This window comes from Mauremys mutica, unplaced genomic scaffold (assembly GCF_020497125.1).
Source record: "Mauremys mutica isolate MM-2020 ecotype Southern unplaced genomic scaffold, ASM2049712v1 Super-Scaffold_100095, whole genome shotgun sequence".
NCBI lineage: Eukaryota > Metazoa > Chordata > Testudines > Geoemydidae > Mauremys > Mauremys mutica.
The window spans coordinates 178293-244403 of record NW_025423264.1 but is presented as its reverse complement, the minus strand read 5'-3'; the positions used below and the strand labels follow the sequence as shown (position 1 = coordinate 244403).

General features: G+C 50.5%; 7 non-coding genes and 1 pseudogene across 7 annotated transcripts; 4 read left to right on the top strand and 4 right to left on the bottom strand.

Annotated features, from left to right (window-relative positions):
* Positions 1-1135: 1135 nt before the first annotated feature.
* On the top strand, positions 1136-1217 carry TRNAS-AGA. Its single transcript has one exon. It is a non-coding gene; the product is annotated as a tRNA-Ser (tRNA).
* Positions 1218-7698: 6481 nt separating this feature from the next.
* On the bottom strand, positions 7699-7780 carry TRNAS-UGA. Its single transcript has one exon. It is a non-coding gene; the product is annotated as a tRNA-Ser (tRNA).
* Positions 7781-16247: 8467 nt separating this feature from the next.
* TRNAS-GCU lies at positions 16248-16329 on the top strand. Its single transcript has one exon. It is a non-coding gene; the product is annotated as a tRNA-Ser (tRNA).
* A 10131-nt stretch (positions 16330-26460) lies between these two features.
* On the bottom strand, positions 26461-26534 carry TRNAI-AAU. The gene has a single exon. It is a non-coding gene; the product is annotated as a tRNA-Ile (tRNA).
* A 4896-nt stretch (positions 26535-31430) lies between these two features.
* On the bottom strand, positions 31431-31503 carry TRNAK-UUU. Its single transcript has one exon. It is a non-coding gene; the product is annotated as a tRNA-Lys (tRNA).
* Positions 31504-34165: 2662 nt separating this feature from the next.
* Positions 34166-34238, bottom strand: TRNAK-CUU. Its single transcript has one exon. It is a non-coding gene; the product is annotated as a tRNA-Lys (tRNA).
* Positions 34239-44844: 10606 nt separating this feature from the next.
* Positions 44845-45016, top strand: LOC123358697 (annotated as a pseudogene).
* Positions 45017-60730: 15714 nt separating this feature from the next.
* TRNAK-UUU lies at positions 60731-60803 on the top strand. The gene has a single exon. It is a non-coding gene; the product is annotated as a tRNA-Lys (tRNA).
* Positions 60804-66111: the final 5308 nt, after the last annotated feature.

Sequence of the window (66111 nt, the reverse complement as noted above, 5' to 3'; positions counted from 1 at the left end):
TTTAAGAGGAGGCGTCCCTCTCCCTGTCAAAAGATCTTCCTCCTTCAGTTCAGTGACAGCCTGAATTGTTCCTTATCCCGGCAGAGCCGGAGGACTGAAAGCAGCAACATCAAACCCCTGTGTAGCTCGCAGGAATGGACATAAACACTCCCTGGTATCTGAGGAGATGTTCAGCTTTGCCCTTAGTCAACTACAAGGCCAAAGGGAAAGGAGGTGGCGCCAGGTATAAAGAGTGAAACACGACACATGATAGTTATGCCCATGGTGGCTGCAATATCTTTTGATGTACTTCTTCTTATCAGCAGTGTATTGTTTTCTCTGGAGTCCAGGCCTTGACCAAGAAATTTGTACCTTGATAAAATAATCGACTGCCCCTGGTGAAGGCAATGGACTTGACACCCACTGGGGTGTCCCTACACAGGTACAATACTAACAACATGGCTGCCTTTTAGCCATAGATTTTAATCAGGGCAATAAATTGAAACAAACCCCTGTTAAATCATTTCTCAGCCCAAGTCCTTCACCCACATTCCCTAGAGCATTGGGCCACCATGTGGACGTTTCATTTCTGACCTCAGTTTCACACAGAGACAAAATTTCCTTTGCACAGATCCATAAACAGCAAAACCTCGCTGTGTCTCTGGTCTGAGCCAGGGCATTTGATTCCAGTGAACCCTTCTCTCCTGCAATGGCGATGGTCAGACAGAGGGGACGTGGCACCTGCATCCCTGCCAGGGAGATATTGGCTCAGCTCTTTCTTTCTGCTGCTGTTGTTAGTCCATGAAACATCAAGGGTGGAATGCAAGGCTGAGTTCACGCACCAGCCCTCAGTGCCCCAGAGAAATCCTGCCCCCTGCTATTGGAACGATGTGCTGGAGATTTGAATGGGAAAGGGACTGTGAATTGTCAGAGTGGGGAATGAACAACAATCTACAGCAATGTCGTTCACACAAACACACTCTCATGCTGCTCCAGCCGGAAGGGAAATGGGCAGGAATTCTCACTGTTCACCCAAGGACACACTTACACTGATGCGCAGCCGTGAGTGTGCTGGGGAAGCTGGTCTGAGCAAACAATTTGAAGTGACAATTCAGTGAGAACAAAATCATCATGCAGTGAAATGGATGCATATCAAGTAGTTGTGGTCGAGTGGTTAAGGCGATGGGCTAGAAATCCATTGGGGTCTCCCTGCGCAGGTTCAAATCCTGCCGACTACACAAGCACTGTGCTGCTGTTATTATTATTGCAGTCTTAGTGCCTGAGCATCCACAGTGCGAACTGGAGATAAATCTAATTTCACTCTGTATACACTTAAAATGCTGCTGTGGCACTGCTATAGCACTTTGGAGTAGACCAGGGGTCTCAAACTCAAATGACCCCGAGGGCCGCATGCGGACTAGTGCATTGGACTGAGGGCCGCATCACTGACACGCCCCCTTGCTGCCCCTGGCCCCACCCCCAATCCACCCTTCCATGAGGCCCCGCCCCTGCCCTGTCTCTTCTCCACCTCCTCCCCTAAGCGCGCGGCTCCCCGCTCCTCCCCCCTCCCTCCTGGAAAGTGCTAAGCGCCACCAACAGCTGTTTGGTGGCTTGGCGGCGGGGCACTTAGGGCGGGTCCCGGAACAGAAGGGGCCCCCCACCGCCGAAGACCGGGCTGCGCTTCGGCGGCGGCGGGTCCCTCTTTTCCCCACCCCGGCCGGTCCCGCGGCCCACCCCCGCCCCGGCTGGTCCCGCTTCCCTCCCCCACCCCCCCGGCCCGGCCCGGCGGGTCTCGCTTCCCTCCCCCACCCCCGGCCCGGCCCGGCCCGGCCCGGCGGGTCTCGCTTCCCTTGCCGCCCCCCCCGGCCCGGCCCGGCCCGGCCCAGCCCCGGCGGGTCTCGCTTCCCTCCCCCACGGCCCGGCCCGGCCCGGCCCGCCCGCCCGGCGGGTCTCGCTTCCCTTCCCCCCCCCCCCCGCCCCGGCCCGGGCGGGTCCCGCTTCCCACCCAGACCCAGGCCCCGGCCCGCCCCGGCGGCTCCCGCTTCCCCCCCCCTTACCCGAGCGCGTCTCCGGCGAGGCCTGAGCTTCGGCCCGCGCAGAGCCGCGGGGGGAGGGGGCGGGCCTGGGAGCTCCACGCCGAGCGCAGCGCTCAGCCCAGAGCTCCCAGCCCCGCCCCCTCCCCACGCGGCTCGGATCGGGGCGGGGCTCAGGCACTCGGACGGAGACTCGGCGCTCTATGCGCCGAGGCTCCAGGAGAGGGGCGGAGGCGGGAGCCTCCGCTTTTCTTTTGGGGGCCCCTGCGGAGCCCGGGGCCCGGGGCAAATTGCCCCCTTTGCCCCCCCCTCTGGGCGGCCCTGGGGAGCTCTGCGGGCCGCAGGGAAGAGCTCCGCGGGCCGCATGTTTGAGACCCCTGGAGTAGACAGTGACTGGAGGGATTTTCCCATCCCTCTAATAGCTGCATGGACAGAACAATTCTTCCTTTTCTTTAGCACTAACTAACCCGGGATTAGGTCACCTTAACTCTATGAGTTTGTGTGGGGGGTCACACCCTGGGAGGACATCGCTTTGCCAGTTCAGTGCCCAGCGTACACCAGCCCTTAGATCCCTCTGGGTATTTCAATGCAGGCACTGACCTGTGAGAGGAAAACATCAGCTCACAAACACAGAGACTGAATTTCCCACATTTAATCTCGCTGCCACTTTCCAGAAAGTCACAAAATTCAATTCATTCTTGCTAGGACAGAGAAAAAATAAGTGAAACTAAGTTTTTTGGCTTGATTAAATAAAATTAAGTGTTTAATTAATATAGTAAAAATCTGTACTGATTCCTCTAACTAACACCATAGCGTGAAATAGGAACAGAGACAAATCTTGTCAGTGACGACTAATTTCACAAATGATCTTCCCATTATTAATTTCCACATTGCCCCTAGTGGAGGTCTGGGCATCTCCAGTGTCATTGTTCTGCGTTCACCTTCCCCTAGAATTGTTCTCGGACATTCGCTTTCCTCTGCAGCGTGGGGCACGGGTCACTTGCTGGAGGATTCCCTGCACCTTGAGGTCTTTAAGCCACAATTTGAGGACTTCAATAACTCAGACATAGGTTAGGGGTTTGTTACAGGAGTAGGTGAGTGAGATTCTGTGGCCTGCATTGTGCAGGAGGTCAGACTAGATGATCATAATGGTCCCTTCTGACCTTAAGTCTATGAATCTATGAATCTAGTCCCAAATTTGGAAAACTGTGCAGTTCAGAATGAGAATAGTGACCCCGTCTCCTTCCTGCACCTGCTCTACATTGCTCCACAGCAGCTTCTCCACCTGCAGAGTCACCCCAGCACTGCAGTGCAGCCGCCCAGGGTTCAGCAGGGGCCCCTGGCAAGGACCGTGGGTGCAGCTAACAGCCCGGTGTGCCTGGCCCTGACGCAGCTGTAAAAAAGCAACACTCCCCCCAGAAGTACAGAGACTGAATTCCTTAACTTTAACATCATGACCCCCTGTAGAAAGCCACACGTCAGTTGTATTTTCACAGGGAGATGCAAAAATCAAATGACCAATTTTTAAGCTGAGTAAATAAATTTGAGGAGATAGTTATTAACCTCACAAAAATATATTAAAGATCCCTCAACATAACACCTGAAGGTGAAATATGAACAGAGACAAACCTTGTCAGCAAAGGCTCATTTCCCAAACGATCCTCAAAATGTTACTAATTTCCACCCTTCCTCCGCAGGAGCTCTGTGCAGTGTAACTGTTCTGCAGGCAGCTTCCCATTCAATGCTGTTGTGGGACATTCCCAGACCTGGGAATGTACCAACGACAGAATTTGAAGAGCAAACCTGGCTCCCCGCACCAGGCGGGATTTGAGTGTTTTGTCCCTGTCACTTAGTGTTTATCAATAGCACAGACGCCCTGGGCAGGACTCCAGGCTCTGCTTGAGGGATCCTGGCACAGGGGCTGCAGGGGGAGAAAGGACTGTAGATTCTGACCTGGAGAGGAGGTAATAAGTGAAGGGGGCATTTTTTATTAGCCCCCTCCTGAGGGTCCCCAGGTCTGGAATTCTACATTCCACAGGCCAAATGAGGGGGTGATGCCACTTGGCTAATGAAAACCAGTGCTTCAGGTGAAGTTTGAACTCACAAACTCAGCATAGCTCCTTTCAGCACTGCTCTATAAGTACCGTACACTAACCAATTGTGCCACTCAAGCACATGCTAATTGTGATTCTCCAAAACCCCTAGGTTGATACAGGCAAGGAGTGACCCCAAAACATTCTCAGTGGGGTTGAGACCAGGTAGCGACAAGTGTTGTACTCGGTGGGGTGGATTTTTCTTAAGGGTTCCAGGCCCCATTTGACCCTTTTGTTCTTCCCTGTGTAATAACAGGGCTGGTTAAGACTCAATGGAGAGTCTTGCTATAGACCAACAGATCTGAAATCACTGATAACCAGCTCTAAGCATTAGTCCTGCTTTGGGACAGTGTCTCTCGTGCAAGAAACTGCCCAGTCTGCGCTAGCAGTGAGGCTCCCTCACTAACAGCTGAAATCAGGGAGAGCTGTGTGAAGTGCAGGGCCCCAGGGGTGCCTGAACAGGGGGGAACAACACCCCAGGTGCCCAGAGGAGGAGAGGTGTGTTGGGCTCCAGCCTGGGACTCTTCCTCCCTCCTGCCTAGCCCTGACTATGAAGCCTGGCCCTGGAACTCCTTCCTTCAAGTGCCATGTGAGCAAGAGGAAGAGTGTGGCAGCTGCAGGGACCAAAGTTATGGACATCAGGTGAAGCAGCAAGAAACAAGCATATGATCAATCGACAGAAATCTCTAGCCAGACTGTTAAGTTCTAAGACCCCAACCTAGAGCCGCCAGCCCATTGAACCAGCCGGACCAAAGACCTATCTCCAGTGGGGATCAGTCACCCAGCAGGAGGGAAAAACCTCACTCTAGTTGACCCTGAGAGAAGGTAGCCAAACACATTGAGCTCCAGGGCTTTGTAGCAAAGCAACGTATCGCCACGAGGTCCCACTGAGATTTAAACTCAGATTCCAGGATTCAAAGTCCTGAGTGGGGCCCATTACACCATGGGACCTGCTGCTGTTTCATTTTCTAGACCCCTGTGACTCTTGGCTGGTTTGCCCTCTGCACTTATTGCTTCCCACCAGTGGCTTCCTCTCGCAGGACTCTCTCTCCTCCTCCAGCGACTGTGGTCCTGCTCTACCAGATCCGCGGGTCCTGCCCTGAGTCCCCACATCCCCCTGCTTTGTCTCCATTCCCTGCAGGCTGCAAAAATGTCAGGGGAGGCTGCTCCTCCCTTCACTTGGTGCTCCTGCTCATATCGGCCAGCTGCAGCCTCATCTCCTGGAACTCGGGCAGCTGTCGCTTGATCCGGTCGTACAGTCACACGCTGACTGGCTCCCCTGCCTGGATGGTCTTGTGGAAATCCCACAGGCGACGCTGCAGGAGTTGGCACTGTTGGTTTCTTTAATGTTGTGGTGTTTGCCCGACTGCCGGAACAAAGCCGCCAACTCCTCCCTGACTGACTCCCACCAATCTCCCTGGTTGCCATAGGACCCTCTGATGCTTTCCAGTTCTGCCAACACCGCCAGGCCTCGCCCCCCTGCTCCTTTATCTTGCAAGCTCTGGATGTTCATCTTCCAATATCCTCTGCCCTGGGTCAGGGAATTGCCCACATTGAGCACACAGTGAGAGCTGCGTGATCCGAACAGTCCATTGGTACCACCTGCACTGGGCTGTCGACGTGCTCTCCTTCATGTAAATCCGGTCAGTGCAACTCCTGGCCTTTCCCCACAGAAAGGTGTATCCCCTCTGCAGCTGGTGTGAGCTTGGGTCAGAGGTATAGGAGGCTACCGCCCGCCCTCCACTGGGTCCACTGTGGAGAAACTAAGCCGACCTCGCTACAGACCTGTGCCAGGTAGTGCTCATCATAGAAGAGTTTCCTCTGGCGGTTGGGAAAACAGGACCAGCAGTCCTCAGGCCAGTGCGACAATTGAAATCTCCCCCCCCCCCCACCCACCCGACACCAAAAACCGTGCGGTCTAGAGGAAGGGAGCCAGTTCCTTCATAGACCTTTCCTTTTACACCTTAACTGGGGACCATACACACTAATATAGCCAGAACCAGTGCTGCAGAGCACAAAGCCCACCAGTAATGCCCTCCCTGGTGGGAGCTCCAGCCCCTTCTGTACTCGCACCGCAAAATGTGAAGAACAAGACTCCAACCCCCTCGTTCTTCACTTGCCTGGAGGACCAGAGAGATGGGCCCTTCCACCAATCACCCTCTGCCTATCAAGCTACCCTAGAGTTGTTAATGTGCATTTCCTGAACACCCACCATGGCCAAGCCCAGCTGCTCCTAGCCAATGAACATGAAGCATCTCCTCCTGGGCCCCCAAATCCCTTCCACCTTCCCAGATGCCCCTTCCCTGGTACTGCCCTCCCTCAGCTGCACAGAAGAGTTTTCATCCCCTTTTCCTGCCTGTCACTGCCCAGCACCTCCTCTGGCACCATTCCTGAGGGCCACCCTGCCTCACTCTCTTCATGCCAAATTGGGTCCACCAATAACTCATGTAGGAGAGACAGCTCCCATCCCTCATTGTTAAGGGTCAGGCCAGCCAACTAGGGGCAGAAGCCCACAGCTCTTTTTTTCCCCTATTGCAGAGCCCAAGAACTCACCTTGGGTGCAGGCACCCCTGCGCTCCCAGAGGGAAAGCCACCACTGTACAAAGAGGGAATGAAAGGGCCTGCTAAAGACTGGGATTGAACCAGGAACCTTTAGATTTTCAGTCTAACACTCTCCCAACTGAGCTACTTTGGCAGTTGTGTGCTAGTATTTTGGCCTGTTGCTTCTCTGTCCAGGAGGTTTTTGCAGCCGTTGCACACAAAAAGGATGTCATTGGGAGCGGCCCATGAAGACAAGACTCACTTTTCCCTGCCTTGCTCAGCTTGACTTGCTGCCTCACCCCGTTCCTGCCCTAGTGCCTGGGTTGACCTGGTGGCGGAAGGGGACTGGGGGCCAGTGGTGCGGGGAGGAAGTTTAGCTGGACCCTGAGCTAGACTAGACCCTGGCGGTGAGAGTCTGGCCACCACCTGCCGCCCCACCCTGTTGTCCTGGCTTCCCCCACTGGGTGTCATTTCGGGAGGGAAGTGGGGCTTCTGCCTCCCCTCCCCGATTTTCACACCGCAGAGGAGTGCGAACAGGAAAACGAACGGCTGCTCCACACCCCCACCGGAGGAACCCGGCGCCCTTAGCTGTGGGGAGTAAGAAGTGGCTGTTGGCTCCCTACCTGCACCCCACTGAACAGCTGGTCACTGGCAAGTGGGAGGTGCTGAAGGGGAAGAGGAGGAGCTTGTCAGCAAGGCCTGTAGTGGGGCAGGGGGGAGCTGGCTGCCAGTGGGCGCTGAGCACCATTTTTTTCTGTTGGTTCTGCAGCCCCGTAGCTCCCATGGAGTCGCTGACTCAGCTCCTTTCGCACTCTAGAGAGAGGAGCAGAACCAGGGCTATGGCTGATCTATGGGGCACCAGGTGAGTGGCAGAGGCTTCAGGTGCTGAGAGTTTGCCTGACCCCTCAGGGACACAGTGTGAGGGGGTGTCCCAGGGATCTCTATGAAAGGAGCAGAACAGGATTTACTTGGGGTGGGGAGAGAATTGAGAGTGTCTCAGGGAGTTGTACAGAGGTGTTGCCTGGGTGAGAGACTGGCTAAAACACAGGCCTCGCTGTGAGCAGGATTTGAACCTGCGCAGGGGAACCCTATTGGATTTCAAGACCAACACCTTAACCACTCGGCCATCACAGCTGTGAGCACAAAACTGCCCCAATGCCAGAGAAACTGGTAAATAATCCCAATGCCCAGGCGTAAAGTCATCTGAACTACAGAATTCCCACCGCAAACCTGGCTCCCAAAGCACAGGGGGTTTGTTCTGTTTGCTTAGCCAGGTGCCACAGGAGTCTTTGCTGCTTTTACAGATCCAGACTAACACGGCTACCCCTCTGATACTCCTAGTGACACTCTCCAATGGATCCCCATCCTCCACCCACCTTGAGCTAGGTAGGAGCGGATCATTATTATCCCTACTTGAAAGAGGGAGAAGCCAAGGCTGAGAAAGGAGAATTGATTTGTCTTAGGTCACACAGCCAGTCAGTGGCAGAGTTGGGAATAGGACCCAAGAGCACTGATTTTCATACTAACCATCAGATCGTGAATTTCAAACACTAAATGACCTGAATAAAGTGCTCTCAGATGAGCTCCAGACCAACAACAGTGCACAGTAATTATTCAGCAAGTATTTGGGGAGAACTGCAACGTTACAGAGAATCATGAACTGCTCAGGGACAATTAATGCAGCAAAATTTGTCAACATATAACAGGTTCTGACTTATTTCCTTGGTCTTAAAAGAGAACAACAAGGACCTGTCAATAACCCCCTGCTCAGCCAATCAGGGTAGAGACAGGGTAGAGACAGGACGGGAGGCTGAGGGTTCTCACCAGAGAGCCCAAAGGATGGCCCATGTCACCGGTGGGGATCACTGCCCGAGCACTATTTCAGCCCCACATTTTTGGGTGGACCTTCCACAGTGGGAGCTGCCGAGCACTCCCCCGCAACACACACATACAGACACACACATACACACACACCACTCCTGGTGTTGGGCGGGGAACAGGTGAAAGGACAAAAGAAGCAAGAGACAAAGAGAAAGGAGGACGGGATGGATGGAGGAAAAGGCGAAACAAAAAGGACAAACCCTAATGACCCAAGTGATTTTAAGGGACAAAATCCCAGGTGCGGAATAAAATTCTGCCTCCTTAAGTTCGTGTTTTCCATGCCTAGAATTCAACTGTCACCAGATGGATCAGACTGAACAGGTTTCAAATCTCGAGGAGGCTCTTACCTTCTAAACAGGGACGGCTGTTTTCTAGTAAAATCACTAAAACGGGAGGAGAAAACTCAAAAGAGGTTCCTCCTGGTGCTCACGTACGTGAACCCGAATACTCTCTCAGTCCTCAAAGAGAGACCTGGAGAAGGAGACTTGCTGAAGCAAAGCCACAGGGGTCTCTGAAGTTTCCCTGGCCCCTCACGCCTGTCCTGCCTGGCTGATGTCAGCATCTCTCTGTGAGGTCACCACCTCCCCACCATCTTTGACCAATAGTCTGAGGTCCTGCAAAAAGACTTTGTGATGTCACTGCCACACCCCTCCCTTGCTGTGCTAATGTCCTGCCCCTGCCCAGGCACTTTGGAGGTTTGAGCTGCTCCCTGTGGATCACCCCACTCAAGGAGCGTTCGTTCTAGGAAGCAAGCCGGCTAGACAGGAGAACATCAGACGCTGCTCCCAATGCTACACTCAGTTTTTCAGAAATTAGTCGACTTTATGGCCAGAAGAGACCATTAGAGCATCTAATCTGACCCCCTGCATATCACAGGCCTCCTGTATGACACAAGAGCTACTTTTGGGGCAAACACATTCCAGAAAGGCATCTAATCTTCACTGAATGACATCAGGACATGGCGAATCCACCACTTTCCTTGGTAGCTTGTTCCTGTGGTGAATCATCCTCGCTGTTGAATATTTGTGTCTTATTTGTAATATGAATTTGTCTCTTTTCACCTTCCAGCCACTGGGTCTTGTTATGCCTTTCTCTGCTAGATTAAAGAGCCCTTTAATACACAACCTTTTCTCTCCATTAAGGCCCTTCAACACTTCAATGAAGTCACCTTTCAATCTTCTTTTGATAAGCTAAAAAGGTTGAGCTTGTTCAATAGCTCACTAGAAGGCATTTTTTCCAGCCTTCAGAACATTTATCATCAGACTCCTGAACTTCAACTGGATGTGGTTCTTTGTTCTTCTGCACAACATAGCTCCTGGAGAAGAGGGATCTGTAAATGTACATTCGTATGATACCTTTGTTTAATTGATGAAAACATAAACTAGACACTTAGAGGATTGGAACTGATTTCAGCTGATGGACAGCTTTGCTAGGTTTTTAATGCATTTGGACAGCAAAATGTTGAGTGTTTACATTCATATCAAGCACTCCCGTACAGAGGAGCTCCTGAACATAATGGAGAATGGAAATGAAAATGTTTTCCTTTTTTTTTTTAACAAAAGGAAGAAGGTTATAAGAGAACAATGGGGTTTGAACTGCAGTTAAGCACTCTACCACTGAGCTAGACCCCCATGACAACAGGCGTATGGAATCGTGATGTCCAGGACTTTGAAGGACAAACCCTGATTCATCGAGGTCCTTTGCCATTCCCAGACCACGGGTTGTTTTAAAAATGGGGTTTGATTAAACTTCTTAAATGTGGCAAACACCACAGCTTGCACACCCACCGATATAGCTTTTCCCACTGACATAGCAGCCACCTCTTGAGAAGTGGATTAACTACACCCACAGGAAAACTCTCTCCCATTGGCATAGAGCAGTGGTTCTCAAACTGTGAGTCAGGACCCTAAAGTGGGTCGTGACCCTGTTTTAATGGGGTCGCCAGGGCTGGCATTAGACTTGTAGGTGCCTGGGGCTGAAGCCAAATGTCTGAGCCCCACCACCCAGGGCTGAATCCCTCAAGCTCTGGTTTTGCCCTCCCCTAACTGGGGCAGGGCTCAGGCTTTGTCTCCCCTGCCTCTGTTCAGTGTGGAGGGGCTTGGTCCCTCTTTCCAGGGCCATGTAGTAAGATGTTTTTTTTTTGGCAGGAAGGGGTTGCAGTGAAAGGAAGTTTGAGAAACCCTGGCATAGAGCCTCTGAATATGTCTAGACTTGGCTCCCTGTGGCAGATCAGACACTGAAAGTACAGCCATGGAGACACCACACACCAGCCTTGCCTACCAGGCAAGAATCAAACCTCCACAGAAAGACGCCTGTTGTTTTCTAACCCATCTCCCTAAGCCCTCAGCCACCACCACTTAACAAAGGGGCTTTTCTACACTATGGTTCTGGTCTCACTGAAGGGTCATTTCCAGTTGTTTGCTCAGACCAGCATTAGTGAAAATGGTGCCCTGGGCAAAGCTTGTACTTTGGCACTTCCCCATTGCCTCTGGACGATCCCCACTCCCCCTTTACCGCTAGCTCCTGCACTCACAGCCCTTGCACCTCCTTCACCCCTAACTCCTGCCCCCTCCTGTGCCCCCTTTGCCCTTAACTCCCTGGGCCACCAGCCATTGCCCCTCTCAGGCAGCCCATTCACATGGTTCCAGTGCTGGAGCCCCCACACTTGTTCTCCCTTTCCCTGGGCTTTGGCATCACTAGTCCCTGATTAGCGAGTAGGGTTCAGTGGTCCCCAAAATGTGGGGCATGACTCCTAGGGGGACACAGAGGAACATTCATGGGGGCACCTCAGGGTCCGAGCCAGCCCCCATGGAGGGAGCAGCACTCAGCCCCACTCTGCCCCAGCTCTTCCCCAACCCCACCCTCAGCCTGGGCCTCTGGCTCCCAGCTCGGCCTCTGTGGGATTGTTGTGCATGAGAGTGTGAGAAACTGACATGCAAGTTTCAAGGATGAAGCTAGTTCTTATCTGCTGGGAGACAATAACAGGATAATGAATTAGAGGGTTGGCCAGGATGTTAAATAGCCAATGAAGTTACAGCTGTGCCTGTCTGCACCTTATTAACCAATTAGCAATTGCTTGATTGCCTGCATTAATTGTATAAATGAAATATGCTGGGGAGAAATAAAGGACTTAGCTGCCAATCATACTGACTGAAGAGCTTTGTTCATGCCCGCTTGAGAGGCACCGAGACGCAACAAATGGTGACCCCGACGTGATTCGTATTGAATCATGATAGTGTCGGGAGCCTGAGCCCAGAGGCGAACGGCCAGGAGCCTGAGCCCAGAGGCGGGGAGTGCCTATCCGACGTGATTCGTATCGAATGCTGAAAGTGTCGGTGGCCTAGTCTCGGTGGCCTGTTCCAGGCGGAAGAGCCGCGGCGGGGAGTGCTGGAGAAGGGCCGGCCCCCGGGCGTCCAAAGGAGAGGCGCATCTGAGCTCAGAGGTGAGCGGCTAATATGGGAACCGCTGCATCAGCGGAACAAAGATAACACAGAAGCCCCCGGGCGTCCAACAGAGACGCGGTGAGCGGCTGGGAGCCACAGGGGAGAGTGCCGGAGACGCCCCCGGGCGTCCAACAGAGACGCGCGCCTGAGCTCAGGGGCGAGCGTCCGAAAAGAGAGGCGCACCCAAGCTCAGATATGAGTACCGCTGTATCAGCTGAAGAAAAGATAACATAGAAGTTTTATTTGCACATTATGAACCGACAAAGGGAAAAGATCTTCCCTGCTGCACTGATTCACTTATTAAGAAGAGAGGGGGAGTTGTGGAGGCTCCTCCTGACCGGCCTTCGGGCACAGGACGAGGAGGTGCTCCGCTGGAAGCGAGCCCTGGACGGGAAGACGTTGGAGTGCATGGCGCAGGCAGAGGCTTGTGCCGGGGCCCCGGAGGTCGTTCGGACCTACAGAAGCCCGGAGAAGGCATCCCACGCTGGCTGGTTTGAGCCTGGGACAGTGCTGGGAAAATCATTATGCTTCTCCGGTATGAGCAGCGATAGCTGACACAGGATTTACAGATTAAAAGAAGCCAAGCAGGGAAGGAAAAGGAACAGCATGAGTTAACAAGGCAAGAAAGCTCATTTATTATTTTTTTTTGGCCCAGCCAAGGACATTGCTTGCAACTGAGACTTGGCGAACGGCCAAGAGAAAGGGGGGGGCTTGACTGTGCTCAGGCCGCTGGAATAGCTGTAAAACTCGGCCTGGCATTACCGGAATGTGTCAGATTTCTTTTCTTATGGGTAAAGAAACGCTACAAAAAGGACTGACTGCTTGGACCCATGATTTTTATTGCAAAAGACCCCTTCATATTAGGAGAATTTTCCTACTGATGATTGGCCTAATTTTTTTTTTTTAGTTCCATTGTGCTTTTAAACAGCAGCAATAAAGGACAAGGTAATGTGCTGGCTAATTTTTCCCTTGTCCGCTGCAGCCCCCACGTTCTGGGTATTTCCCCCGTAAAAGCTGAACCACAATGGTGGTGAAAAAGGAGAAAAAACACTCACAGTATTGACATTGCCAAAGTCCAGAAATTCCTGACTAAAAAGACATTGAGAACTGATCCTGGTGAAGAGACAAAGAATTGTACACTGGCAGGAAGAAATTTGGGACTCCTGCTGAGAAATGTGATATTAATTGGATTTTGGGATTTATTTTACAGGCTGTGCCCTGTGTTTTGGATAAATCCTTTAGTATGTATAGCCCACCCTAATTGGATTGTAAATGATATGTCCTTTTTTTATTGAGGCTGAGAAAGCATTGCCGTGGGAGCTAGTATGCTTGAAGTTTTGAATGGCCAGCTGATGGCCATTCGGAGTGATTTTGAGCACCAGGATAGCCCACTGCCCTTACAAATATATTAGGAGTGCCATTTGATTTGGAGTTGTACAAATATATTTTGACATTGTTTAAGTAAAAGTGTAAATATTTGCAGTGCCCCTCCCCAGCATGTAAACCGGTTGAGTTGGGGGGTGAGAGCTTTTACATATTGAACCCTGCCGGGTTCATGGGGAGGATGAATGTGAAATTATTGCCCCAGCTTTTTAGAGTTTAATTGTTTTTTGTTTTTCAAGTTTGAGAAAACTCAGCCAAAGGGTTTGTTGAGTATTCTCAAGGGGGGAGTTGTGTGTTATTTAGGCATAAATTTAGGTAATTTGGGAGAATGGCTTTGAATTTATGTGACCCTAAGAATTTTTATGTAAAGTGTTTTTTGTTAGTTTGTTTAGATTTTTTGTTAATTTTGTGTTATGTGCTGATTATTGGCCGTTGTAGACTGTTTGATATTAGATGTGGCCTATATTATAATAGACAGCGTATTTGGAGAGGAAATATGGATCGGGCCCAGGCAGGCACGCAATAGATAGAGAATTTGAAGGGAAAACAGGATCGGGCCCAAGCGGACAGGCAACAGATAAGGCTTGGAAAGCTGGCTGAAAAACTCTTGAGGGCGTAGCGAGACTAAAAGTTTAACTCTATGGTTGCCAGAGGGAATAAAGGTTGAATTTTGTAAAAATGCTTAGAGAAAAGTTTTTGGTGTTTTGAAATGTTTGTAAATAAATTTAGGCAAGAAATTAGTTTGCAATTGTTTGGCCATGAATATTTTGTTGCATTAGTTGAAGATTGTATATTGTGCTATGTAATTGTAATTGTATTAGGCTAAGGGCATATAAGTGGTGATGTTTTTTTTTAGTGTTTAAAATTAGAAGCTAATAGTAAGAAATTTTAAGCTGTGATTAGCTTTGAATTTTAGGAGTAAGCTAGGAGCAATTGTATTAATGTAAATGATTTATTTGATGAAGTAATTTTTTTTTGTTTTGCCTGCTAGCTATATAGGGTTTTGGTATATTTTAAGTAATGATTAATTGCCCAGTAGGGGTAGTTTTGTTTTTGTTTTTTAGATATTAAAGAAAATTGGTGTTAGCTGTATAGCATTTAATGTACCATGTAATTAATTATGGAGTTTGAATTTATGTTTTATGTTTTATGTTTGTTTGTGATATGTGTTTCTGGCCAGAAAGAATTGTGATTTTGTTAAAATGTTTATGTGGTTTATGTTGTGTTTTTCCTGCTAGGACCCCCCCCCCCTCAGTGTCAGTTTGATCACCTGACACATGGGGGATGGATTGGTAATAGAAATTTGTCACGATTTGGTGTGCAATAGAGATTGGGGGAACCCTGCAGAATTTATACCATTTCTGTGTTTGATTTTGTGTATTTATGTTTGTTTTGTTTGATGTTGTTGGTGTTGTATGTTATGAATTGCATGGTTATGGATAAGCCTTATATATTGAGGAAGTATTATTTGGCTTTTAGTTTTGTTTTGCTTAATTGGTTATTGTTAATTTTTTATGTGTTTAGGAATAGGGGGGAGATGTCCGGTTGCATCTTCCCTATGCTGCCTTGGTGGAAAATTACAGCAGCGTGGTCACAAGAACAGAGGGATGAGATAAAGTTGTTATGAGAAAGTAGGGAACTGCCAGAGCGAGGCAAATGCCAGGTGGCCTAGCTGAGATTGTTTTCAAGGTCCCAGATGGATTCCGGCGAAGTGGGTCCGGCCTTGGCTGATTTTGGCGCAGAGTGCCATACATACAACGGCCTTCTGCCTGCTGCCCCATGTTGCTGCAGTGGAAGCCCTTATTGGAAATCTGCTTTGTGGGTGTTTGCACATTGGCAGAACCCTCCTGGCCCCTTGGGCCATTTGCATTACCTGGAGGGGGGATGTGATAGGTGAGAGCAGGGTACTGCGGAAGATATTGTTACGGTTTAGTTAGATAGCTGGTGTTTTTATTTGCCCTTTGTTTTGGCTTGTGTGTATGTAGTATTGATATTGTGAGTTGGGATTGTTTTGCTGTGCCTTCCTTTTTTTTTATGAGAAGAGGGGGGAAGTGTGGGATTGTTGTGCATGAGAGTGTGAGAAACTGACATGCAAGTTTCAAGGATGAAGCTAGTTCTTATCTGCTGGGAGACTATAACAGGATAATGAATTAGAGGGTTGGCCAGGATGTTAAATAGCCAATGAAGTTACAGCTGTGCCTGTCTGCACCTTATTAACCAATTAGCAATTGCTTGATTGCCTGCATTAATTGTATAAATGAAATATGCTGGGGAGAAATAAAGGACTTAGCTGCCAATCATACTGACTGAAGAGCTTTGTTCATGCCCGCTTGAGAGGCACCGAGACGCAACAGGCCTGGACCCCCTTACCCCTGTCTGCACCCCTCTCCCCAGCAAGCCACAGCCCCACTCTCAGCCCCGGTTCTTGACCGCGGCTTCCGCGGGGCCACAGCCATGGCTAAGAGGGCACAGTGTGAAATGTTTGGGGACCACTGGTTTAGGGTGATGTTCTCAATCACTTCTACAAAGTCCAATAAAAGCTATTCCTCACCCACCTACCCCTCCATCAGGACCAACTAGGTATGTTCTGCTGCCCCTCACTCATGCAGGAAGGATAATAACATTTCATTCCACTCAATCCTAAAGTGATTTGTAACCCAACACCACCAAAACTGGTCATTTTGGGAAAGTGGCCCCATCATGCTGCATACCTAGGCAGAGTAGGTGTGTCTGTGCAAACACGGTCTGTTCCTGAAGTCTTTCCCCCAGCTCCTCACTAGGTGTGAGGGGGGAGCTCATTCAGCCTCTGCTTCTGCTTAGTATTTAAAAACTCCTTATTGTCCCTAGCTCTGCTGGCCTTAGATTTCTATTCCTGTCTTTTGCTTAACAGCTCAGATGAGGTGGCTGAGTGGTTAAGGTGATGGACTGCTAATCCATGGTGCTCTGCACGCATGGGTTCGAATCCCATCCTCATCGGATGCGTTTAGTCATCATCCCCTCCTTTGTAGACAACCATGTCCCCCTTTGGTACAATGACAGATCAAACAATGTTGCTTCTTGCAAACAGAAACCCAAACTCCCTTGCTTAAAATAAAATGTCTAAATCCCAGATTTCTTTAAAAAAAAATTCTCTAGTGCTGTATTTCTTAGTTTTTATCTCAAAAGGGAACATCCTCATCATCTCCCCCAAACACCCTGGGACCTGCCCAAATTATTAAAATACCCTCAACCAGAGCAAGGCCAGAGCAGTGAACCAGAGCTAGTGTCTAGGCCAAGCTGTTCTGAAGGAGGCAACTCAAACATTTTCTCCCTGCTTCCCTTGGCAAGGTCTGACTGAGAAAACAAAATTCCCCAAACTGGAAATTTTCTGCTGAAAAACCAATACTAGTCTGTTTGGGGACTTTGGTTTGCAAGTATTATTGTTATTATTCTCTTCTGATTTCTGAATCAGTTCAGTTCAGTCCTTGTTCTCCAGGTGTGTTTCCAGCTGCTGAGTTGTGGGGGAGAGAGGCCAAGTCATGATGTCTCTTCCTCTCTTTCATAGTTTCTTCCAACTTGCTAGGAAGCTCCTTTGCTATGATGTGAGTCAAGCAGTGTCCATTGTCTCTGTGCTATCTTGGAGAAGCCTGCATTGTACACGGTTCCTGGGATAGTCCTTTGGAGTGTGGATCCCTTCAATGGGCCAGCAGCGAGTCTGGCGCCTCCCTTGTCGCACCTGAAAGGCTGGTGGGGGGCATTTCCCAACCTCATAACATATATCAGTAATGCACACAGAGCAAAACTTCATAACTTCCCAACCAATGCGAGCACACACAAGCCAACACGATATTAATGTTCAACAGATCAAGACTTTTGAAATGATACTTCACCAGGCAGACTTTGTACAAACCATGGCATCATTATATGAGAGTGGTGAATATGGGGCTTCCAGGTGCTGCTTTGAGCACAGCGTGCCACACCTGGGCTTACATTGCAGTGGAGACGTACTCTTAGAGTCCATCTCTCCTGGGATAAAGATGGCAGCAGGGCTGGCCTGGGTCATCTGACTTGGGCTCCTGGACGTAAAGCTGAGGGGCTAAAAACTGTGGTGCAGATATTTGTGTTCACACTGAAGCCTGGGTTCAGAAACCCTCGCCCCTCATGGGGCCTCAGAGGTTGGGCTCAAGCCCATTTGTCTGCACTGTAATTTTATAGTCTTGCAGCCCCAGCTCCATAACCCTGAGTCAGCTGACCCGGGCTTTGGGACAGGTGCCCTGGGTGTGTTAATCACAGTGTAGATGTAACATTAGGCTACATCTCCAGTGCAATGAAACACTCTCGGCTGGCCCGTGTTGGATTAATCAGGATCACGCGGCTTGGTCTGGAGTAAAGATGTAGTGTCCATGTCTGGGCTCAGGCTCAGTCCCCTGCTCCAGGAGCCCAGAAGGGTGGGAGGGAGTTTAGCGAGTGGAAATGGTGAAACCGTATTGAGGGGACTGGACCACTGACCTATCAGCTCTTAACACCCAAACTTTCAGTAACTCTATTGTCAGTGCCTGTGAATGTAATTCAAACCATAAGAAAAGCCACACTGGGCTAGAGCAAAGGTCCATCTAGCTCTGAATCTTGTCTTCTGACAGTAGCCAATACAAGGTGCCCCAAAAGCCACTCCCGAAGTTACCACTGGGAGTTGAACCCAGGATCTCCTGTTTACAAAACAGGGGGTTTAACCAGATAAGCCATGGTACCTGCTGTTACTTGAAGCATTGTGCTGCCCACACCTGACTCTCTGCCAATCCCCACTGGGCCCTGACAAGCTTTGCTCGTGTTTGGATTCTGTAAAGCAGAGGAGCAGGGGAAGGTTTACTCCCAAGGTGTGTGAGTGATTATTTGCACAGGTCTACGCTACAAAATTAGGTCGGTGTAACTACATTACTTAGAGGTGTAAAAAATGTAACCCCTCCCCCCCAAGCAATGCAGTTATATCAACCTAATCCCGGTGTAGATAGCGGCTCAGCTGTCAGAACTTTCTGGAGCTATGAAAGGGGAGAGGCCCAGCCTCTGCAGCAGGAATGCAGGGCAGGCAAGTTCACCGCAGGCATTGTAGGATACTGGAGGCGGCCACTTATGGTGATATAATGAACAGCAGCATTTACACTGACAATTTGTCGCTTTAAGTTTGCTGCAAAAAGCTCTAGGCCTCTCGTCGAGGTTGGGATTGAGGGGCACTGGGAATAGGAGGGGCTGTGGGTTGGGACAGAGGAGAAGGGTGCCGACCAAGGGAGCATTGTGTGTTTTTCACACAACTGAGCAATATAATGATGCTGAAATAACTTTGTAGTGCAGACCTGGCCAAAGATTCACACACACACACAGCTTGCAAGGAAAACCTCACCTGCTCCTCTGCTTTGCAGAATCCAAACACATGGAAAGCTTGTCAGGCCCTGGTGGGGATGGCAGGGAGTCATGTGTGGGCAGACACTGTGTTTTAGCCACAGGCAGGCACCATGGCTTAGCTGGCTAAAACACCTGTCTTGTAAGCAGGAGATCCTGTGTTCAACTCCCAGTAGTGCCTTGTTGATTCACTCTTGGAGCACCTGGTATTGGCTACTGTCAGAGGACAAAACAGAGAACTAGATGGACCTTTGGTCCAGTCCAGTCTGGTTTAAATTACACTTACAGGCACTGATAATAGAGTTGATGAAAGTTTGGGAGTTAAGAGCTGATAGGTCAGTGTTCTAGCCTGTCCAGTCTTTTCCCTACACCCCCCCTGAATTTTCCCAACACCCCCTCCCCCAGTTTTGTGAGCTAGTTACATACCCATTTAGTGACTGTTTGGAAATCTGAATTTAAACTGAAACATTAATACACACTTTAAAAGCTTATATAGTGTATGATAAAATATGTGTATCTGAAAAAGTATAATAGATTTGAAAAGTATGAACATAGACTAGCTTCCTTGCTTCCTTATACAGCTGTTTTTTATGATGTCAGTGCATTCATTTCGGTGATGTTGGCAACCTAATAATTTCAAATGATGATTTGTAAGCAAAGTCTAAATGAGTTCTCCCTGACAGCTAGTGATGAGCTGGGGGCTAAAGCTTCAGGGCCAGATTATATTTACATTCACACCTAATCTACCTAGGTATCCAGCAAACAGAGCTGTGTTGTCCAAGTGATAGATTTTGGCTGGGGTTGGGTTACAAGCCACTTGAATGTAGGGGGAAGAGGGGATGAAATGTTGTTCTTATTGTATGAGTAAAGGGCAGTAGAACTGTACTTAGCCTGTGATGATTTGAAGGCATCAAGAGAGAGGGTGGGGACCTGTCCCTCTCCACTGTTTAAAGACAGAGCTGATTAGGCTCAATAGATAGTCTTTTGTTCTGTTAAGTGACCACTGCAGCCGAAATCACTGACAATCAGGTCTAAGTGCTTAGTCCTGTTGTGGGGACAGTGTTCCTGTGGGTACAGTGTTTTTGTGTAAGAGACAGCCCAGACTGCTCTAGCAGCGAGGTTCCTGCACTGAGAGCTCAGTTGAAATCACTGAGAGCTGGTGGAACCTCAAGAGACCAACTCGCAGAGATCACAGTGGTAGGTGACAGCAGAAGGTGACTGTGCAGGGCCATTGGCAACAGAGCGGTGGAGTGAACGGTGGCACAACGAACAGCCATGGCCAGAGCGAACTGTGCCTTTTTGTCCCCCACCTGGGAGGTGTACTCACATGAAAGTGAAGTCTGAGTCTCCACTGACCAAGGACAACACCGGTGAGTGGAGTGCGGTGGAGGGAAAAGTGAGGGGCACGTTAAATAACCATTTGTTTGTTGGACTATATTTTAGTCACTTTGATCCAGAATGCTAGATTTGTGACTGGGAATGGAAACTTATATAAATATGTTTCCCATTGGCCATTATCTTCGAAAAATCATGGTGATTGGGGGAGGTCCCGGATGACTGGAAAAAAGCTAATGTAGTGCCCATCTTTAAAAAAGAGAAGAAGGAAGATCCAGGGAACTACAGGCCAGTCAGTCTCACCTCAGTCCCTGGAAAAATCATGGAACAGGTCCTCAAGGAATCAATTCTGAACCACTTAAAGGAGGGGAAAGTGATCAGGAACAGTCAGCATGGATTCACCAAGGGCAAGTCATGCCTGACTAACCTAATTGCCTTCTATGATGAGATAACCAGCTCTGTGGATGAGGGGAAAGCAGTGGATGTGCTATTTCTGGACTTTAGCAAAACTTTTGATACAGTCTCCCACAGTATTCTTGCCAGCAAGTTAAAGAAGTATGGGCTGGATGAATGGACGATAGGGTGGATAGAAAACTGGCTAGATGGTCGGGCTCAACGGGTAGTGATCAATGGTTCCATGTCTAGTTGGCAGCCGGTATCAAGTGGAGTGCCTCAAGGGTTGGTGCTGGGGCCGGTTTTGTTCAATATCTTCATTAACGATCTGGAGGATGGTGTGGACTGCACCCTTAGCAAGTTTGCAGATGACACTAAACTGGGAGGAGAGGTTGATATGCTGGAGGGTAGGGATAGGATACAGAGGGACCTAGACAAATTAGAGGATTGGGCCAAAAGAAATATGATGAGGTTCAACAAGGACAAGTGCAGAGTCCTGCACTTAGGACGGAAGAATCCCATGCACTGCTACAGACTACGGACCGAATGGCTGGGCATTCCCAAGGACCTAGGGGTTACGGTGGACGAAAAGCTGAATATGAGTCAACAGTGTGCCCTTGTTGCCAAGAAGGCTAATGGCATTTTGGGTTGTATAAGTAGGGGTATTTCCAGCAGATCGAGGGATGTGATCATTCCCCTCTATTCAGCACTGGTGAGGCCTCATTTGGAGCACTGTGTCCAGTTTTGGGCCCCACACTACAAGAAGGATGTGGATAAATTGGAGAGAGTCCAGTGGAGGGCAACAAAAATGATTAGGGGGCTGGAGCACATGACTTATGAGGAGAGGCTGAGGGAACTGAGATTGTTTAGCCTGCAGAAGAGAAGAATGAGGGGGGATTTGATAGCTGCTTTCAACTATCTAAAAGGGGGTTCCAAAGAGGATGGATCTAGACTGTTCTCAGTGGTAGAAGATGACAGAACAAGGAGTAATGGTCTCAAGTTGCAGAGAGGGAGGTTTAGGTTGGACATTAGGAAAAACGTTTTCACTAGTAGGTGGTGAAGAACTGGAATGGGTTACCTAGGGAGGTGGTGGAATCTCCTTCCTTAGAGGTTTTTAAGGTCAGGCTTGACAAAGCCCTGGCTGGGATGATTTAGTTGGGTTTGGTCCTGCTTTGAGCAGGGGGTTGGACTAGATGACCTCCTGAGGTCCCTTCCAACCCTGAGATTCTATGATTCTATGAAGATTTTTAAAATGCAGTATTTGCCAAGGTTGTTATCTCACATTGTTGCTATCTTGGGAGGTCATTATGTTGGGGAGTTTCTGTACTAAACATTTTTATTATAATTAATTTTTACATAAGAATGGTCATACTGGGTCAGACCAATGGTCCATATAGCCCAGTACCCTGACTTACAACAGTGGTCAAGGCCAGGTGCTTCAGAGGGAATGAACAGCACAGGTCATCATCAAGTGACCATCCCCTGTTGCCCATTCCCAGCTTCTGGCAAACAGGCTAGGGACACTCAGAGCATGGCATTGCATCCCTCTCATCCTGGCTAATAGCCACAGATGGACCTGTTCTCCAGGAATTTATCTAGTTCTTTTTAAAATCCTGTTATAGTTTTGTTCTTCACAGCATCCCCTGGCAAAGAGTTCCATGGGTTGAATTTATATTGTGTGAAGAAATACTTCCTTTTGTTTTTTTAAATCTGCTGCCTATTAATTTCATTGGGTGACTGCTAGTTCTTGTGTTGTGTGAAGGATTAAATAAAATTTCCTTATTCACTTTCTTCGCACCAGTCAAGATTTTGTAGACCTCTATCATATCCCCATTAGTCATCTCTTTTCTAAGCTGAAAATTCCCAGTCACTTTAATCTCTCCTCCTGTTTCATACCCCTCATCATTTTAGTTGCCCATCTCTGTACCTTTTCCAATTCCAATATATATTTTTTAGGATGAGTGACCAGATGTACACACACTATTCAAGGTGTGCACGTACCATGGATTTATATAGAGGCAATATGATATTTTCTGTCTTATTATCTATCCCTTTCTTAAAAAAGCAAAGGTTTCAGAGTAGCAGCCGTGTTAGTCTGTATTGCAAAAAGAACATAGGCTTTCGTGGGCTACATCCAATGAAGTGGACTGTAGCCCACAAAAGCTTATGCTCAAATAAATTTGTTAGTCTCTAAGGTGCCACAAGTGCTCCTGTTCTTTTTAAAAAAGCAAACAGAATGTTGGGAATCACTGGCTGCCACTGCACACTGAGTGGATGTTTTCAGAGAACTATCCACAATGACTGCAAGATCTTTCTTGAGTGTTAACAGCTAATTCAGACTCTTTCTTTTTGTATGTATAGTTGAGATTGTTTTCCAATGTACATTACTTTGCATTTATCAACATTAAATTTCATCTGCCATTTTTGTTGCCCAGTCACCCAGTTTTATGAGATCCCTTTGTAACTCTTCGCAGTCTGCCTGGGACTTAACTATCTTGAATAGTTTTGTATCATCTGCAAATTTTGCCACCTCACTGTTTACCCATTTTTCCAGATCATTTATGAGTATGTTGAACAGTAATGGTCCCAGTACCGACCCCTCAGGGATATCACTATTTATCTCTCTCCATTCTGAAACTGATAATTTATTCCTACCCTTTGTTTCCCATCTTTTAACCAGTTACTGATCCATGAGAGGACTTTCCTCTTACCCCATGATGGCTTACTTTTCAAAAGTCAATTTAAATTAAATACTTTTTTTTTAAATGTATATTTTTTTAGAAATCTCGACCTGTTATGTGTTTTGGTGCAACTTGCATTATTCTTATGTTAAATTTGCATAATCCTAACAAAACATTTACTTTATTCATATCTCTTTTATATATCTCATTGGTCCTAACACGCCCCCTGTAAATTCGAAGACCCCCTCTAATATCAATTCCTGGGGAAACCACTGAAAGAGAGCCATCAGCCGGTCCTTAGTTTCTGCTTGGTAAAGGCAAGTCAGTGGGGTCCATCGGTCAGAAAAAGAGTCCCAGGACTTCTTGCTGGGCGCCAGGGTTCAAAAGCAGCGCATTCCCTCCTGGAAAGGGCTGTGTTTGGAATGTGCGTCCAGTGCGCGTTGAAGGGAAGGATCTGCGTGCCTGGGAAGCTGCGTCCCTCCAGAGGCGCTTGAGAAGCCAAAGGGGCCGTGGGTGAGTTTGTGATGAGGTGAGTCTGAAGTGTGGAAGGGGGAGGGTGTCAAGAGGAGGTTTTGAGAGGAAAAAAGGTGCTGCTGAGCTGGTAGGTGAGGGCAAGGTCCCAGGCGGGTGTTGTGTGAGGAGCTGTGTAGGCCCGAAAAGGCGTCGTGCTGGGCAAGGGCAGGTGAGGAGGGCCAGGGCTTTTCCCAGGGCTGTTGCTGCGGCCAAAGCCTTTGGGAAGCAGAAGAGGGCCAGGGGTGCTGTTGCCTGCTGGGGCCCATGCGACGGTGTAGGTGTACGCTGACCATAGCTGGTCTGTGGGAGCTGGGGCCACTCACCGTGCCCCTTTCCTCGTTAGTATAGTGGTGAGTATCCCCGCCTGTCATGCGGGAGACCAGGGTTTGATTCGCTGGCGGGGAGGGTGACCCCTGTTCAAGGGGGGAACAAAGAATTCCCTGGCCTGCCCACCCCATGCCTTCCATTCTCCTTCTACGGCCACTTCCCTTCACACCCCGCACTGATGACTTTCACCTCCAGAGAGACAATTACCTCGCAAGGACACGCTGGCCCTAGCCAAAGCCTCTCCCTGGCCTTCCGCCCCCAGGCCCAGCTTCAGGGCCTGCACGTGTGGCACGTTTCAGAGCGGCAAAGGGAAATAGGCTGGCCAGGGCCATGAGGACAATGGCCCAGACAAACGGGGAGGGACTTGGTCCAGGGCTGGAGGAAGACAGAAAAAGGGACAGGCATGGGATTGGCTTCCTGTCTTTTTTCCTTTGCTCAGCATTTGACCTGTGACTGTAATGGGGACACTTGAGAAAGACCTGTGGCCGCCGGCGAGGTAGGTGGCCGCCCCGAGAGCACAGAGCTGAGCATTTTCCAGTGTGCTGCTTCCTGTACCCCCAGTGCCTGGCCGTGATCGTATAGTGCTTAGTACTCTGCGCCGTGGCCGCAGCAACATCATTTCGAATCCGGGTCACGGCATTGCTTTTTGGTGGGGAGGGGCTATCCTGCAGCACGCCTCGTGGTTTTTCCATCCTGGTGTTACAGAGATAGTGTACTTTCTTTCTTTCTTTTAATAAAATCCTTTTCTTTTTAGAACCTGATTGATTTCTTCCCTTGTTTGGATTTTCAGGGGAAGTGGAGGGGGAAAAGTGAATCCCTCTTTGTTTGATTCAAGGAGTTTGAATCAAGGTATCTTTCCCAACAACTAGGAGAGGGGGAAGAAGGTGGGGGAATGGTTTATTTCCCTTAGGGTTACGAGTCAAGGAGTTTGGATCTGTGTTCCCCAGGGAAGGTTTGGGGGAACAGGGCGTGTGCTAGACTCTGGAACTTCTAGAGGGTGGCAGCTTTACCAGATCTAAACTAGGATTTAAGTTGAGAGGGGCCCATGCACGTCCCCATATTGTGGATGCTAAAGTTCGAAGTGGGGAATAAACATATGATGGGGCGATGCCCGCATTCTCCCAGCCTGTCGACTAAGGGCTCCTGATGAGCATGGTGGACGGGAAATTCGGCCATCTGACTTTTGGCCTTGCTGCCCGTAGCGGTCAGGCCGAAAAATCAAAAGCCATCCTCCCCAGGCCCACAGCCACCCAGGGGCTCCTCTGCACCATCTGGCCTCCACGAGTGCCGCACTCTGACCAGCTGAACCAGGCAAGCCACGGGAAACTTCTCAAGGTCTTCCCCTGGTGTGGGCTTGAATGCGAAAAGCACCTGGCCGTTCATCAGCTGTTGCAAGAAGTGTGCAGAGTAGGAGTAGCGATGGGGCTGTAGCTTTCCACAGCATCTCAATTTGGGCAGCTTTCCATTCCCCTTTTCTGTGTAATGTCCCTCCCACGGGTTTCACTTGCGGAGCTGTACGACTCTGGCAGGGTGGCCATTTAGAAATCTTTTCCTTGCTTTTCTTTTTCGCCTGGCCCCAGCGTTAGGACCGTTTGGGTGTTTCAGTGTGTGTGTTTTCCCATTTGGAGGCATTTGGAAGTTTGGAAGGGGAGCCGAAAGAGGAGTCTTTTTCACAAGCAAGTTGGCTTTCTGCACAGGTAGGGCCCTTGGCCGTAAAGCTTAGCTCCGTCAGTGCGTCTGCATGGGGTTCCTCCAGTGCCTCAAGAGCCCGTGCTAAACTCTCGGTGTGGGCGTTTGGCTTGCGCCAGTCAGAGTGCGGTGCCTGCGTCTTCCCAGGGCCGGCTCCCGTGAGGCGCGCATAACTTGGGAGGAAAGGGGTAGAAGAGAAAGCAAGTTAAGCTGACTTCAAGTGGTGGTGCCCCTGGGCGGAGTGGTCCTCCTGCTCCTTCCTGTCGGAGGGGTGGGCTTGGGGGGTCTGGCTGTGGGCGGTAGGAGGATGGTGTCCAGGGAAGTCCCAAAGGTCACCCTGCGCCGGTGGAGTGTGAAGCCTCTCCCCTAGGTTGGGGTGCCGAGTATTAAGCCTTCCTCTGTGGCTTGGGCTGGGGAGCGTGATCCGGCGTCAGGTCCATTTGGGTGGAGCTGGCGGCCGGCAAGAATTCGGGCCATCAGGTCAACCCTCTGTGGACAATGGGGGCGAGCCGGCAGGCCTGCGATTTTGGCTTTGCGGGCGGGCAGCTCAAGCCTGGCCTCCTATGAGCCTGGAAGGCAGCCGGCCGGGCTCACCCATCTCCTCCCCGGGCCCAAGTTCCTTTCAGGCAGCAGGTGGAGCGAGGAGCCCAGGGAGGGGAGACCAAGGAGGTGTCCGGAGCCTCGTCCTGCCCGGCGCCCAGCAGGGCTCTTGCCCGCTCCCGGCCCACCTGGTTTTGGCCTCTGCCACCCCTAGCAGTCAGCCAAAATAGCAGACATCACCCTCTCTCTCCCACAGTGGCCAGCATGGGGCTTGAACCCATGATCTTGGCGTTATTAGCACCACGCTCTAACCAGCTGAGCTGGCCAACCTATGGGAAGCCCTCCCTTGCCTGGCCCTTTTGGAAGGAGTCACTGGCTGGCGCGGGGAACGATGTGGCCTCCGTTATCGAATGGATGGATCAAGACCCTATTTGCCAAGGTAGTGGAATTAGCTCAAGTGGTAGAGCGCTCGCTTTGCATGCGAGAGACAGCAGGATCAATGCCTGCATTCTCCAGCGGCAAGGCAGCCACAGGACCTTCTCTTGCCCTTCTTTTAGAAGCCATGGACAGTCAGCCGGCTCAGCTCCTCCAGTGGCCTCCATCCCTCTCCCCGCTTGGCCTCCCAAAAAGCCAGCCCTTGCGGAGCACAAAGCTCTTCCTCCCCGGCCCTTCTCCCCCTTGCGCTGACTGGGAGGCTGGAGACAGCTGGGAAAAGTTAGCTCAAATGGAAGAGCAGGGGAGAAGTAGTCAGACCCAGACACACATTCTCCAGCCTGCTCTGCTCTGCTGTGCTCTGCTGGGCTGGGCTCTAGTGGGGGACCTGCACCTTTCTTTCTGAGCTCTCACTGGAGCACAATCCCTTTTCTCCTCCCTCCCTGCTAGTCTACGCCAAGCTCATTGGCCGGGAGGGAGAGCCACTCAAATACAGAATTACTCACATCCCAGGGGTCCATGAAGGGAATGAGGAGATGGGCGGGGTGGCACGCGATACCAGCTCAGCTGAGACCGTGAGACCTCGCAGCCTCCTGATCTCAGGCAGCATGGCAGCCGTGGAGCAGAGCAGAGCACGCAGACAGCTTGGAGACAGCCAAAGCGGGGAAGGGCTGCGTTGGTCTGGAAGAGGGAGTCGGTGGCTGTCTATCCTGGCGGAGGCAGGGTCGTTTTGCTGTATGCTGGGCCGGGGGCCAGGGAGTCTGCTAGAGTTGCTGAGCTGGGCCTGCTCCTGGCTTTGCTTGGGTTAGAGGAAAGTGGTGAAGATAAGAACGGCCCTCCTGGGTGAGACCGATGGTCCAGCTAGGCCACTATCCCGTCTTCTGACAGTAACCGATGCCAGGCGCTTCAGAGGCAATGGCCAAAGCAGGCAATCATCAAGTGATCTATCCCTGCGTTGTCTTCTGAAGTTTGGTGCTTGTTTCAGGGCTAACTCTCAGCCCAGACACACTCCAGGGAGGGAGCGTTGGTGTTTGTGCCGAGGAGCGTGGCTGGGACTCGGACCCCCTTCCCCAGCTCTGGGTAGCACGCCCCCCTCCCCCCCATTTCAGGCTGTGTTCTGCTTAAGGCCACAGAGCCCTTGCCTTTTTTTGCCCGGTGCCTGAGAGTCAGGCCAGCTGCAGGGAATTAGCTCAAGCGGCAGAGCGCTCGCTTTGCATGCGAGAGGTAGTGGGGGGCGATGCTCGCATTCTCCGAGCCTGTCGACTAAGGGCTCCTGATGAGCGTGGTGGACGGGAGAACCGGCCATCTGACTTTTGGCCTTGCTGCCCGTAGCGGACAGGCCGAAAAATCAAAAGCCATCCTCCCCAGGCCCACAGCCACCCAGGGGCTCCTCTGCACCATCTTGCCTGAGCCGGTGGAAGTGGAGCCTGGAACTGAGCTGATGCGCTGAGGGTTATTTGCACTGTGTGCTTCACATGGAGGTGAAAACACGGGGCACAGATCTTTGAGCACAACCCTCGTCCTGAGGAATGGGGGGGGGCTGCATAAAGAGAGACCGGCTCTCCCTGGCGGGGCTGCAGCGGCTCTTCACTGCCAATTGGTACCATTGTTTTGAAAGCCTCCTTTCCTGGGCTGGCTCCCCTCTCTCTAGGGGGAACTGGTGGCCCCAAACTGGATAAGGCATCTGACTTCGGATCAGGCGATTGAGGGTTCAAGTCCCTTCGTGGTTGTGCTGGTGCAATTGTAACCCCTTTGGGGTCTAGAGAGCATGGCCCTTTTAAATCTTTTTCCCAAGGGGGAGGGGGAGAGTAAGAAAAAGGAGGGAAACTCCAGGGGGCGGCACTGGAGCTCCAGGGAGAGAGAGAGGAGCAGCTGGCCCTGGAGAAGGAAGCAGAGAGAACCTGCCGGAGGCCTGAGGAGGACAGGCCCGATCGGGGACAGCCCAGGGCAGGATCCAGGAGGAGTCCTGTGCCAGGGGGAATCACCCGAGGAGCTGGACCCAGGATCACTGCTGCCCGGAGCTGCCTGGGGCTGTGAGTACTGGGGCTTGTGACTCTGCACTGGGAATAAGGAGGGAGGCTGTTAGATAGTTAAGTGGGGAGGGGGCCGCTCTGGGGGGCTTTGCAGAGAGCGGCAGAAAAGGGCACCGGAGGGGTTTGCTGGGGAGAGTTCACTGGCGCCGAAGACGACCAGGAGCCCCCAAGACTCACCACCGGACTGGAACTTTGCTCAGGCCTCCTGAACTCTGTGTGCAGACACATTGTTCAGTGTCTGCCCTTCCAGACTGTGCTACCATTGGGCCCGTGGGGCCTTGGTTTGAATGCAGCCCTGTTTACTGCGCCCCCTATATTTCCCCTTGTTATTTTTCTCCTCCCAGCCCTCTGTAAATAAATATCTCCCTTTGTTATGTCCATTGTACTTTTCCTGTGGGGGTGTGTGTTCACTCTGGGGGGTTTGGGAACAGGTGCCCCTGGGGTGGAAGGGATTTCTCCTGCTGCGTTCCTGCGCGCACTGTCTCTTGGCCACAGCTGCCTGCAGAGCAGACTCCATCTTGGCCACGAGGGTGCTAAAGTTACACTTGGTGGCCCGTACGGGGAATTTGCAGTACACACACACACACACCTACGTTGCACACCCTGGGCTTTTTCTTCACAGAGAAAAGAAACTCCTGAGTGACTTTCATCTCAGTAAAAAAAAAAAAATGGAGAGAGGATTATTAGAAGATCTGTGCCAAGGGGCACGAATCCCAGTAACCAAAGCTGTGCTGGTGGCGGGGTTACATTATTTAAACCGTAAGAAAAACCACACTGGGCTAGACCAAAGACCCATCTAGCTCTGAATCTTGTCTTCTGACAGTAGCCAATACCAGGTGCCCCAACAACCAGTCAACAAGGCACCACTGGAAGTTGAACCCAGGATCTCCTGTTTACAAAACAGAAGCTTTAGCCAGCTAAGCCATGGTGCCTGTGGATAGGTATAACACATTGTCTGCCCACACCGGACTCCCTGCCATCGCCACCAGGGCCTGACAAGCTTTGCTTGTGTTTGGATTCTGCAAAGCAGAGAAGCAGGTGAGGTTTTCCTTGCAAGCTGTGTATGAGTGAATCTTTGGACAGGTCTGCACTACAAAGTTGTTTCAGCAGAATTATATTGCTCAGGTGTGTGAAAAACACACAACGCTCTCTCAGTCGGTAGCTTGTGGCTGGTGTACACACTGCAATGCCATGTCTGGCGACAAAAGTGCCCTGTTTTGCTGACAAAATAAACCGACTTCAATGAGAGGTCTAGAGCTTTTTGCAGCAAACTTAAAGTGACAGAGTAGACGCTGCTGTTCATTATATCACCATAACTGGCCTCCTCCAGTATACCACAATGCCCGCTGTGAACTCGCCTGCCCTGCATTCCTGCTACAGAGCCATGGGCCCCTCCCCTTTCATCGCTCTGGGAAGTTCTGACAGCTGAGCCTGCTGCTCTGCTCCACTAGCCAGGAGCAAATCACTGCCGTGGATGCTGCTCCCTCCCGCCCTGCGAACACAGACCAGGGCGGTGGGAACTTCCTGACAGTGTAGGGGGGCCACTGGCATCCGAACTGTGACACGCCCATGACACCCCTTCCCTCGAGGAGGCTCTTACCTTCTAAACAGGGACTTCTGTTTTCTAGTAAAATCACTAAAAGGGAAGGAGAAAACTCGAAAGAGGTTCCTCCTGGCTCTCACGTGCCTGAACCCGAATACTCTCTCAGTCCTCAAAGGAGAAGGAAACTTGCTGAAGCAAAGCCACAGGGGTCTCTGAGGTTTCCCTGGCCCCTCGCCCCTGTCCTGCCTGGCTGATGTCAGCATCTCTCTGTGAGGTCACCACCTCCCCACCACCTTTGACCAATAGTCTGAGGTCCTGTAAAAGGCCTTTGTGATGTCACTGCCACACCCCTCCCTTGCTGTGCTAATGTTCTGCCCCTGGCCAGGCACTTTGGAGGTTTGAGCTACTCCCTGTGGATCACCCCACTCAAGGAGCGTTCGTTCTAGGAAGCAAGCTGGCTAGACAGGAAAACATCAGACGCTGCTCCCAATGCTACACTCAGTTTTTCAGAAATTAGTCGCCTTTATGTCCAGAAGAGACCATTAGAGCATCTAATCTGACCCCCTGCATATCACAGGCCTCCTGTATGACACAAGAGCTACTTTTGGGGAAAACACATTCCAGAAAGGCATCTAGTCTTCATTAAATGACATCAGGAGATGGAGAATCCACCACTTTCCCTAGAAGACATTTTTCTCCAGCCCTCAGAACATTTGTTGGCTCTTTGCAATTGAACTAGCTCAACCTGTTTAGCTTATCAAAAGAAGATTGAAAGGTGATTTCACTGAAGTGTTGAAGGGCCTTAATGGAGAGAAAATGTTGGGTATTAAAGGGCTCTTTAATCAAGCAGAGAAAGGCATAACAAGACGCAATGGTTGGAAGGTGAAAAGAGACAAATTCATATTACAACTAAGGCACAAATATTCAACAGCGAGGATGATTCACGACAGGAACAAGCTCCCAAGGAAAGTGGTGGATTCTAATTCTAATTCCTTATGAATATTCTGTGTGTGTGTGTGTGCAGGGGAGGAACATGCTATATGCCCAGAGGACTTTATTCCTCCAGCCTGCAAGGACAGAGGGGATGTCAAGGAGTTGCTCCTTCAATCCCCCCCACAGAAAGGCCCTTCTTAGGAAAGGCAAAATCTTGGAGAAAAAGAGTAACACTGAGCAAGACTCCAGAAAGACAGATTTTTATAATCAGAGTGAGAAGCTTTTCACCTGGCCAGGGACTTGAACCCTGGACCCTCAGATTAAAAGTCTGATGCTCTACCAACTGAGCTAGTCAGGCTCACATGTGAAAAACACAAGTTGGTGCAGAGGTGAAGCTAGTCAAGAAAAAGTGAGACGGCCACAATAGGGGAAACCTGCTGCTCTCTCTCTCTTCCCAGCCCTGGCCTGGCTGGGTATTAGTGCTGGTTAAAAAGACGGGAAAATATCGGCATCTACCAGCCTTTCATGGCTGTACAAGACTCAGGCACAATACAGAGGTGCCCATCTGCAAGTGCCAAATGGTTGGATTGGCTAATGCAGCCTGCAGACGTCCAGGGCACTCTGGGATATAGAGCCAAGTGTCCATCACCATCATGATAATGGTAGCAAGGTTCACAATTGACTCAGCAGTTGCATACAAAGGTGCATGTTTGGCAGTTACGTTGGCTCAGGTTGGCCACCCCAGTCTAGATTTAGAAGTTACAACATTTAAACTTGAAAGAGGGGCCAATTTCCCACCTTTACATCCAAACACGATGAAGGTAGCAGATAGAGCCAGAGCAGGTTGTCTATGGGACCAAGTATATGCAGAGTATCCTCGACAGAGGTTTGTTCAATCTGTTCTTAAAAACCTCTGAGGACAGAGACACCACAGATGCCTTTGGGAGCCTATTCCAGAGCTTAACTACACTCAGAGTCTGACATTGGTGAAGTAGGAGGCTGAGAAAAACAACACTGGCTATCAGAGAACAACAGCTCTCCCTGGTGCTTTAAGCAGTAGGTTCTGCTGTTTTAACAGCCATGGCCTGGGTTCAATTCCCCCTAAAAACCAGAAGTTTTTCAATGAAAATCTCCATTCATTTCGCATTTGAAATGGAAAGGCAAAGAGAGCTTCTTGTCCTTATCAACAAGGCAAAGAATGGCTTTTTTCTCAGTAAATATTTTTAAAAGGCGCTGACTCGACCTGAAGATCTCATTTCATTTGTATTTACAATGGAATGATTCTCTCTAGGATAGACAGAAATTCTTCAGCTAGACTCGGATTCCACGGGAATACGAGAAGCGATTGTGTCTAACACCTGCCTTTTTTTGGACAACAGTGATGTCCAAGTTTTCCATGGACATTTCCCTTCCAGCACCTCAGGCCCCATCCAACAATACAAGAAACTGAAATGCACAGAAAGTTTCTCACCATAGGATTCACTGACCAGGCCGGGGGAAAAGTTTTGCCATTTGAAGATGTTTGAATTCCCTCCAACTTCTCTCCTACAAATGCTAAATAGTTGGTGATGTCATGTTACAGGAGAGGTTGAAATTAGGCTATTTCATCAGATAGAAGACAGTGATTGTGTCAGGAGTGGGATGTGAATGTGCACGTACATATGGAGCCTAGAGCAACAAATGACAGTGTTAGAGGGCTTATTCCTTCACCCTCTTACTTCCCTGGGTCCTTCTCGCATGACCAGAGAGCAGCAATACCCGAAGTCCAAAGGCACAAACAATTCGATGTTTATTGGGGTGAACGTCCAGCAAGCAATGATTCCAGTTTCCTTCCTTAGTGTCCCCCTTCCCAGCTCTGACACCACAGAGCCTTGTCTGTGTCCCTGTTTCTGTTCCCATCCCCGTTCCCATTTCCCCCTGTAGCAAAACATGATCCCAATTCCCCCATCTCCAGTCCCTGGTCCCATTCCCCACCCCCACCTTCCTGATTGACTGCAGACTATATAGTAAAACCTGAGTTCTGCTTAGCTATTCCTTAACCAATCATTTTATTGAAATTTAACTAACCGATCCTAATATACTGTAACATGATTATCTAACCAATTATATTCCACCACCTTCATTGGTTTATACCCAACAAAATTAATTATACAGCAGGCAGAAACAATCACAGAACCAGACAGAGACCATGCAAATAAACATACAAAACAATACAGAAGGGAGGATTTCACAACTACATCTATACAGACATAAGGGTTTTCCAGCTGTGTCTATTGATAAGTGAGTTCTTGCCAGACAGGATGCTACCAAACTAAGTTTCCCTTTCTCTGGAGGCGATAGGAATATCAGGACAGGATTGTATTCCTAACAGCCCAGTAGCACCTTATTTCAATGTGACTAGTTGGGAATGTGAGGATGTGACCATACACTTCCCAGCTTATGGCTGCCTTTGCTGCTTAGCCGAAGAACCAGGCCTCAGACTGTCACAGTAAGAGAAGGCCATTACACAGACAGACAGTGATTTTTATTCTTTCTTTTATACCTCTATAACTAGCTAAGTGATAAAAATACACCTAAATTCTTAAAGTTTAGGCCTTTGCAGACTGGCCTGAATATCTGTATCCTAACAGTCCTCGAGGTCAGGCAGCCTCTGGGTAAGGGGGTGGGGGCTCAGATCCTTCCGCTGGCCAATTCCACCAGGGTCATGTATAAACCAGGGAAGTTCCCCACAATAGCCAGACCAGATGCCCCCTTTACACTTGTGCTCTGTCCTCATTGCTTCTCTGTCTCTCTTCCCCTTATGTCTGCTGCTCCCCCTCTGGGCTTTCTCATCACCAGGCCCCACAGCGCTTCCTGCCAGCCAGAGACTGCATGTCCTAGGCCTGCTCCTGTGGATGTGGCCTCTCTCCTGATTGCTAAGGAAAGGAACCATTCCAGGAAATGGCCACAGCTTCTGGGAATCCCTGTGTGGCTGTGAACAGAATTTGACTCCTAGCACACAAGGCAACTTAAAAGCTGAGCACCCAGACAGGGGCTTGAACCCTAGACCATCAGATTAAGAGCCTGACGCTCTACCAACTGAGCTACCTGGGCTCGTTAAGACCACCTTCACCGTTCAGCACAAGAGCGAGCAGGCAGGCAAACGAGAGGCAAAAAAAGTCCCAGGAACCCCTCCTCTTTCTGCACAGCCACTGCCTGTCAGCAGGATTCCTCCTCCTCCTCAGGGAGACTAAATCTCTGTACCTAGACAGCCAGTCCATCCGCTGCACCACAATCCCCCATGCCCGAGCCTCCCTGCCAAAGCCCTGCACCTGGCCCCATAGAATTAAGTCGCACGTGTCACTGGGAACTCGACTTCTTGTGTCCAGAGCATCTCGGCCCCCTCAGTAGATGACCTGAGAAACACAGTGTCCGGCTTTTCCAAAGAAGAGCTTAGACCCCTTCATCATGTGGCCTAAAGGATAAGGCATCTCCCTGTGGATCGGATGATTCAGGATTTGAGTCCCCTCATGGTTGTGCTCACTTTGTGCTGCAAGTCCTGCTCCCTTCACAGCTGGAACCTCTTCTTGGCCGCTCAGGCCAATGCTCTGGCTTCAGCTAGAGCCCCGGGAAGGAGTTGGGGGATGGGTGTCACAAAGGCTGGGGCATGAGCCCCAGGTGCTTCCAGTCTCTCCTTTGCCCTTCCTGACTTGCCAAAGAAAATGGGCGGCTCCACTTCCAAAGTGAGCACCTGGAGTGGGAACAGTCAGAGGCCCCACCAGGGGGCTGGCCCTGCTTTCCTACCTTCTTCTGATGTTGGCCACAGAGCATCAGCAGCCGCCCTGCATACTGGCCTGACGGTAGCCCCTCCTGCTTTCCAACCACCTTGTGATGCTGGCCGGCCGCAGAACGAATGCTGGTCTGTGGGTGGCCTTCAGTGGGGGTTTGGCACGGCAGGGAGCAACCTGACCAGGTGTCTCTGTGGCTGTCTGCTGGCCAAACATAGGCATGGTCCTGCCCTCCTCTTGCCCCACCTTCCATTGCTCTGTGGCTTTTAAACCTTCCCTTGGAGCTGTCAGCACCAGCCGCCTCTGCTCTAGGTGCCCAGAGGAAGAGAGGTGTGTTGGGCTCCAGCCTGGGACTCTGCCTCCCTCCTGCCTAGCCCTGACTATGAAGCCTGGCCCTGGCCCTCCTTCCTTCAAGCGCCAGGTGGGCAAGAGGAAAAGCACAGAGGCAAGTGCCAAACTTGTGGGCATCAGGTGAAGCCATGAGAATCCCAACCCTCAGGTGTCAGTAGCCAGTTCTAGAGCCCTGACCCACTGCAGCCGTCCCACCCAGAGGCCTGAGTCACCCAACAGGATGGGAAAGACTTGTTCTTGTACAACAAGAGACAGGGAAGCGGAGCACTCTGAGCTCCAGGGCTTTACCACAAGCCGACACAAGGTCCCACTGAGATTTGAACTCAGATTGCAGGATACAGAGTCCTGAGTGCTGAGAAAGTTCAGAGGGGGAGCAGCAGAGAAGCAATGAGGACAGAGTACAAGTGTACAGGGGGTTCAGGTCTGGCTATTGTGAGGAACTTCCCTGGTTTATACATGACCCTGGTGCAATTGGCTGGAGAAAGGATCTGAGTCCCCACCCCCTTACCCAGAGGCTGCCTGACCCCAAGGACGCTCTTTCTCCTCTCCTGTGTGGCAGAGACCTCGTAACCCCAACAAGGCTGGGCCCAGAAATCCTGGGGGGTTTGATGACCCCCAATCTTGTCATGCTCACTTGAACAGGGCTACAGTGTCTCCACTCTGGGCACTTCCCTGACCCACTCCTCATTGCATGTGCTTCAAGCAAACACCATTTATTACCCAGCAATCAATGTAAAACATAAGGAAAGATTAAAGGAAAACACGTCACCCTGTTCTGTGGTGCAGGGAGATCACAACCAGCATCTCTGGAGGGTCAGGGCAGGTCACAGTCTCTCCCTCACATGTCCCAGGCCTCCTCCCCAGGCCCTGGCTGTGCTGCAGGGACACCACGGGCTGGACACTTGCTCTGGCAGTGGCCACACGCTCTAGGTGACAGGACCCTTGTTCCCAGTGTCAGCCCCCATGTAGGGGATATGATCCCCCCACCCCCAAAAGTCTGGCCTGCAAGATCTCTTGACGGGTGGCATCTCCTTGCACTGGGCCTTCTGCCCAGGGTCCCCCTCGCTCTCCCACGCTGCTCACTGCACCCACCTCCAGCCCCAGTGCTGCTGCGGCTCTGCCTCCAGCTCCCTGGGCTGCTCCTCTGGCTCCACTTGCTGCAGCTCTTCTCCCAGCACAGATCTGCTCCCTGGGCAGCTTCTACGGCTCGTGCTGCTGCAGCTCGGCTCCCAGCACAGATCTGCTCTGGTTCTCCCCGGCTGGTGCAGCTCTGCTCCCCGGCTCTTCTCGGGCTCCTGCTCTCTCCTTAGCTCCGCCCCACTCTGGCCCAGGCAGTTCCAGCTCCCACGGAGGATGGGACCCCCTGGCCTGGTGACTCCCTCATTACACTGCCTGGCCTGTCAGTGCGGCTAACTTGGAGCTTTGGCCTCTCCCCATTGCCCCTGGGGACTGTCAGTCTCAGGGTCCTGATTTCCCATTGGCCCTTCCCCCTTCTATTGGGACTGGGAACTAGCCAACCAAAACCCCCACTAAGTTTTAGTAAGGGGCCAACAGTCCCTTACACGAGCCAGCCCTATGAGGGTCACTGATGTGCAGAGAAGGCAGTACAAGCTGGTCCTGTGGTGTAATGGGATGCACTCAGGACTCTGAATCCTGCAATCTGAGTTCAAATCTTAGTGGGACCTTGTGGTGAAGCCCTGAAGCTCACAGTGCTCAACTTCCCTGTCTCCAGTGGGCAAGTTGAGCTCACAGTGCTCAATTTCCCTGTCTCCAGTGGGCAAGAGAGAGAGCGAAAAGAATGTGAAAGGCAGAGAAAGAAATAAAGGGAGAAAAAAAACATTAGAAAAAGAAAGCAAGAGCATGAAAGGTAGAGGGGGAAAAAAGAAAGCAAGAACATACAAGCTAGAGAAGGAAAGGAATGAAGAAAAACGAATGAACCACAAGCGCTAGTTGAAGCTGGAATGGGACAGTCAGAGAAAGGACAGACTGACCCGTTAAGCAAGGTTGCACCCCAGATTCTCCATGTTGGGGGAACAGGCCCATTTCCATCCTGGCCCTGCTTGGGGGGATAATCCACAGGTGTCTATTCACACCCCCATGCTCCAAGGAGGGGACAAGCCCCCCCCATACCCTCCCCTCGGGACACAGGCTCTCCCCAATCCTGTCCCCCTTCCTGCACGCTCCTGGGAATGGGGGGAGGGTGGGGAGAAGGCATGTGATGAGCAGCACCGTGGGTGTCTCTCTCTGGGGCGAAGGAAGAGGATATTTTTAGTACCAGAAGGAAAGAGCAGGGGGCGGTGGCGTTTGTGAAGCCGGGGCGAACACCAGAGAGAGGAACTGAACACAGCCCAGCGTGAGCCCAGTGCCAGTTGGAGCCGAGATGCCCACACCTGGAGGACCATCTCCAGAACGTACCTTGATGGTGCCATCTAGACCTCCCCGGACGAGATGAGGTGGTGCATTCGCAAAGGGGGCTGTTTGAGCGGGGCTCTGCGCGCATGCGCGTGTGCGTGTGCATCTAATTTTGGGAAGTGAAGTCACAAACTGCTGGGGCTGGTTTCCTGTTGGTGTGACCGATTTTTGCAAAGCTTCCCCCCCCCGCACATCTTCTTTTGGCACTAGGGCTTTCTGCGCTGCCGTTGACAAGGCAGAATCAAGGCCCCCGTTGTGCCAGGGGCTGCACAGACACAGAGACAGTCCCTGCCCCAGCTGAGATCAGGCCCCGCTGGGCCAGGCGCTGCCCAGACACAGCGAGAGACAGGCCATGCCCCAGAGAATTTACAGGCTCCACACCCAAAAAGTGGGAGGAGAAACTGAGGCCCAGGGTCAAACAGCAGCACTGAGAGTAGAACCCAGGAGTCCTGGCTCCTCCTGCTCTAACCACTAGACCCCACTCTGCTCCCAGAGTTGGGGACAGAACCCAGGAGTCCTGGCTCCCCAAAAGGGTGGGAGTGGGGTCTAGTGGTTAGAGGATAGGAAGATGGGTGTCAGGACTCCTAGGTTCCAGTCCCAGCGCTGGGGTTAGAGTGAAGTCTCGTACCTTAGCACAGGTGGGGCTGGGAGCCAGGACTCCTGGGTTCTTCCCACCCCTCCGCCCCGAACCACCTGGGCAGGAAGCGGTGATGGGGTGAAAACTACCAAGAAATGCAAATCCTGGAAGGAGCCTGTGCCAGGAACCGGGTGGTACAGAAACCACGGCCCCATCCCCACCTCTGATCCCCCCTTGGCTGGCACTGGATCATGCCCTCTGTGCCCCCCCAATCCACCTCCTGTGAGCCCTGGGGGGCAGGGAATAGCCATGGTGCTGGGCCCCCCATCCAATCGAACTATTCAGTGCTGCAGTGACCCAAGGTGTGTGCACAGAATGGGGATGGAGTGTGTGTGTGTGTGGGTGGAAGGATGGATGGATTGATTTCTGCATGTGTTTGTGTATGTGTGGTTTTCTGTAAGGGTTTTGTGTGTGGGGGGGTGTCATTACAGCTGTGGGTGTTGTGTTTGTGGCTGTGCAAGTGTGTGTGTTCATGTGGCTGGATTTGTGCATGTGTTTGCATCTGTTAGCAGTTGTGTTGATGTTAGCTGGATTTGTGCGGGTGTTTGTGTATATTAGCAAGTGTGTATGTGTGTGGCTGGATTCATGCATGTGTTTGTGCATGTTTGCAAGTGTGTGTGTGTGTGTGTGCATGCTCTGCTGCCCTCTTTCGGCGCAACAACCGTTTCTCTGTATGTCACAGCCCCCATACCGTCAATCCCGGTGGTGATTTCCCCATCTTACAAGGGCTGGCTGGCCTGACCCTTCTCCCCTCTGCGGAGTGTGGCGGGGGCTGCAGCTCACCCCCTGTGGGGCAGGAGTGCCAAGGTGCAGGGCACTGGGCTCCGATGCACCTGGAGAGCAGCTCCGGTGAGGTGGGGCAGGGCCTGTGGTGTCCGTTCTGCGTTGCCTGGTGCTGGGCCATTGCACAATCCCCAGCCACGCCGCACAGCGCGCCCCGAGAGGGGGCAGGGGGCCAAGCAGATGATCCAGCACGAGGGGGAGAGAATGTGTGGTTGGGGGAGGAAAAGCCTTGGGCTGCACTGGGGGAGTGCAGAGCAGGGGTGACACCCCAAAAACCTGCAGCAAAGGGATGGACAGGTGGGGTGGGTGGATAGAAGAGGCAGCGAGACTAAAATCTAAAAGGGGAGTTTGGGGTCTAGTGGTCAGAGCGGGGGAGGGGCGGAAGCTGGTGGTCAGAATTCCCGGGTTCTATCTCCAGCCCTGGGAGGGGAGTGGGAGCCAGTGGTTAGGGTGTGTGTCAGGGGGAGAGCCAGGACTCCTGGGTTCTCTCTCTGGCTCTGACTCTCTCTTGTGCAATCCCTCGGCAGTAACCCAACTCACCAGCATGTGGGAGTGAGGGGCTGGGGCTGGAGTGACACGGCCTAGAGTCCTGTGCTGCCCCTTTGTTACCCAACCGAGGCAGGGTGGGGGATGGCCTGGGAGACCCGCTAAGAAAGGCGCTTTTGGTGGATCTGTGTGTGGGTCACGCTACCCCCTGCTGGATAGACCCCTCTAGGTCAGAACCAGTCTCAGCCCGGGTCAGACCCTGGGAGCCCAGCCCCCTCTGTCACCATGGCCATGTCTATTGGTTTCCTGGAAAGGTCCATTCTCATGGGTAGCTGTCCAGTGGCAGTGAGTTCCACAGGCCTCGGCACACGCTGTGTGGGGCAGGAGGTCCTTGTGTTGGGAGCAGTGGGAGTGAACTGTGTGCGGTTGTGTATCTGAGCACAATTGCGAATATTCTGGGGTGTGTGTGTGATTGTGAGTGTGGCTGGGGGTGTGATTGTTTCTCTCTTTGGGGGTTGGGCTAGCATGTCCCTCTGGGTGTGTTGTGTGTGAGTGTTCTTGGGATTGTGTGAGTCCCTTTGTGCGTCAATGTGTGTGTCACTTGCTGCAGGATACAAAATCCTGCAAAGCCACCACACACACACACACACAGAGTGGGGCTCAGCCCCACCAGCAGGGGGCAGCAGGGACACACACGTCTCTCCTGGGCCAGCTTGGACAATTTCCCATCACGACCCGGCACAGCGCTGGTGCCACCACATGGTGGTGGGCAGTGACTGGGCGGAGTGGGGGGCAGATGTGCTGGATTCAGAAGGAAGCACTTTGAGAAAATCAATCAAGGCCCTTAGCAGAGCTGGGACACCGACCCAGCGACACCTGCACCACCCTGGGAGGGGAGTGGGGTCGAGTGGTCAGAGCAGGGAGGCGGCTGGGCACCAGGACCCCTGGGTTCTACCCCTGGTCCTGGGAGTGGGGGGGGTCTAGAGCAGGGGAACTGGGAGCCAGGACTCCTGGGTTCCATAGGGGAGACTGTTTTTCCCTGTGCTCCCCTCCTTAGAGATCCCAGCCCAGCCCCCTAGTGGAAAGAGTGGGGGAAGTTGCTCTCCCACTTCAGAAACATGATTCAACCTCCCCTCCACCATGGGCTGTGACATCATGAACCCCTCCCTCCCCCAGGCAGACAGTAGAAGCCCCGCCCCACCAGAGAACGGGGGGGGGTCTAGTTGCACCCACAACAATCCTACTTATGGTTGCAAAGAAACCCCCACATCCCCACAAACCACTGCTAGGACAGGATCTGCTGCTCCCACTGCTTTATTTTTCACCATGAGCTGCTCCCCGCCAGGCACCACACCCCATTCACACGCCTTTGGTCAATACGTAGCTCAGTGGCAATCACTACCCCGAAGTGACTCCAGTGCAGGCACCCACCGCACGAACTCCCCACACCGGATTCTGTCCACACGCAGAGAATTCTCTCCGCCGGGCTCCTTCGGGTTCCTCTCGCTGCTCTCCGTCCTGCCGCCAGACGCTGCTCATCTGCATAACCCCACCCATGGACACGTGACACCTTCTGTCATTTTGATCTCAGTGAATGAGTTGCCTGCGGGGAGTGAGCACGTCAGCGCACGTCACAGCCGCTGGGCGGGGATTGTCTGTGAGCCCCGTGCTGGGGGCGGGGCTTCAGGGAGAGACCCAGCCCATAGACAGCCTGGGGCAGGGAGAGACCTGCAGGGGCAGGGGATCTTGGGGTCAGGAGGGGAGAAGGGGGGTTGGCAGAGACCCAGCCTGGGGTGCAGGAGAAATGGGGTGGGGTGGAGGGAGACATGTCGGGTGGGGGTGGGGTGTGTGAAATGTTGGTCCAGGGAAACTGAGTCACTCCCAGGACATTGTGTGCAGGGGGGAGCACAGGGGCAGGGAGAGAGCCCCAGCCCCACAGAGCCCCAGAGGGATATTGGGGCAGGGGAGGGAGGAGAGACCCAGCCCCATAGACCCCTAGAGGCAGCGGGATATGGGGGGGGGTAGGAGAGGGGATCGCAGAGAAGACACTCATCTCCAGAGGCAGGAAATGAGGGAGGGAGGGAGGGATCCAGCCCTATAGACCTGTAGGGGCAGGGAGATATTGGGGACAGGAGGGGTGAAGGGGGGTTGGCAGAGACCCAGCCTGGGTGCAGGGGAAATGGGCTGGTTTGGAGGGAGCTGGGGAGGAGAAGAGACACAGGGCAGGACACACATTGGGACAGAGAAACTGACTCACTCCGAATACATGCGGAGCAGGGCAGGGCGGAGGCAGATCATGCTGGTCCCAGGGTAATTTTGGGGGGTTCTGATGCCCCACTCAGCCGGGGGGCTCCCCTCTGGGCTGAGGAGCCCTGGGGTGGGGCGGGTGCAGGGGCTGGGTGTGTGTGTCAGGCTGGGGGAGCTGCCTGGGCAGAGGGGCTGGAACTGGGGGGGCTGCAGCAGCCCCTGGCTTGACGTGGTTTCCATCACACCCAGGGGTTACAGTTGGTTCAGTGGCTCAGCACCCCCCACTATACAGATTGTTCTGGCACCACTGGCCTAGGGTCACCGTCTAGTGCCCTTTGCCGCCCCGCTCAGGGCCTGCCTGGCTCTCCTAGAGCAGGGCGAGCGCCCAGCTCTCCTGGGGCAGGGCTGGCGAGAGCTCTGGACAGATACTAACAGCGCCAGGGAGCCTGGACGAATATTAGTTGGACAGAGAAGCCTGGAGCAGTTTATCAGAGAGCAGAAATGAATCCCGCACACAGCACTGGAGCTGCAGTGCTCAGCGCGTGGGCCTGGGTCTCCTGCACAGTCTCCCTGCATCCCCTCGTGGCATAACAAGTTCCCTGCAGAGAAGCAGAGGTGCGGGAACGAGGGCTGCGGCGGGTGCTGCAGCACCCCCATGTCTCACTGTGCAAAGCTCCAGGTGCTGTGGGAACAAAGCCAGCATTATTGTGCGATTCCAGAGAACCCCGGAGCTGTGCTGCCCCTGTGTAGTGTGAGCGGGAATTGCACGTTTTCACAATGCTTGTGAACACCAGGGCCGGTGCAACCATTTAGGCAAACTAGGCGGCCACCTAAAAGCCCCCTCAGGCGAGGAGGTGGAGCGGAGGTGAGCTGGGTGGGGGGGCACGTGGGGAGGGCTGCCTGCAGTAACGGGGGAAGGGGGAGCACAGGGGAACAGCTCCCCACCCCAGCTCACCTCCACTCTGCCTCCTCCGCCGAGTACACAGCCCAGCTCTAAGTCTCCTCCAATCGGCGCCGCAAGCCTGGAGGGGGAGGAGAATTAGAGCGACCTCCAGCCTGCTCAGTGGAGGAGGCAGAGCCGAGGTGAGCTGGGGCTGGCTCCCCAGGCAGGCTTAGCTGCCACAGGATGGGATAGGGGGGAAGAGGGGTTAGCTGTCACGGTGGGGGGCGTAGCTGCTGCTTGGGGGTTCCCCAGGTGGGGGGCTGAGTTAGCTGCTGTGGGGGGGCAGGGTTAGCTGGGTGCAAGGTGGAAGTTTCACTTAGGGCACAAAACTTCCTTGCACCCGCCCTGGGGCTTTCCACACCCTGACAGGCTGATTAGATACCTGCAGCCAATCAAGGCAGAGCTACTCAGGGCACCTGGATTTAAAAAGGAGTCACTTCAGTTTGTGGTGTGCGTGTGAGGAGCTGGGAGCAAGAGGCGCAAGGAGCTGAGAGTGAGAGGGTGTAGCTGCTGGAGGACTAAGGAGTACAAGTATTATCAGACACCAGGAGGAAGGTCCTGTGGTGAGGATAAAGAAGGTGTTTGGAGGAGGCCACGGGGGAAGTAGCCCAGGGAGTTGTAGTTGTCATGCAGCTGTTACAGGAGGCACTATAGACAGCTGCGATCCACAGGGCCCTGAGCTGGAACCCGGAGTAGAGGGTGGGCCCGGGTTCCCCCCAAACCTCCCAACTCCTGATCAGACACAGGAGGAGTTGACCCAGACTGTGGGTTCCACCAGAAGGGAAGATCACTGAGGTGAGCAAATCTGCCAATAAGTGCAGGACCCACCATGGTAGAGGAGGAACTTTGTCACAGCCTCTAATTGTGGTGTTTTTAAACGGTCTGCATGCTGCTTGCAGGCTCCTAACACTTGCCACAGCAGCTCCTTTTAACTTCCATTCAACCACCTGTACTTATGCCGATAGGTTGACTTTAGGCCTTTAACTTTGATTGGTAGCTGAGAAGATGGTAAATTGGACAGAAACCTCTTCATTTCCTTGTTATTTCCTGACTTCTTTATTCATGGCCTTTTCCTTATTTCCCAGCAGATTGACTAGACACCAGATTTGGGTGCTAGCAGGGGGACCTGACAGGCTCCTTATTTTCTGATTTCTTTCAGAAGCATTGAACTTGCCAGGGCACAGTCAGATTCTGGATGCTCACGTAAATGTAACACCTCAGGCTCAGCTTTAGTTCTGTTTCTCAGCTCTTTTGGAAAATCGATCTTTAGTCTGACATGTAGCATCCTTGCATTAGGAGATGGCTAATTAATAAGACCATAAACCTTGGCAATCAAATGGAACCTGAAGTCCACAGAAGAGCCCGAAAGGCCCTTGGGGAGTGGAGTGCAAGTTGAGGAAGACTTCCCTGCACAGCTTCTCTCTCAATTCTCGTTTTCCTGTATTGAGCACAAAAGTCAGGAATCAGCTCAGGGTAGGGTTATACCATGTGTGTGCAGTGGTTGGACAAGAAACTGGACTGGTATGGAGCAAAACTATCTTATGTGTGCCTGATGACTGTACGTTTGAGAAGGAGCAGAAAAGAGCATTGGGGCTGTGGTATAGCGCTTGCATAGGCTTTCTTTGGCCTGTTAGTTACAGGTTAGTGGGTGGGTTTATGCAAATTAGGAGTGTACAGGGAAACCAGCCAGAGGAAGGAGGCTGAAAGACTTCTCTGTCTTTGAACAGAATTGTGTGTTAAGGGCTCTTGCTTTGAATTCTTCCAGTGGAGTCATTTCGGGGAAGTGATCATCACTTTGAGTTACCTAGTTATCAAAGCCTCGTGAATGGTGTTTGGTGCATGTCTGGGAGCTCCTCGTGCTGAAGTAGAAAGCAGTGGGGGAAGAGTGGCTGTCTAGCATCCGAGAATCTCAGCATCACTTCTTGGTTCCTGACAGCTAAAATCAAGCTTCTTGGCTTTTTGAGCTCAGATGGGCTGAGTAGTTTCTTGGTCTATTCAAGGCCGTGATCAAGTGTCTTGATGTTTTTGGTCTCAAGATGAAAACTTTGTCTGTGTCTTGGGAACCTTGAGATAAAAAATTATCTAAATTATGTCTGTTCTTATCAGTTTAATATCTGATAGGTTCTTTATTTGAAGACTGTATGTTAAATTGATTTTTGAAACAAGGGGATGGATTTGGAGCTTGCTCTGTTCACCCTATGCATTGATCTGGTATTGCAGTGTCTCCAGGACCAGTGCCTCTCCTTCTGGGGATAATTGTGTGGTTAAAAAAGCAGAAAAAGTTTCACTCTAAAAATGCTGATTTGAGAAGGCTTTTTTAAAAAGTAGTTGAAGAATCAAGTCTTTTTAGCCCTTTGGTTTCTTCGTGATAACATATTGTTAAAATTTGTTGGGAGTGTTTTCTGAGTTTACAGATGTGAGTTTCTTTGTCTTGCTGGAGGATTGTTTTAAAAACTGGAATTCTTCTGTTTGCTGTGAGTCTTTTCAACAATATGAAGAACAAATGCGTTTTGGACTGAGGGTCTGTTTGGGAGATGGTTGGTGGGGGGGTGGGGAACACACATTGGTAATATTTGAGGTCACATGTATATCAATAATTAACTGCATGAGTTACACAGACTTCTCCCCACCCAGCCTACGTTCCATGTATCTTGACTGAGCCTGCCGCCCACCATCCCAGAGCAGAAGCCTGAAGCCTGAGCCCCACCGCACGTGGGAAGGTGGGGACTCCCACTGGTTGCCTGCTCCTGCAGTGTTTGTGACTCCGGAAGGGGGTAGGGACCAGCCCCTGCAGGCAGCCCGGGGGATGAGCCGCTGCTTTGCTGCCCCTGACTCCCCCTCAATTACAGCCCGGGAGACTGTGGCCACAATAAAAGCCCCTGGTGGCCACATTTGAGAAATGCTGGAGCTTCACAGTAAACAAATCCCAGCAGGTTTGTCACACCCTGTCCCCCACCCTTTCCCCACCTTGGGGATTTCCTGCCCTCTCCCACACAGACCAACCTCCCTGGAAGTTCCCACCCCCTATGTATTTACTGCCCTTTCTTCCCACCAAGGGAACCCGCCAGCAACTCCCTGATCATCCCTCCCTCAACTGGCTCCACTGCAGCCATTTCCCTTCCCCGGCCCCTGGGAGGACCGAATGAGCTGGAGCAAAACATGGATGTTGCGCTGCAGCCTGTTAGGGCAAAAAGGGCAATTGGGGACATGTCAGAACAGGAAATAATTTCACAGCACAATTCCCCCCAGGCTCTTTCCCTGCACACAGATATTCTAGCTTGTCCTGCATGTGACAGAAAAATTCAAATCTAGGGCTGTCAATTAATCGCAGTTAATTTACACAATTAACTTTAAAAAAAATCATGATTAATCTGTTTTAATCACACCGTTAAACAATATAATACTAATTTAATTTTTTGTTTTTCTACATTTTCAAATATATTGATTTCAATTACAACACAGAATACGAAGTGTACAGTGCTCACTATATACAGTTTTATTACAAATATTTACACTGTAAAATATAAAGTACTGTAGTGCAATCTCTTTACCATTAAAGTGCAACTTGTATATGTAGATTTTTTTTTGCTGTTGCAGAAGTGCACTCAAAAAGAAAACAACGTAAAATTTTAGAGTCCAGTCACTCCTACTTCTTGTTCAGCCAATCGCTAAGACAAACAAGTTTGTTTACATTTACTGGAGATAATGCTGCCCGTGTCATATATACGTCACCTAAAAGTGAGAACAGGCTCTCTCATGGCACTTTTGTAGCCAGCTTTGCAAGGTATTAACGTGCCAGATATGCTAACATCCATATGCCTTCATACTTCAGCCACCATTTCAGAGGACATGCTTCCATGCTGATAACGCTCGTTAAAAAAATAATGCATTAATTTGTGACTGAAGACCTTGATGAAGAACTGTATGTCTCCTGCTCCATGGTTTTATCTGCATTCTGCCATATATTTCGTTTTATAGCAGTCTTGGGTGATGACCCAGCACATGTTGTTCACTTTAAGAACACTTTCACTGCAAACTTGACAAAACGCAAAGAAGGTATAATGTGAGATTTCTAGAGACAGCTAAAGGGCTCAACCCGAGGTTTAAGAATCTGAAGAGCCTTCCAAAATCCAAGAGGGACGAGGTGTGAAACATGTTGTCAGAAGTCCTTAAAGAGCAACACGCTGATGCAGACACTACAGAACCTGAACCACTAGACAGGAAAATCAATCTTCGGTGGGTGGCATCTGACTCAGATGAGGAATATGAAGGTACTTTGGCTCGTTATCGAGCAGTACCTGTCATCAGCATGGAAGCATGTCCCTGGCCTCTGATTGCTACAAGCTGGGAGGGGAGAACAGGGGCTGGAGCTCTCCATGGCCGCCTGGTCTGGTCACTCCCTCTGAAGCCCATAGCCAGGGCCAGCCTTAGGGGTGGGTGCCACCAGGGAATTGCCCAGGGGTACCGTGGTCAAGGGCGGTGCTGTACGGTAGCAGAGAGGTGTGTGCTGCTGGTGTAAAGTCAGAAACTGCTCCCGGCTGGCAGGGGAGTGCTGCTTGGGGTGGTGCCCAGATTTCTCCCTGTTCAGGAACATGAGGGGAGGGAGGGGAAGAGAAGGGGGAGAGAGCGGTGATGAGCGGATACTGCTCCCCCCAATGTTCCTCCGTGCCCCCCTAGGGGGCTGTGAGGGGGGAGCAAGGAGCGACATCAGGGCTCCCTGCCTCCAGGTCACCTTCCCCACCTGGGCTGCTGCTCTCTGTCCTCCCCTTACGCAGCCCAGGGGGGGAAGGTGACCTGGAGGCAGGGAGCCCTGATGTCGCTCCTTGCTCCCCCTCTCACAGCCCTCTAGCGATGTGCGGAGGAGCAGTGTTCAGGGGCAGCGGGGGGAGCGAGCAGCAATGCCAGCTACTCCGTGCATCCAGGTCAGTTTCCCCAAGTGGGCACAGGAGGGGGTGCAGAGGTTAGGGGAAAAGGGGGCACAGTGCAGGGATTACGGGTGCGGGAGGAGGCAGGGGTTAGGGGTGCAGGGGTTAGGGGAACTGGAGGGGGCACAGGGTTAGGGGTGCAGAGCTTGGGGGCACCAGAGGAGGTTCAGGGTTGGGTGCCAGAGGGGGGGAGCAGGGATTAGGGGGACAGTAGCACAGACCCCACCTACTTCTTCTGCTTTCTCCTGACACCAGCATCACCCTTCCCAGCACCGCCTCATGGCAGCATCTGCTTCCGGACTCGCACCAGAAATGGGAAGTCTGGGCCCTGCCTGGCAGCGGCTGTCAGGAAATGGAAGCAGGAGACACTACCACTCCCATGGTGCCGTAGGGTTTTCAGGTGGGGTGCCCCCTGGTGGGTTGGGCTCCAGGGGAGGTTTGGCATCTTAAGGGACTGGGGGGGGGTTGCTTGCAGGAGGTTTGAGGACCAACGGCGAAGGGGAAGTTGGACACTGGCCAGAATACCAGGAGACAAGGCAGGTGAGGTGATACCTGTTACTGGACCAGCTTTGGCGCCACACAGGGTCTTCTTCATGCAGGGGAAAGGTGCTCAGAGCATCACAGTTCAATAGAAGGTGGAACGCTCTGCCCCGAACACCAGACATTTCCCTACTTCCTGGAACGGGGGGGGCCTGTCCCCATTGTCCTGTAAACAGCCCCACCATGTACCCCAGAGGTGGCTGCATCTTAGCACCAAGACACCATTGGTCACTGCTCCAGAGGAGATGGTACATACCGGCCACTGCCCTACGTGGCCCCACAAGTTACTGCCCCAAGAGGTGAAGTACACACAGGCTACTACTCAAACTGGGCACCTGGGGTCACTGCAGCAATGGTTGGGGGGGATACATGCAGGGCACTGCCACACATGGCCACCAGGGGGCACTGCTGCAGTGGTGGTCGTGGTGTGGGGGGATGAGGGGGAGGGAGATACCAATAGGGCACTGCCACACCAGGGCACCACGGGGAGGTCACTGCTCCAATTAGTAGAGATACACATCGGGTAGTGCCCCAACTGGGTGCCCTACCCCAGAGAGAGAGGGGGCTGGGGAGAGAAGAGGAAATCAAAGGCCACTGCCTCACTTAGCCACCAGGGGTCACTACCTAAATAGGGGACACACACACACAGGGCACTGCCCCACCTGACCAGCAGGGGTCACTGCCCCAATAGGGGGATATACAGAGGGTATTGCCCCACGGGGATGCCAGGGATCAGTGCCTGCCATACCTGGCACAGGGGTAGAGGGGATAGGGTGACCAGATGTCCCGATTTTATAGGGACAGTCCCGATATTCGGGGCTTTTTCTTATGTAGGTGCCTATTAACCCTCACCCCGTCCCGATTCTTCACACTTTCTATCTGGTCACCCTGGGGGGCAGGGGCAGGGAGAGAGGGGGCTACACACAGGGCACTGCCATACTTGGCCACCAGTGCACATCCCTAGTGGGGGAGTGACACACACCAGGAGCAGGGCTCACTGCCACAAAGGGGTTGGAAGATACCCAGGGCACTGCCTGACACGGCCACCCAGGCACCCTGCCACCTTGGGGGAGGTGGAGAATACACCTCAGGCACTGACTCCTCTGGCTACCAGTGGTCACTGGCCCAATGCAGGGGTTGGGGGGAGTAAATACACACAGGGGGCTGCCCCACCTGGGCAACACGAGTCACCGAGATGAGAGTGGGATACGCAGAGGGCACTGCCCCAATGGCTGATATACATACAGGGCCCTGCCTCACCTACCCACCAGCGCTCACAGGCGCAATGGCAGTGGTGGGGTCACATAGGCAACTGCCTTCAGTGGCCACCAGGGGTCGCTGCAGCAATGCTAGGGGGGATACAAGCCAGGCATTGCTGCCCCTCGCCACCAGGAGTCACTGCTCCTACAAGAAGGCACCTACAGGACACTCCCGTGCCTGGCCAGCAGGGGTCACTATCACTGGGGAGGGGCTACAGGGAAGCAGAGAAAGAGCAACTAACTGCAGTGGGGAAAATCATCATCTACAGGGGAGAAAGAATGGACTCTGCTAGGACATCGCACCAACTCCGGCCAGGCTGGATACCAGCAATTCGGGGCGGGAGCAGCTCCAGCTGGAGCCTGGGCAGAGGCAGGTGACCTCGGTCTCTGTGCTGAGCAGGCAGCGAGGAGGGACAGGGAACCCCCCGGCCAGGGTCTTGCTGCCCAAGGACGGGGAGATCTGTGGCAGGCTTTGGAGTAGCTGGTTCAGCAGCCATGAGCCGCACGCTTGTCCCCGCCAGAGCACTCCAGGAGCACATAACACACAGGTGTGCACTGCATGTAGGCACCAGTGTAACGACAGGGCCAGACTCTGCTGAGTGCTGCCTGTGAGAGACAGGGGCAGAGTCAGACGGGCAGATGCGGGCAGGAGATGACAGGGCCAGCGGCCATGAGCTGAACCCATCACAAGTCCAGCCTGTGATGTCACCATCCATCCCTGCAGCTCTCCATCTGTCCCGCTGTCCGTCAAACTCTCAACCTCCCATCCATCCCCAATGTATGTCACACACACCCCTTCACCCATCTGCCTCACACACTCATCTATTTCCTCATGCATCCTGCTGTCCCTCTGATTGGCCCTGCAGTGCCCAGCACAAGGAGGCATAGTGGGCCCTGAGCGAGGCTTTTGGGTGATGCAGTAATGGAGCTAGCGGGTGATAAGGGGGGTTCTGGGCATCTATAATCCCAGCCCCACTTCTCCTGTGCCCAAAGCCATGACCGCGAGCCCACCCCTCTCAGTCTCAGCCCCCACAGCCCCAAAGCCATGACTGGCCACTCACGCTGTGACCCAGTTACACCAGTGAGGTCTCCCTGAAGATAGGGGGTGGCAGGAGCAACCCCCTTATCCTGGCAGGCAGGACACATCCTTCCCAGTATGGCAGAGACCTTGCCCGTGGGCAGACAGACCCAGCTGAGCCCATAGGAGACTGGGGGAGGGGGAGCAGAGGAAGAGGATGCAGGCAACTGAACATGACAGGTGTCCATGAAAGGAGAGAGAGAGTTTGAGTGTAAGTTGGCCAACACAGAGAGAGAAACCTCGGAGAAAGAAAGAAACTCAGAACAGGGAGACACCCTCATGGATCCAACTTTCTGCTAGGGAGCACACACCACTCCTGGCCAGAGAGATGATCAGCCCCCGCAAATGGCAACATCATCTCCCTTGAAGCCACAGCTAGTCCAGAAACCCACACCCAGGTAACGGGACGTCCCTGCCTGGAGCCAGGGGGGCTGTGACCAGAGCCCTTCCCAAACCAGATACTTCTCTCACCGACAGAGACAGCTACTCTCATCCCAGCTGGGCAGGTCTTGCCTGGCATCAACAGGATTCACCCTGTCACTGCTCTCGCTCACTTGCCATCTCACCTCCGGGCTGGACTCCGTCCCCGCGACTTCTTTCCCCTTGGTATGAAACACAACACAAAAGAAAAAGCAATGGTGGCGAGGCTCCTCTTCTCGCTACTCCCGCACCCCAGGGCTCCGGCTTCAACCCTCCTCCCATTCTGCCATCACAGCTACTATTAGAAATCTGAGCCCTGGGCTCTCACCTGGTTGTCTCCCCAATCCTTGGTGCTGTCCAGCATGTCTCCCTCCACAGAAGTCACCTGGCCTCATCTTAGACTCCATCTTCATATTGCTCTTCTCCTTCCCAGAGCTCCTGCTCTGCTCCTCAGACCTGTCTGTGCTCAGCTCTGCAGGCAGAGGGGAAGGGGCATGATGGGAACACACGCCCCATTCCAGACACCACGCAGCATCCACAGGGCTACCAAACCACGTCACCTTCGGCCAAAACCACCCCCCACCCCAAGGGAGCAAAAACCCTTTGTGAGCTCAGCACACACAAGCCAGGAAAAGATTAACACCCACAACCAGCCCAGCCAAAGTGGGAGCCTCCCCCATTTCCCGGCCACAGGTCCATGGGGCTCATGGATGGAGACGTTTGGTGGGCTGTGGGGGCCCCTGAAGAACTAGCTCAGTGTGTGAATGAGTGACTGGGATGTATGTGGGGGCCAGACTGTGGGTTGGGGTGTCCAGGGGGACCCAAGAGAAGGGACTAGGGGGATTAGGGACAGAGGAGGGTGGGGTTACCGAGGTGCATTGTGGGAATGTGGGATTTAGAGAGCCCAGAGTGGATGGGTGGGGGCGGGTTGGAGGACCCCACAGTGGCTGAAAAGGGGAACCCGGCAGGTTGGGGGTAGCAGAGATTGGAGATGAGGAACCTCACACCCTGGGGATGGACTGGGAGAGTGGGGGGATGGGAAAGTGGGGCCCAGCCGTGGGGAAATGGGATGGAGGCAATTAGGGGCTGGGGGAGGAGGGGGGCGAAGGGAAAGGCCGGGCAGAGTGTACAGGGTCGGGGAGGGGACGCTGGGGGCTGAGGGATCCCCACAGATGGGGGAAGGACAGGCGAGAAGGTCACAACAGACGGGGAGACACTGGGGGGCCTGAAGGGGCTGTCAGGGCCCTACAGAGGGAGAGGAGGGGTGGGGCTGATGGCGCCTGGAACTGGGGGTCTGAGCCCCCGGCCCCCCCGTGCGGAGCCACCACTCGCCGTCCCACTGTTAGCCAAAAGGGCTCGTTTCCCCCCGGCGCTTACCTAATTACCCCAAGGAGGCACGGAGACAGGAAGACGAGTACCACACCCTTTATTGATCGGTCAGCTGAGCGGGTGCTCCTCTCGGCTAGTGCCAGAGAAAGAGACACACCTGACATGGCCAGATGGGCCTACCTTTATACCCAGTAACAAACAACTTAGCCTACGTTCGTCTACGTCATTTGGTTGACCTGTAGAACCTGTACATGTATCTGTTAGGGGATAATTGGGTACGCAGGATACATATATCATTTTGTGGGGGCTACAAGAGACATACAGCTGTTGAGGATACATTTGTCATTCTGAAGGGGAAACAAGGTACATCTGTTGACCCTTTGTACTAAATATCTTGAAGACGTACATGGGAACACAGCTGCATGCTCTTGGGGAGCCAACATATACTTGGGGAGCCAAACAAAACTGATAAGCGAAATAGCTGACTTAGGTAGATACACGGCCTTCAGTCTAATGAGTTCTGTAAGCTTTCCAACACAGTTTGGACAAGCATAACATAACTTTGGTTTACTCAGGCCTAATACGGAAAGGCTTCATTAGCACTATGATTTTCCAACAACTCCCCCCTTTGAGAATACTCACCAAACCTTTTGGCTGAGTTTTCTCACACTTTGAGGCCAAAAAAAGCAATTAATCTCTAGGGAGCTGGGGTTATTAATGAGGGGGTATTAAGTCCCACATGCATCCTTCCCATGGATCCGGCAGGATTCGGTATGTGGGAGCCACACCCACCCTAACCGGTCCATATGCTTGGAAGGAGCACTGTAAATGTACACACTTCCACTTAGAAAGTGTCCAAGTATGTCTTCATGACCACAGATCAGATGGTTCCTGATGTGTCTGTAAGGGCAGTGGCCAAGTTTGGTGCTTAAGATCATTTCAAATGGCCATCAGCTTGTCATTCAGGAAATCCTGGATTTCTAAACATACTAGATTCCACTGCAATGCCTTCCCAGCCTCAGTGATATTCAATACCATCTCTGTCAGTAACTTCTGGGTCATAGAACTAAAGATGGAAATGACATGTAACTCACCGACTCCAGCCTGTACTTAAGATAGCTGAGCTTCAAAAATAAGGCTAGTGGCCTTTTTTAGTTGGCCCAATTTCTTATCATGTTCTCAGCTTTGAAAAATATTTCAAATGGCTGCTTCACTATTGGCCCCAGCCCACAGGGATCTGGTTAATTCCCCTTTCTCCAGAGGAAATAACCTAGGCTTTTTGTTGTGCTAATCTAATGGCAGCCCCTTGTGAGCAATCTGGGTATGTAAAAGTGATCTGAAAACTGGATAAAGGCAATGTCATTTAAAATCCAATTAGGGAGGGCAATACATACTGAAGGATTTATCCAAAACACAGGGCGCAGCCTGTAGAATAAACCCCAAAATCCAATCAATACCACATTCCCAAACATGGGTCCCACAAATTTCTTCCTGCCAGTGTATAATTCTTTGATTCTTCACCAGGGTCAGTTCTCAATGTCCTTTCTGGTCAGGAATTCCTGGACTTTGGCAATGTCAGTGGAATGAGCATTTCTTCTAGAAAAGTTCAAAGGCACAGTAAATCTGTCAGTGGACAAGGGAGAGGTTCCTAGCACGTCACCTTGTCCTTTTTCCCTGCTGTCCAGAAGGCACAGTGGAGCTAGAAGGAGAAATAGGCTAATCATCAGTAGGAGAATTCTCCCGATGCGGAGGGGTCTTTTTGTAATGAGAATCCTGGGTCCAAGCAGTCAGTCTTTGGCACTTCACAGCGGTGTTGGTAGTCAGCAGGACTCAATAAGGGCCTTTCCAGCATGGAGCCAAAGCAGTCTTTCGTTGGTGGACCTTTATGTAGACCCAGTCTTCTGGTTCCAACGAGTAGCGGGGCTGCTAGGGTCTTCGGATAGTGCTTCTTTACCTGTGAGAAAAGAAACCTAACACATTGCATTAGTGTCTTTGCAGATTTTACATCTGCTTGGGTATATTCAAGCCCCCCCCCTTTTCTTGGTTGTTAGCCAAGTCCTTGAACAGAGTCAGTGTCTTATCTTGAAACTGAATATGTTAACTATTTTTTCCTCAGTTAACTCGTTCTTTTTCCTTTTCCCTTCTTGGCTTTTTTAACCTACAAAGGAAACTTTTACTTTTTACTTATACACCTTTTGTTAACAATGAACATATACACATTGCTGTTATACAGTACATTAGTCTTATTATTTAATATATGCCACATATACCTTTTTACTAATATAACCTTATTACAGAGCTTTGGAACAACAAACCAGGACAAGCACACCCACTTTGAGAAGTTCACGTAATATAACCTCTAGTCCAATAGCTATCCACCATCCCCAGCCCTCTGGCTAAAAGTTTGAGGTAGCCAGAAGGATCCCCTGTACAATAAGGGGAGTGGGTTAACTTTTCATGTCTTTGCTTCCAAAGACTGTCGGTACACAAATTTTAACAACAATTTTCAATTAAAAGATTTGGCCAATGTAGTTTCTTTCTCTTACTTAAGAAAATGTATTAGACTTTAGTAGATCACATTTTTCTGATGTATCCAAACACTTTGTATTCTAAGTTAAACAAAACAAGTATCTGCATTTCAATCCAACACTTCCGCTTGATTTCAAATCAGACCATCCCATGAAAATATTAAACACAACAATTCTGGCCACGAGACAAACACCACAAGACAGAACATAGAACACAAAACATAATTTTTACTGTGCCAGTAAATCATGGTACGTTGAATGCTGTTTAGCTGGCATTAGTTTTCTTTGATTATCTGAAAGACAAAAACAAAGGTCTACCCCTTCTGGGCAGTCAATCATTGCTTAAAATATACAAATACCCTTGTTGATTTCAGGCAAAACAGGGGAATTACCCCATATTTTCTTATATGTGTTTTATAGGCAGCCCAGGTTTCAGTGGCCTCTACCTTATCAGTTAGATAATTTGCATTAATACAGATGCTTTCTGGCTTGCTTTTTACTTTTAACTCCTGCTTTTAAACACTGAAAGAAAACATCACCACTTATAGTGCCTTAGAGCCTAATACATTTTTATTTACATAGCACTGTATACATTCTTTAGCTAATTCAACAAAATTGTTCATAGCCAAATGATTGCAATTTAATAATTTCTTTGCCTGAATTTATTTACAAATATTTAAAAAAACACCAAGAACTTTTCTCTTTAGCATCTTTACAAAGTTCAACTACTATTCCCTCCAGCAACTACAGAGTTAACTTTTCACTCTCCTTTAAAAATCACTTGCCCTTCCCTTAAATCACTTGCCTGTCTTCCAACAGCCACTTACCAATTCAAATCACCATTCCAAATATCATTCTGAGTATTTGAAATCCCCATGCTTACACTTACTTACTCCTTCCTTCCACTAGACCCTCAAAAGTTTCCAACCTGTTCTCCAAGCTCTCTGTCTGTTGCCTGCCCGCCTGGGCCCGATCCTTTTTTTTTTTTTTTTTTTTTCATGGGCACCAACTTGTTCCACTACCAGTTTAGCTAGGAGGGTGGGCTTCTCAACTAGCCCCCACCCTTCTGGTCTTTTCCCTAAAACATTTTTTTTACTCAAGATTACCCGAGTCCTCCCTTGTGAGGCTCACCACCTGAGCAAAACGCATGGCCCATTAACTATTTAATTTCCTCTTGTAGCAAACACACTGCTGTTACAGCATATGCTGAGCACGAATGGTTAAATTTTAACAAGTCCCTGAAGGACTGGTACATGCTTAGCCAGAGCTTCCTTTTCTAACTGGAAGTCCTGTCTCAAGGCCTGCAACTTGCCCTGGCGCAGGTTTGAGTTGCTGCCTGGTTCATGATCTATGCTCTTAATTGCTCAATTCTAGTTATCAAGTACACATCTCGTCCCTTCTCTCCAACTACTCTATTGCCCAGTCCTGCTACGACTGGGGGTAGATCCACCTGCCACCCTTCCCGGTCAACCAGGGTGGAGAGAGGAATGCTAAACCCTTCTCCAGTTCTCAGACTTGCTGCAGCTGAGAGTGGGCACACCTTTAATTATGCAATCCTCAACATATAACAGCAACAGAACCAAATAAAACAAACATAAAACAACAAGGGTAAAACAAATAGATGGTGTAAATTCTACAGGGTTCCCCCATTCTCTATTGCTCACCAAACTGTGACAAATTCCTGTTACCCATTTATCCCTCATGTCAGGTGATCAGACAGGACAGGACTGCAGGACATTGGGGGAGGATAGAGAAAACACACCATATAACCAAATTTTAAAACTTCATTACAAATAATAAAACAACAATGGAGAGTGTTGGGAACGCTCCCACATCACTCAGGAAAAATATAAATGCCCCAAGCCTTAAGCCACGTTAATACTCACACATGTCCAGACTGGCCACGTCTGTATATAACGTTCAGAAAAGGGGGAATAGGTGGACGGGAGATTATCCTGTATACAGCTTGTTCAGAATTTCCAACATGCTTCCGCTCTTGGGAGGGCTGTTTTTTTTTTTTTACACCCTGGAATCTCCTGCGGTGTCTCTTTCAGAGATTCTAGTCCAGGTCAGCTACCTCTGGCTTCTCCAGTGTCACCAAGCCACACCAACACCGGCATCCGTCACAAAGTCAGACTGTTGGATCTCACTGAACAGTTAAGCTTTGCAAATGTAATCTCACCAGTTCTGTAACTTGTACTGCCTTTGGTTTGCCTGTCTTTATTTTTCCACAACCAGCTGGGGCTGAAAGCAGTTTTGTTTCTTGACCTTGAACACAAAGCAACTTTCTATTTCTCTGCCAAGCTGCATTTTAAATTAACCCATACCTAGACAAATTGCTTACACTGTGTCAGAGGCTTTTCTTTGACGATTAAAAGCTCCTCTGAGATATATGATCTTATTTAGATTGAAAGTACCTTTTAATGGACATTGTTTAGATGGATCTTCATGTGTATGAAGATTCCAATTCTTTAAATACCTGCAGGTTTTAGAACCATAATGTACGTACATATAATATGCTGGGGTACCCTTAGGGGGTGAGGTGGAATGTTTAGACTGTCCCTTACCCATTTTCCACTTACACACACACTGCCCTGTTCGCACTAGCAGCTCATAAACTAAGGATCTCTCCCTACAGGGCACTCACACAGGAGAGACTCACAAGGAAGACTACGACTCTCCTACATCTCCCTTCAGCAAAGAGCATCGGCTAGTCTCTGGGAGACGGCGCCGCTTGCGTCCAGTGAGATGATCAGACTGTCAGTAGCCCACACGGAAAGGAAGGGGGGGGAGAGAAGATGGGTTCACACACTCCTAGACCCGGTTATCACAGTTTCGGCTTCCAGCATACCAACAGAACAAGAAACAAAAGTACCCCTACCAAAAAGAAAAGCCAGCCCTGGGGCTGCTCCCAGTAATTGTTCAGCACGGCCCACAGACTCGTGGAGTAAATGGAATTATTCATTAGCCGTGTCTGAACCTAGGTACCTTAACCAGAAAGCTTTTACCCACAGTCTTTTACCATTAGGGGCCCAAAGTCCCAACCCTCACTTCGGGGGCGTTAATCCTCAAAACCCAGGAGGTAACGCACTTACCACGCCCGGAGTGGCCACGTCTGGCAGGTGGACTCCCCTCTTCTGGTACTGTCTTGCCTCCGTGTCTGCTGGAGTTCTCTATGGAGGGGGCGTAGCCGTCCCGGCCGATTGCGGCGACCCGGAGCTCGAGCAAACCAATAGCTCAAGGTGGCCACTCTCCTGAGCCGTCCTCGGCCGCCGGTCGCGCCCCCTACAGGGAGAGAAGTCCCGGCGTGGAGTCGCCAATTTGTTAGCCAAAAGGGCTCGTTTTCCCCCCGGAGCTTACCTAATTACACCAAGGAGGCACGGAGGATCAGAGAGACGAGTACCATTATCTTTATTGATCGGTCAGCTGAGCGGGTGCTCTCATCTCGGCTCGTGCCAAAGAGAGAGACACACCCCACAAGTCCGAACGGGCCTTTTTATAATCAGTAACAAACAACTTAGCCTACGTTTGTCTACGTCATTTGGTTGACCTGTAGAACCTGTACATGTATCTGTTAGGGGATAATTGGGTACGCAGGATACATATATCATTTTGTGGGGGCTACAAGAGACATACAGCTGTTGAGGATACATTTGTCATTCTGAAGGGGAAACAAGGTACATCTGTTGACCCTTTGTACTAAATATCTTGAAGACATACATGGGAACACAGCTGCATAATCTTGGGGAGCCAACATATACTTGGGGAGCCAAACAAAACTGATAAGCGAAATAGCTGACTTAGGTAGATACACGGCCTTCAGTCTAATGAGTTCTGTAAGCTTTCCAACACAGTTTGGACAAGCATAACATAACTTTGGTTTACTCAGGCCTAATACGGAAAGGCTTCATTAGCACTATGATTTTCCAACAGCAAGAACTCACTTATCAATAGACGCAGCTGGAAAACCCTTATGTCTGTATAGATGTAGTTGTGAAATCCTCACTTCTATATTGTTTTGTATGTTTATTTGCATGGTCTCTGTCTGGGTCTGTGATTGTTTCTGTCTGCTGTATAATTAATTTTGTTGGGTGTAAACCAATGAAGGTGGTGGAATATAATTGGTTAAATAACCATGTTACAGTATGTTAGGATTGGTTAGTTACATTTCAGTAAAATGATTGGTTAAGGTATAGCTAAGCAGAACTCAGGTTTTACTATATAGTCTGCAGTCAATCAGGAAGGTGGGGGCGGGGGAATGGGAACAGGGACTGGGGATGGGGGAATTGGGATCATGTTTTGCTGCAGGGGGAAATGGGAACGGGGATGGGAACAGAAACAGGGACACAGACAAGGCTCTGTGGTGTCAGAGCTGAGAAGGGGGACACTAAGGAAGGAAACTGGAATCATTGCTTGCTGGACGTTCACCCCAATAAACATCGAATTGTTTGCACCTTTGGACTTCGGGTATTGCTGCTCTCTGGTCATGCGAGAAGGGCCAGGGAAGTGAGAGAGTGAAGGAATAAGCCCCCTAATACTGTCATTTGTTGCTCTAGGCTCCATTCACATCCCACTCCTGACACAATCACTGTCTTCTATCTGACAAAATAGCCTAATTTCAACCTCTCCTGTAACATTACACCACCAACTATTTAGCATTTGTAGGAGAGAAGTTGGAGGGAATTCAAACATCTTCAAATGGCAAAACTTTTCCCCCGGCCTGGTCAGTGAATCCTATGGTGAGAAACTTTCTGTGCATTTCAGTTTCTTGTATTGTTGGATGGGGCCTGAGGTGCTGGAAGGGAAATGTCCATGGAAAACTTGGACATCACTGTTGTCCAAAAAAAGGCAGGTGTTAGACACAATCGCTTCTCGTATTCCCGTGGAATCCGAGTCTAGCTGAAGAATTTCTGTCTATCCTAGAGAGAATCATTCCATTGTAAATACAAATGAAATGAGATTTTCAGGTCGAGTCAGCGCCTTTTAAAAATATTTACTGAGAAAAAAGCCATTCTTTGCCTTGTTGATAAGGACAAGAAGCCCTCTTTTCCTTTCCATTTCAAATGCAAAATGAATGGAGATTTTCATTGAAAAACTTCTGGTTTTTAGGGGGAATTGAACCCAGGCCATGGCTGTTAAAACAGCAGAACCTACTGCTTAAAGCACCAGGGAGGGCTGTTGTTCTCTAGCAGCCAGTGTTGTTTTTCTCAGCCTCCTACTTCACCAACGTCAGACTCTGAGTGTAGTTAAGCTCTCGAATAGGCTCCCAAAGGCGTCTGTGGTGTCTCTGTCCTCAGAGGTTTTTAAGAACAGGTTGAACAAACCTCTGTCGAGGATACTCTGCATATACTTGGTCCCATAGACAACCTGCTCTGGCTCTATCTGCTACCTTCATCGTGTTTGGATGTAAAGGTGGGAAATGATGGGGAAATTGGCCCCTGGTTCAAGTTTAAATGTTGTAACTTCTACATCTAGACCGGGGTGGCCAACCTGAGCCAATGTAACTGCCAAACGTGCACCTTTGTATGCAACTGCTGAGTCAGTTGTGAACCTTGCTACCATTATCATTATCCCTTTGAAATAATGATGGTGATGGACACTTGGCTGTATATCCCAGAGTGCCCTGGACGTCTACAGGCTGCATTAACCAATCCAACCATTTGGCACTTACAGATGGGCACCTCTGTATTGTGCCAGAGTCTTGTACAGCTATGAATGGCTGGTAGATGCCGATATTTTCCCGTCTTTTTAACCAGCACTAATACCCTGCCAGGCCAGGGCTGGGAAGAGAGAGAGAGCAGCAGGTTTCCCCTATTGTGGCCATCTCGCTTTTTCTTGACTAGCTTCACCTCTGCACCAACGTGTGTTTTTCATATGTGAGCCTGGCTAGCTCAGTTGGCAGAGCATCAGACTTTTAATCTGATGGTCCAGGGTTCAAGTCCCTGGTCAGGTGAAAAACTTCTTACTGTGATTATAAAAATCTGTCTTTCTGGAGTCTTGTTCAGTGTTACTCTTTCTCTCCAGGATTTTGCCTTTCCTAAGAAGGGCCTTTCTGTGGGGGGGATTGAAGGAGCAACTCCTTGACATCCCCTCTGTCCTTGCAGGCTGGAGGAATAAAGTCCTGTGGGTATATAGCATGTTCCTCCCCTGCACACACAAACACACAGAATATTCATAAGGAATTAGAATTAGAATCCACCACTTTCCTTGGGAGCTTGTTCCTGTCGTGAATCATCCTCGCTGTTGAATATTTGTGCCTTAGCTGTAATATGAATTTGTCTCTTTTCACCTTCCAGCCATTGGGTCTTGTTATGCGTTTCTCTGCTCGATTAAAGAGCCCTTTCATACCCAATCTTTTTTCTCCATTAAGGCCCTTCAACACTTCAGTGAAATCACCTTTCAATCTTCTTTTGATAAGCTAAATAGGTTGAGCTCATTCAATTGCAAAGAGCCACCAAATGTTCTGAGGGCTGGAGAAAAATGTCTTCTAGGGAAAGTGGTGGATTCTCCATCTCCTGATGTCATTCAATGAAGACTAGATGCCTTTCTGGAATGTGTTTGCCCAAAAGTAGCTATTGTGTCATACAGGAGGCCTGTGATATGCAGGGGGTCAAATAAGATGCTCTAGTGGTCTCTTCTGGGCATAAAGTTGACTAATTTCTGAAAAACTGAGTGTAGCATTGGGAGCAGCATCTGATGTTTTCCTGTCTAGCTGGCTTGCTGCCTAGAACGAACGCTCCTTGAGTGGGGTGATCCACAGGGAGTAGCTCAAACCTCCAAAGTGCCTGGCCAGGGGCAGGACATTAGCACAGCAAGGGAGGGGTGTGGCAGTGACATCACAAAGGCCTTTTGCAGGACCTCAGACTATTGGTCAATGGTGGTGGGGAGGTGGTGACCTCACAGAGAGATGCTGACATCAGGCAGGCAGGACAGGGGCGAGGGGCCAGGGAAACCTCAGAGACCCCTGTGGCTTTGCTTCAGCAAGTCTCCTTCTCCAGGTCTCTCTTTGAGGATTGAAAGAGTATTCGGGTTCAGGCACGTGAGTGCCAGGAAGAACCTCTTTCGAGTTTTCTCCTTCCCTGTTGCAGCGCAGGCGTGCGTGGACAAAGCTTAGCAGTCAATATGATTGATAGCAGAGTCATTTATTTCTCTCCAGCATGCTCTTATATACAATTAAGGTCAAGCAATCAAGCAGTTGCTAATTGGTTAATAAGGTACACACAGGCACAACTGTAACTTCATTGGGTAATTGCCATTCTGTCTAACCTTCTAATTTATTATCCTGTTACTGCCTACCAGCAGATAAGAACTAGCCTCATCCTTGAAACTGCATATCTAGGTTCCCACACTCTCACCAAAACAATCCCACACCTTCCCCCTTTTCTCATAATAAAAAAGGGAAGGCACAGCAAAACATTCCCAGCTCATAGCATCACATTACTACAATCTATTACACAGCAAAACTAAAAGCAAATCTAAACACCAGCTGCCTAACTAAACCGTAACAATATCTTCCGCAGTGCCCTACTTTTACCTATACATCCCTCCTCCAGGTAACGCAAGTGGCCCAAGGGGCCAGGAGGGTTCTGCCAATGTGCAAACACCCACAAAGCAGGTTTTCAATAAGGGCTTCCACTGCAGCAACATGGGGCAGCAGGCAGAAGGCCGTTGTATTTATGGCACTCTGCGCCAAAATCAGCCAAGGCCGGACCCACTTCGCCGGAATCCACCTGGGACCTTGAAAACAATCTCAGCTAGGCCACCTGGCATTTGCCTCGCCCTGGCATAACAACTTTATCTCATCCCTCTGTTCTTGTGACCATGCTGCTGTAATTTTCCACCAAGGCAGCATAGGGAAAATGCAACCGGACATCTCCCCCCTATTCTTAAACACAAAAAAAATTAAAAACATCCAATAAACTACACCAAACTTTATAGCAAAAGGCGTGCAAAACAAAACCAAAAACAAATAATATATCTTATACTATAAGGCTCACCTATAACCATGCAATTCTCAACATACAACACCAAACAAAACAAACATAAAACAGCAAAGTACAACAAAAACAAAATGGTGTAAATTCTGCAGGATTCCCCCATTCTCTATTGCACACCATCTTGTGACAAAATTTCTATTACCAATCCATCCCTCATGTGTCAGGTGATCAAACTGACACTGAGGGGGGGGGGTCCTAGCAAAAAAAACACAACATAAACCACATAAACATTTTAACAACACCACAACAATTCTGGCCAGAACAAACACCACAAAACAAAACAAAAAACGCAAAACATAAATCTTAACTCTATCAATAAATGCATGGTACATCAAATACTGTACAGCTAACATCAATTTTCTTTAATATCTAAAAAACAAAAACAAAACTACCCCTACTGGGCAATTAATCATTACTTAAAATATACCAAAACCCTATATAGCTTGCAGGCAAAACAGGAAAATTACATCATCAATTAAAGCATTTACATTAATACAATTGCTTCCTAGCTTACTTCTAAAATTCAAAGCTAATCACAACTTAAAATTTCTTACTATTAACTTCTGCTTCTAAACACTAAAAAACAACATCACCGCTATATGCCCTAAAAACCTAATACAATCTCAATTACATAGCACTATATACATTCTTCAGCTAATGCAACAAAATTATTCATAGCCAAACAATTACAAACTAATTTCTTTGCCTAAATTTATTTACAAAAATTTCAAAACACCAAAAACTTTTCTCTCTCAGCATTTTTACAAAATTCAGCTATTATTCCCTTTAGCAACCACAAAATTAACTTTTTACTCTGCCTTAAATTACTCGCTTGTACTCCAACAACAACCTTTCTCAACTTAAATCACCATTCCAAGTATCCCCCTGAATATTTAAAATTCCCAAGCTTTTGTCTGTAGCCTGGCCGGCTGGGCCCGATCCTTTTTTCCTCTTCAGAGTCTTTGTCTATTGCCTACCCGCCTGGGCCCGATCCTTTTTTCCTTTCCAAGTTCTCTGTCTATTGCCTGCCTGCCTGGGCCCGATCCTTTTTTCCTTTTGCTAAACCGTTCCTTTCATGAATACCAACTTATCCCACTATCAATTTAGCTAGGAGGGTGTACTTCTTAACTAGCCCCCACCCTTCTAATCTCTACTGCGAGCAATTATCTGTATTTTCCCACCGTGGGGGCTACATTCTCATGCATACAACTTTAATTACAACATCTGCAATCAGCCTATCTATTTTAAATATAGGCTACATCTAGTATCAAGCAATCTACAACAACCAATAATCAGCACATAACACAAAAATAACAAAAATCTAATAAGGCTAACAAAAGCACTTTACATAAAGGTACTCATATTAGCTGCTCTGCCCTTCTCCGCCACGGCTTATAGCCGCCCTTCTCCTCCGTGGCTTATAGCCGCCCCTCTCCTCCGCGGCTTATAGCCGCTCTCCTCAGGGCTCAGGTGCGCCTCTCTTTTCGGACGCCTGGGGGCTTCTCCAGCACTCCCCGCCGCAGCTCCTCCGCTCGCCTCTGGGCTCAGGCTCCTGGCCGTTCGCCTCTGGGCTCAGGCTCCCGACACTATCATCATTCGATACGAGTCACGTCGGGGTCCGGGGGCTTCTCCAGCACTCCCCGCCGCGGCTCCCAGCCGCCCGCCTCTGGGCTCAGGCTCCTGGCCGTTCGCCTCTGGGCTCAGGGCTTCTCCGCCTGGGTCAGGCCACCGACACTTTCATTCGATACGAATCACGTCGGGGTCACCATTTGTTGCAGCGCAGGCGTGCGTGGACAAAGCTTATCAGTCAATATGATTGATAGCAGAGTCATTTATTTCTCTCCAGCATGCTCTTATATACAATTAAGGTCAAGCAATCAAGCAGTTGCTAATTGGTTAATAAGGTACACACAGGCACAACTGTAACTTCATTGGGTAATTGCCATTCTGTCTAACCTTCTAATTTATTATCCTGTTACTGCCTACCAGCAGATAAGAACTAGCCTCATCCTTGAAACTGCATATCTAGCTTCCCACACTCTCACCAAAACAATCCCACACTTCCCTTTAGTGATTTTACTAGAAAACAGCCGTCCCCGTTTAGAAGATAAGAGCATCCTCGAGGGAAGGGGTGTCATGGGCGTGTCACAGTTCGGATGCCAGTGGCCCCCCTACACTGTAAGGAAGTTCCCGCCACCCTGCTCTGTGTTCGCAGTGCGGGAGAGAGCAGCATCCACGGCAGTGATTTGCTCCTGGCTGCCGGAGCAGAGCAGCAGGCTCAGCTGTCAGAACTTCCCAGAGCGATGAAAGGGGAGGGGCCCATGGCTCTGCAGCAGGAATGCAGGGCAGGCAAGTTCACGGCGGGCATTGTGGGATACTGGGGAAGGCCAGTTATGGTAATATAATGAACAGCAGCGTTTACTCTGTTACTTTAAGTTTGCTGCAAAAAGCTCTAGACCTCTCATTGAAGTCGTTTTATTTTGTCAGCAAAACAGGGCAGTTTTGTCGCCAGACATGGCATTGCAGTGTGTACACCAGCCACAAGCTACCGACCGAGGGAGCGTTGTGTGTTTTTCATCCACCTGAGCAATATAATTCTGCTGAAACAACTTTGTAGTGCAGACCTGGCCAAAGATTCACTCACACACAGCTTGCTAGGAAAACCTCACCTGCTCCTCTGCTTTGCAGAATCCAAACACAAGCAAAGCTTGTCAGGCCCTGGTGGCGATGGCAGGGAGTCAGGTGTGGGCAGACACTGTGTTGTAGCTACCTATAGGCACCATGGCTTAGTTGGTTAAAGCTTCTGTTTCATAAAAAGAAGATCCTAAGTTCAACTCCCAGTGGTGCCTTGTTGACTGGTTGTTGGGGCACCTGGTATTGGCTACTGTCAGAAGACAAGATTCAGAGCTAGATGGGCCTTTGGTCTAGCGCAGTGTCATTTTTCTTATGGTTTAAATAACACTCACTGGCACTGATAATAGAGTTACTGAACGTTTGGGAGTTAGGAGCGGGTAGGTCAGTGGTCCAGTCCCCACACAGATGACCCCTGTCTCCCTCTGGGACAGGGGCAGGTCTGAGCTCTCACCCAAATGCTCATTGTGGCTGCCAGAATCTGTGAGCAGCTTGTTTAGTTTACAGCAAAGGTTGAGTCCTGCTTTGTGCACCGTGTGTGAGAATGAAAATCCTAAACCACCCTTTGAAATAACGAATGCAGCAGGACGTGTTATTGTCCCTGCCCCAAAGCAGACAGACCAATGGAGAAAT